Source organism: Lithobates pipiens, unplaced genomic scaffold (genome assembly GCF_037356315.1).
Source record: "Lithobates pipiens isolate NorthernLeopardFrog02 unplaced genomic scaffold, aLitPip1_a1.2 Scaffold_23, whole genome shotgun sequence".
Classification (NCBI taxonomy): domain Eukaryota; kingdom Metazoa; phylum Chordata; class Amphibia; order Anura; family Ranidae; genus Lithobates; species Lithobates pipiens.
In genome coordinates this window covers 231328127-231400215 of record NW_027507785.1, presented here as the reverse complement: position 1 = coordinate 231400215, position 72089 = coordinate 231328127, and the positions used below count along the sequence as shown (strand labels likewise).

At 41.4% G+C, this 72089-nt stretch overlaps 1 protein-coding gene across 1 annotated transcript; it reads right to left on the bottom strand.

Annotated features, from left to right (window-relative positions):
* Positions 1-30599: 30599 nt before the first annotated feature.
* On the bottom strand, positions 30600-53255 carry GFI1 (growth factor independent 1 transcriptional repressor). The gene is made up of 6 exons (XM_077452916.1): positions 52929-53255; positions 49752-49928; positions 42181-42566; positions 41826-41963; positions 39901-40066; positions 30600-33967 (listed from the first exon to the last, which is right to left on the bottom strand). Exons 1-6 carry the CDS (start codon positions 53044-53046, stop codon positions 33789-33791), a joined length of 1164 nt encoding a protein of 387 aa, XP_077309042.1. The 5' UTR covers positions 53047-53255; the 3' UTR covers positions 30600-33788.
* Between the last annotated feature and the right edge of the window lie 18834 nt (positions 53256-72089).

Sequence of the window (72089 nt, the reverse complement as noted above, 5' to 3'; positions counted from 1 at the left end):
AAGCTGAGCAGAAAGCTGAACCAGCAAGGATTGAAAATCAGCATATTACCCGTGGACCAGGATAAAAGTTCATACTAATGATCCTCAACAGAACTGTCCCCAAATAAACTAGGTGGCCCATAAGGCCTCCATGTGAGGCATACTCATCCAGTAAGCTTCCTGCTAGAGGAAACATTCCAAAGCTCTGATACGCCAGAAAGAGACTAAATTGACGGCATTGCTTAAAGTTCATAAACAGATCCCAACCTTAGATTTACCTGGCAGGATTGACACGGTGAGACTGGAACTTAATCTCTACCCAACTACAAAAGCGCAGAAGCACTTGTGTTGGACTAATGCAAACTTTTATCACCAGGCTGATCATCCTGAGAATCCACTGATGGTTTTTAAGAAGTTCCAGGAATTTTATGAAAAACTGTATCAAGACCCTCAACCTTCTGGCCAACAGGATTTCAACAGTTTTATTTCAAATTTACTTATCCTGTCTTTCTTGGATGCCCATTGGAAATTATTGGGTGGTGATATAACTCTCTCAGAGGTGCTCCAGGCAATCAAACAGGCTAAACTTGCTAAGCCTCTGGGCCCAGATTTAATTAAATTAATTTAAAAAAAAGTGCTCACATTTTAGCTCCTTATCTGGTTTCCTACTTTAATGCTTTGAGAGAGGGTGGTTCTTTTGATGCATATTCTAATAGAGCTTTTATCTGTTTGGTCCCAAGGTTGCAGAAAGATCCCTGTGAAGTGGCCAATTATAGACCAATTTTGCTGATTAACTGTGGTCTAAAATTATTGGCAAAAATGTATTCTTCTCGATTGAATAATTTCATAGCCAATTACATTCATATTGACCAAGATCAGTTTTGTACCAGATTGCCAGGCCTCTGACCAAATACGGTGATATGATATCAGTGCTTCACACCCCCTGGGACAGTGTGGGCATGGGGAAGGGTATGTTGCTCTCTCTTGATATATGGAAAGCATTTGATAGCATTTCTAGCACTTTAGAATTTTGCATGGGTGGAACTTTGTCCCTTTGTTTTTTTCTTTTCTTCAGGCCCTTTATAGCAACCCCTCTACATGTATTCAACTAAGGGGTTATGCCTCTGATGCAATTTCCATCCGGTCAGTTACTAGGCAGGGGTGCCCTCTTTCTCCAATTCTATTCGTTATTGCCATTGAAACTCTGGCTGTGGCAATCCATGCCCATCCGGACATCTTGCATATAGTCAGCGGGGGCAGGCAACAAAAATGTGCATTGTTCACAAATGATCTGCTCCTCTTTGTAACCTCACCGCGTACTTCCATACTGTCAGTTCTATTACAGTTCTCTTACATCTTTATGTAAGTGTAAAAAAAAAAAAAGTTAAACATTAGATATCAGTATGTAGTATGACTACAATATTTTATTACTTGAAATTCATTATTTTCTAATCATAGATACATTTTCCTCTTCACTCACCCCAGAAGAAGTAGAACAATTGTACTCCGAAATGCATTATGTGCAAAGAAGATGTCCTATGTGTTTACAAATATGGTGACAATATCCGATAGTATTTCAATAATCATTCAATAATCAATAATCAATTGTTTCATCTCTATATGTACATTTTAAAATGTTCAATTATTAATAAAAATCTTTTTTCTACTATAAATACCTTGTATACTCTATATATACTCCAGAGCATCATGAATGCTGCCCTCATAGAGGCGGGATGCAAGGTATTCTATAGATCGTACCTGGTGCCAAACCGACTCTCTAAAATGTATCAGGGGACCTCCTCCTTGTGCTTTAGGCCCGATACCATGTTCCATTCATGGTGGACCTGTACTAAAGTCCAGTTTTGGATAAGTTTGAACCCTGATTTATTCTGACAGTGGCTCTTCTAAATGAACCTGTCGCCGATGTTCCTAAGCACACTCAGACCTTAATGGATCATGCTCAATGAAAAGCTGGTCAGCATACGAAAGGACCGTTTTTTTTAGGTTTGACTGTGTTTTGGATCTCTGGATCAAATACCTCCGGCTCATTGAAGTGTGCGGACAGGAGAATTGGGCTTTCGGACGGACTATCCGTCTTTCTTGTTTTTTTGTTTTTTTTGCTTTTCTCTACCTTTTCCTTTTTCTACCCTCTTTTCTCTTCCTTGATTCTACCTAGCTATTTTGATAGGTTGGCTGGCTATTGGGTTGTGGAGATGTTGAGATGATATTCCTTTTTTGAGTCCCCAGCGTAGGACTGTTGCCCGCTTTGACAGGGTACTTTGTTGTTACGTTGAGATTGTACTCTTCTACTTTGCTTCTTGGTGACTTTGGAAGATGTCTTGGCATAACACTTTGATCTTTTTACGTTTGTCATTGATATATTCTACCTGCATTGTGAGACTTTTATTATTCTTTGATATCTCAGTATGCTTACAATATGTGTATTTCTTGGAAAAATCTTAATAAACATATTGAAACAGGAAAAAGTTCATATTGACATGAACGAAACGCGTCAACTGTAGATGTCCCTCACCTTTGCTGTGCCACCCTGGGATTCCCAAGACAAGCAGACTATTCAATAAATAGTTAATTATCTTTAAGATAACCATCAAGCAGATATAAAAACACCATCAATATTTTAACACAGTGGAACCTTCGGTTAACGAGTAATGTGGTTAACGAGTGTTTTGAAAGACGAGCAACTTTTTTTTTTTTTAAATCCTGACTTGGTTTGCGAGTGTTGTCTCGCAAAACGAGCAGAATTCAAGCTAATGTGGTGTGCAGTACCACATTTGGCCAGAGGTGTGGAGGTGCCGGTGACACTTGGAACGGTTCGGAGCCGTTCAGAAATACTCGGGAATACTTAGTTTCCGAGGGTTTCCGAGTTCAACTGAGCTGTCCCCAAGTATTCTTTTTATTTTTGGTTGGAGGCTTGCTTTAAAAGTAGGCATAAAGCTTTCTTCCAGGGGTACAAAATCCCTACTGTGTAGTCTACAATGCATGATAGGAAATGCATTGAATCTGCAAAGGATGCATTGTCCTCTGGTCACGCTGCTGTAGCCATGCCTATAATACATATTTTGGGACAGATTGCCAAGATTAATTTAGATGTTGTATACATTGATTTACATACTGTTTTAAAGAACAAAGCAGCCCGTAGATGATTAGCTAGATTTCCCCATCAACACAATCAGTGTTGATGGGGGAATGCCTCCTGCAGTGCAACTGTGTTCAGCTGGCAGGGGGCGTGGAGAGCCTTCCCAGCCTGCAGAACACAATGATTACTGCTGGCCGCTATAGCCGGCAGCAGTAATTGAATGTAAAAAATACAACCGCCTGGTCTTACCCAAGTCGATCCCTGCTGAATTGATCAAATTTCGATCCATGTATGGCAGGCTTTAGGCACAACATCTCAAGAAACAAAAAGGTTCTTACAATGAAATGGCTTGAGGAGAGGACACTGGGGGAATGAGGAACTCTCTCCAGACTTGTGTCTGTGTCACCTGAAGACTGGCAGTAGTCTCCTGCTGAGCACAGATTCCATTTTTGTAACTAAACACTTAATTAAAGGTTAGTGATACTGGATGTGACCTCAGGACAACAAATTGTGATAAATAAGGAAGCAAAGCTTTTCACATTCACTACACTTTGTAGAAGTTGAAATAACTGCACTTTCTGGTCACAGATTGCTCATTTCCTCCCCTTACCGTAAAAACATTACTCTCTGTTTGGTCTTTTCTCCCAATCTGATATTTTCCAGTATATGTCAGGTATGTTTTAATACCATTTTTCTCCATTTGATGTTACACAAAGAGAGATTACAGAAAATATCCACTTTTATCATTGCATCATAATTAATCACAATTGAACTTGCACAAGCCACGTATTTTCTATTTTGTATTTTTCAGATATAAAAAGGTATAATTGTTTAATTGCAGACACATGTGGTTCATCCTGTCTTCTCTAAGCATGAAATACATTAAGTAAATTATGTCCTGCAAGAGGCATCTTTGGGGCGGTGCGGGATGTGGTGTATACACCGTTCCCAAAATGCCCTGCCCATTAACATGAATGGGCAGCGTTGCCGAAGCACCTGCAAAGCGTTTCGGCAGCCAACAGCAACACGGGTGCTTTTAATCATTTCTTCGGGCAATAGCGGGGGTTAAAAGCCCGCCAATATAACAGCAGTAAAGCACTGCTAAAACCAGGGGTGCTTCACTGCTAACACTTCCACTGCCCCAGTGTGAAAGTACCTTATCTTATTCCTCTGTCACTTTGCTCTTTCCTCCTATCAGCATGTGGTTTGTTAGAACATAAACATTGCAGCACAACTAGGGTTGTCACCTCATCCCTTTAAAGCTGAATGCATATTATTTAACACAGGTTCTGTGGCTAATTCACTTAGTGCCTTATCTTCATTAAAATAGTCTCAGACCCTGTGCAATTAATATGTGTTTGGTTTTAAAGGGATGGGATGGCAACCCTAAGCACAACAGATTGGTTGATCTCCTGGTGTTGTTTCTCCCTCTCCCAGTTTGAGCTCTTCTGTACAAAAACTGCAGTAGAATGGTACCATATTATTTTTTAAAGATACCTACATATGCTCTAAAAACACATTTAAACTTGTTTTAAAGGCTGAAGGTAATTTATCTTCATGCAATCTATGCATGAGGGTAAAAAATATTCTGTGTGCTACACCCTCCACAGCCCCTCCCCCCATACTCACCCAAGCCCCCTCTCAATCCAGCAATGTGCATTTGAGCTTCGTCTGTCCCAGGTCTCTCTCTCCTCATCAGCTGAGACAGCAGCAGGAGCCATTGACGCCCACTGCTGTCGATCACAGCCAGTGAGCCAATGATGAGAGAGTGAGGGGGAGGGGCCGAGCCCGGCTCTATGTGTCTTATGAACGCATAGAACAGGGCTCGAGAGCAAGCACACACTAGTGCCCTCTTAGCAAGTGGCTTGTTATTGGGGGCACTGATGAAGGGGAAGGAGCACAGATGGGGGACCTGTGAAGAAGAGGATCTGGGCTGCTCTGTGCAAAACCACTGCACAGAGCAGGTGAGTATTTTATTTATTTATTTTAGCTGCACCTTTAATACCACTTTATTAATGTACTGTATTACTGAATACAGAGTCACAAAAAAAAAAAATACATGTACAGGCCATTTTGATTTATTATTACTAAAATCTCTTTTCCATTTTAGTCTGTACAAGCCATGCATTTCCAAAATCTAAACTAACAAATTGGAATATGTCTTCATTGTAACCATGAACAACACAAGAATTCCCCAGTTCACTGTCCCACCTAAACAAAAGTTAAAGCTGAATGTGAATAAAGAGCTATATTAAAGGTATATGTCTCCAACATATGTATTTCTAGTATAAGAAAAAAGAATGTTAACTGATGTATATGGTTGCAATTGTTTGCTGTAATTCTAATCATAAGAATATCAAGAGTATGAAAATAAGGCTGAAACAAAAAACTCAGCAATTATGATTCTTTTTCTTATTTCTCTTATATCTATTTTTTTTTTCTTTCCACCCAGAAATGATTCACCTTGTTATTGCCTTTTACTTCTCATATCATTTGAAATGCAAATTATGACTTAGTCACATCACTTTCCAGAAACATGCGATAGACCGTTGTATGGTGCTGGTTGGGAAACGAAGCTGATCAATCAGATAGAGTTTAGCAGGGCTGCATTCTATTAGCAATGAACACTTGATATGTAATGTAATCAGCACAGTGTGGATGAACACAGACTGAGCTGGGCTCTTGAAAGGTTAAGGCTTCCCAGAGATAGCTGTGCCTTTCCACTTTTCATGCCGGGATCGGAGCTTTACCAAATGGCTAGCTGGAGGTGTTATTAAAAATTTACAGGGAGAAACAAAGGTGTGCTCCAATATCTTGTGTTGCCTTCTCTACTGTTACTCTAGCAAACAAAGGGTATTAAACCTGCTTCATGAATAATGTGTTATATAATATGCAGCATGCATTTTTAATACTGCTAGGTAATAACATTAACAAAGATATTTTGCAATCTTAAAATGTCACATACTACCCAGTTCAGCAATGTGTACAGATTGTAGTTCAATTCACACTGTGCCACATTCACACTTTAACTGTATAGAATATGTAAAGTTAGCGGTGAGCTATAGATGTGCAGCAAACCATTTATAGAGTAAGGATGTTCAGTCTAATTTTACCTTTACTTTTAACTTTACCTTTACCAGTTCTTTACTTTATGAATTATGCCCAATGCTAACCTTAAAGTGGTTGTGAAGTCAAATAAAGATTACTGCCAGCCCCTCTGTTCTACTAAGCTAAACTACACTGTGCACATGTTTGTATAAAATTATGCTTCTAAATACCTTCTGTCAGATCTTTTCTGGTCAGTCATGTGACCTCTGGCTACTCTTCTCCCCCCATCTCCAGGCTACAGCGGGAAGGGCTGTGATTCCACTCTGTTATCAGCTGGGAGGTCACGTGACTTCCGCTCAGCCTCTCCCACTGTAACCCTTAGATCAGGGGAGGAGAGCGGCCGGAGGTCACATAACCGACCAGAAAAGATCTGAAGGGAGGTATTTAGAGGCATAATTTTATGCAAACATGTACACAGTGTAGTTTAGCTCAGTAGAACAGAGGGACTGGCAGTAATCTTTGACTTAACTGCTACTAATGGCAGCAGGAGGGGAGGGGAAGATATCACTCATAGTCTCACACACAGGAGCTGACAGGCAAGAAGGGAGATAACAGGGGCCGTGTCCGGAATGGCCGACTGAGAGGACGCACATTAAGTGAGCTCTGGCTGAGTGTCCCGCTCTATTGACTTGATCCCTGCAATCTAGCTGCCCTGCTCGGTGTATCACCGCACGATCGCTCCCCGAAGGGGATGACCAAAGGACAGAGCTCTTCGAACACCCGGAGGAGCTCCGCGGCAGCTAAATCTAAACCCCGGACTGATTCGGGCCCTCTCGCAGGCCCGCAGCCTCTGCAGCACATGGCGTCTCAGACAGAGTGCCCGGACCCTGCCCTGACGGAGCAATCAAACTTCGCTGCGCTTATGCAGGCGATAACGACTTGCCAAACCGCCCTGACGGGTAAGATAGAGTCGGTGCAGATGGATGTCGGCTTAATCCGCCGCAACATGGACACTTTTTGCGCCCGGCTGACGGAGGCAGAGCGCCGGGTGGGGGACGCGGAGGACACCCTGAGGGAGCACTCCGGTGCTATCCGCACACTGCTGACCAGGGTTAAAAGCTTGGAAAGCAGAGCAGAAGACTCTGAGAACCGGAATCGGAGGAATAACCTCCGCATTGTGGGATTACCGGAGGGAGTGGAGGGTGCAGACCCCCAGGCCTTCACAGAGCGGCTGCTACGAGACCTCCTGCCACATGCGCAGTTTTCACCATTCTTCGCAGTGGAGAGGGCACATAGAATGCCTGCTACCCGGGGACCCCCGGGAGCTCCTCCACGCACGTTCATCCTCCGCCTGCTGAATTATCGTGACCGGGACCAAGTCATCAACAAGTCTTGCGGGAAGCGAGGAAGGCTGAGACCCTACAACATGCGGGCGCACGAATTATGATATTTCCGGACTATTCCGTTGATACACAGAAACTACGGATATCAGAAAATACTTACGTATTAAAAAGGGCCCAGGCGCTACCTCTAGTGGCTAAAGAGAGATGTGTGCATATATGTGTACATACATAAATAAATAGATACACATACAGCACCACCGACTAGAAAATCCCAATAATTGTTGATGATAAGACCCTCCAACATCCGCTAGTTAAATGCAGGAGAGTGGAGTAGACAAGGAAATTGGCTAACAAACCATATAATTTTACCCAGATGGCAAAAAATATATATTCAATGCTAGTTATTAGGTTGCTACCTCTAGTATACTAAAGATGATGCAGACTATATATATCAGACCAATCCCATGAGTGCATGCATAAACCACTAGGTCCAACTCGTGTAGCCAAATGCCCACTGAGCAGGCTAGTCACATCAGAAATATATATAGACCTGAATAAGAATTAATAAAATGAAAATAAAGATAAATTATGACTGTGCAAACACATAAATGCTAAAAATATATGAAAAGTGCTACAATACGCAAAATGCTGAAAACCACAAATGTGCAAAGATGCAAAAGTGTGCAAAAAGTGCAAATGTTATACAATAATTAATCACATAGAAAACTGATATAATTGTGACAAAGGAAACCAGATTAAATTAAGTTAAGGATAAAAATAAGAACAGACTTAATGCATAACGTCCATAGGTGAATTCATACATGAAACAAATAAAACAAATAATAATGTCCTGGAGGATGCAGTCCAAGGCAAAGAAGAAAAAAATTATGTATGCTCAAAAATCTTCAAGTAGGTGCAGGTTAAAGTGACTGGTGCTCAAATATATATAATTCAGGTGACTTCTGTGCTCACCCCCTCAGCTCCCCACTCACCGGAACTTAGTACCCACGAAGGGCAGTCAGGCATGTAAGTCTCAGACAGCAGGGACTGGTTCACAGAAAGGAAAATCCAAAGGAGGCAATTTTCCACTCTTTACTCCTTTCTTGATGTGTAGAGAGGGTTTTTTTGAGCTGATGCTGGTAGATCAAAAATGTCCTCAGAAAGAAAAAAGGGGGCTCCTAGTGTAGTAATTCCAGGTCTCAAGGTTAATTTTAAACCATAAGCTTTATTGGTTAACACACCAGAAAAAAGTTTTTTTAAAAAACAAATTGCATAACCCCTAGAGGGGATAGTATACAAAAAAGGGGAAAATAAATTACAGTCCCGGGATGACTATAAATAAATAAACAGGATCTTATTGCAAAATAGTAGAAAAAATAACAATTGTAAACCATAGGAATAAAAATAAAAATTAAAATTAAAAATGAAGGTTAATTAAAAAAGTGTAAAAAAAAAAAGAAAAAAGAGGGGGGTTGTGTTTGCACACCTCCTCTCGCTGATCAGAGATAGTCCTATGTGGACAAATATAAGCAGGGGGAGAGTCCTAGGTGCAGCTGTCTGTACCGTGGGGTCACAATAAAGCGACTCCCAAACGTGACTCTTTAGCAAAAGGTCATTCACCGCTACTCCTCTCGGGGGAATAATACCCTCCATAGTGGGCTGAGACTGGCAATGCACAGCCGGAACAGTAAGCACACACGCGTACAGAGAAAATAGCGTGCGCTCCACCCTGCGTTCCACCCAAGCTCGAACAATGCGGAAGTGGTGTGCGTGGTGTCCGGAGATTTTAATATGGCGCCTGCTCTCTCTGTAGATAGATTACAGGCTGACGGCGCGGGGGACTCCCCCTTGCTGCGGTGGATGGGGACGTACGGACTAACTGATGTATGGAGATGGAAGTGTCCGGGTGTTAAGCAATTCACGTGCCACTCTGCCACACATGCTACTTTTTCCAGAATTGATTTAATGTTGGCTTCGGATATGTTGATCTCTCACACCCTTGGGATAGAAATCCTACCTAGAGGCATATCGGATCATGCACCCCTGTTGTTACAGCTGGAGATGGGTCTTCCGCCTGGGCTTGCCTTGTGGAGGCTCTCGGGTTACTGGGTGACTGATGAACGGGTGGCCCCGGAAGTGGCGGTGGAGTTGGGAGCCTTCTGGGGACATAACAAAGGCACAGCTGGGCCGCCTATACTATGGGACACATTTAAAGCCTATGTTAGAGGGCAGTACCAAACGTCCATTGCTAGAGCTAGGAGGAATACCAGACTGGCATTGGAGGTGGCGGAGGGGCGGGTGTTGAGGCTTGAGTCCAGTTATGTGCAGGAGGGAGATGAAGCAACCTATGCGGATCTCCTGAGAGCACATAGGGAAATCTCGCTGCTCCGCACTGAAGCCACTAGGAAAATCCTTCTCAACCAGTCGCAATGCATATTTGAGCAGGGTGAAAGGACAGGTCGGCTTCTGGCCTGGTTGGCCAAGGAGCGATCGAACGTTTCCCATATAGCTCATATCAGAGGGGAGCAAGGTGAGCTGATTTCCAATCCGCAGCTAATCAATGGTCGTTTTGCGCACTACTATCAAGCCTTGTACACGTCTAGGGCCACGGCCGCCCCTGAGGTACTGGATGATTTTCTGGACCGTATGGCCCTTCCGGTGCTCTCTGAGGCGGACCGTATCAGATTGGATAGCCCCATTGCGCTTAAGGAGGTACAGACGGCGGTGGCTACACTCCAGTCGGCGAAGACCCAGATGGGATTCCCGCTGAGTTTTATAAAACCAACGCTGAACTGGTGGTGCCCCAGCTACACGCCCTGTTGCTCTCCATGCTGCGGGAGGGGGAGCTACCGGCTACGATGTCCGAGGCAATCATTGTAGTGATTCCCAAACCTGGCAAGGACCCGAGTCTGTGCTCCTCATACCGCCCAATCTCACTACTCAATGTAGATGCTAAAATTGTCACTAAAATCCTAGCTACTCTACTCAATTCGGTCATTCTAACACTGATTCAGGGTGATCAGATGGGGTTTATGCTGGGCAAGGGTACCGACATAAACCTCAGACGTTTGTATACTCATATTTCCCTTGCTGCCGCTGAAGATTCACAAAAAGTCGTCGCCTCATTGGATGCCGAAAAGGCGTTTGACTCGGTTGAGTGGCAGTTCCTTTGGAAAGTCCTGGATAGGTTTAACTTTGGACCCCAATTTGTCTCCTGGGTTAAACTTCTCTATAGGAATCCCACTGCCAGAGTGCGCACCGACGGCCTACTGTCTGAAGGCTTCTCATTGGGTAGGGGTACAAGACAGGGATGCCCTCTTTCCCCCGGCCTGTTTGCACTTGCCATTGAACCCCTGGCGGTGCTTTTGCGTAACTCAGTGGAGATGAGGGGGCTGTGGGTGGGACCGGTGTGTGAAAAAATTTTGCTTTATGCGGACGACACACTCCTTTATCTTCCAGATGCTTCCTCGACATTGGAAACAGCCCTTAAGCTCATAGACAAATTCGGCTCCCTCTCAGGGGTGCGTATCAATTGGGACAAGTCTATACTGTTTCCCCTGTCACCCGCTCCCCTCGTTGTATCTGCCCATACCTCACTGCGGACTGTAGATAAATTTCGCTATCTGGGCATAGAGGTTCAGAGGGAGTCCAGGGAGTATCTGACAGATAACGTCTATCCAGTCCTACAGAACCTGATGGCTAAGTGCCAAGTATGGAAAACTTTACCCCTCACACCGGTGGGGAGGGTCAATCTGCTTACGATGACGTTTCTCCCGAAATTTCTATATGTCTTTTGTAATACCCCAGTCCCGATCCCAAATTCCTTTTTCAAGAAGGTAGATCAGGTGGTGAATACCTTCATATGGGCTGGGGCGACCCCAAGGATAGCGCAAACTACCCTCCAATTGCCCCTGTCCCTTGGAGGTCTAGCCCTTCCCTGCCTAAAGGAATACTATTGGGCAGCTGTACTGGTCACGGTGCGGTGGTGGTTCAAGCAGCTCCGCTCTAACCCGTCTGTCAATTTGGAGGTGGCGATTTTGGGCTCCCATGCTGCGTTGAGTACCTTGGTATATAGAGGGCTGAAGGCTCACCCTGAGGTCATTACCCCTATGCGAACCACGCTTCGGGTTTGGGCTCAGGTTGCGACTCGATTGAACCCGCCCGCCGCAGTGTCGCCACATACCCCACTATGGGGGGATCCACGACTGAAACATCTCAAATCGGTCCCAGACCCCGCTCTATGGACTAGATATGGTGTCACAACTCTGCAACAGGTGATGCCTGGGGGCTCACTTATCCCTTTTGATTCCCTTCCAGAATGATTTTTCGCTATATACAATGCCATGCCCTAAGAGCACAATTTCCTGCAGGAGTAAGCCTGCTCTCCAATAACGTCGAGAGATTTCTCATGGCCCAGGAGGCGGATCGTGTCCTCTCCTCTCTTTATCTTAGGATCTCGACGGGGTCGGCCGGGGGGGGACCTGGCCTCTTCCAGAAATGGCTGGAGGACCTCCCCACCCTGGCGACTGATGATTGGGAAGAGGGGCTACAACAATACTTGCCACTGATGATATCAGCTAAGGACAGATTCATACAGTTGAAATTTATTCATAGGGCGTACTATACCCCGCAACACCTGTCTAGAATATACCCGGGATACTCGGATAGATGCCCGAAGTGTACCACTGAAGTGCTGTCTTTTTTGCATGTGGTGTGGGAGTGCCCGGTTATAAGACTATTTTGGGAAGGTGTGGTGCGGGAGATTAACGAAGTTGGGGACCTCTCGATGGGCTTGGATCCGGTAGTCTTATTATTGGGCGTGTGTGACAGGGTGGTGCCGAATACACATAAACAGCTGTTTGTGTTTTATGCAGCATTTTACGCCAGAAAGGCTATCCTTATGCAGTGGAAGAAGTCGGACCCACCCAGTATAACCCACTGGAAGGTCTTGATTGATTCTGCCCTTGCGCTGTATAAGCTTACTTATATGAGTCGTAAATGCCCTAAAAAGTTTACTAAGATCTGGGGTTGTTGGGTGCAGGAGTGAGGCACAAGCTTGTCTGCTCTTACTGAAATAGTCCTCAGTTTTATGGGCCCCCCGTTTCTACGGGCCCCCCCTCTCCTCGCCCTGACTTAATGTAGAAGGTCGAGTATTCGATTTGGATTAAATGGCCTGGACGGCTGCAACAGCCAAACTAAAGCGTTGTCCCCTATGAATACTGGATCGGATGTGGGGAGGATGTGATCTGCAGAATGTGACTGCTAAATCTGTCTATACGCTATAAGCTACTGAACGATTTTGCTCTGCTGATTTGTGTTTTTTTTTTTCTTTTCTATTTAACGCTTGTTACGTTGTATTTTATATTTCATATGTAAAAACATGCTGTGATGTACTGCTGTATCCGTTCAGAGACCAATAAAAACATTTCTGTTAAAAAAAAAAAAAAAAGAAGGGAGATAACAGAGGCATGTAAACTGACCACAGTATCCTGGATCAGCAGCTATAATTACCGTGGTCAGGTTGCATAAAGGGACACAGGAACAGGCAAGATTAACCAGATTTTTTTTACAGTATAGAAAGGGACAGAGTAGACAGCACTAGCACTGTGCTGTTTTACCTGCTATAAGGGAACAGTATTTTTTTAGGGTTAAAACCTCTTTAGTACTGTTTAGAATTATTTTACATTTATTTGTTCTTGTTTTTTGAGATGAGATTATCTTATGGCGTGATGCTCTAGTTACATTGCAACCAATCAGTTACCTTTTGTAGCCTGAGGTTCATGTGGGTTTCCTGAAACCTGGTGCAAGGCTTCATCCAATTGAGGGCCCTAGAGTGCACTGTGAAGTGCGCAGTGCATTGGGGGAACTCAGGGGGCAAACATTCCTTTCGAAAACCCTGCAAATTTGTGTGTTCGCTGAACAGGTGAACAGGCAATGTTCGGGCCGTACCTTTACATGGCTCGAACTGTTTGCCCAACACTACTTTGTGAGTACTGCAGCACCCCTACTGTAACATATGCATCTCTATGGTGAGTGATGTGAAAATTACACAAATCAACTGCTCTGCCAAACCTTTCGAAAAGCCACGGATACATTTTACCTTGTAAAATGTTCAAATCTATCCAAGAAAGTTCAGTAAATGTTTTTAATTCAATGGTGCCACTATGATGTGTTTGGTGTAAACTATCAGTGTCAGGGCCGGATTAACATAGGGGCTATTAGAGCTGCAGCTCCAGGCCCCTTTCTCAATATAGGCCCATTTGCCAAAAAAAAAAAAAAAGACTTCGAGAATTGTAGCTCGGCGATCAGGAGTCACAGAGACCCCACCTTTGGGGGGTAGGTAGCTAAAGACCCACTCCAGCACTGGTTCAAATATGGGGCTGTTATCATCTATGGTTCCGGAGATACAGGGCTCCTTGCGCAGCCTGTCAGAAGCTGCATACAGAGCGACAGTATAAATACAAGCTGGAACACTCTGCAGCAGACGGAGAGGATGAACTCACAGTGCTTATAATAATTATTTGTAGATAACTTATGATAATTAACCCCTTGCCACCCAGGCCCATTCTGAGACTTCTCTCCTACATGTAAAAATCATCATTTTTTTTATGCTAGAAAATTACTCAGAACCCTCAAACATTATATATTGTTTTAGCAGACACCCTATGGAATAAAATGGTGGTCTTTGCAACTTTTTATGTTATACGATATTTGCGCAGCAATTTTTCAAACTTTTTTTGAAACTGTTTCATTCATTCATTAAAAAAAACACTAAAGTTAGCACGATTTTGCTTTACATTTTTTACAGGTTACATGTTTAGAGTTACAGAGGTCTAGTGCTAGAATTATTGTTCTCGCTCTAACAATCATGGCATATGGAAGCTGTGTGTATCTGACTCTGATACTAACCAGAGCCTACCCAGGGACTGACTAGTATCTCTCCCCAGCCTGTCCCCACACACCCTCTCACCTGCTGACCTGTGAATGGGGCAATCACTCCCGCAGTGTTATTGTGTTCTGCCAGTCAATACAATGATTAGTGTTGCTAACTATAGCTGGCAGCACTGATTGTTTTGGGGAAAACCTGACAGGCTGGTTGTACTCAAGTTGGTTAATAGGTTGACTTGTGTAAAACCAGCTAGCCCATACATAGATCGACTATGGCTGGTCTCTGCTTAATTGGTGTAATTTCAATCCATGTCTGGCCCACTTAACCACTACGCAGTCCCTAAACATCCTTCCACAAACCTTTACATTTTTCCTTCCCAGATTACTTCATCCTCCTCTCCTATACATAGTGCCCACTGTCATACTCTCCACACTTCTCTCCTATACATAGTGCCCGCTGTCATACTCTCTACACTTCTCTCCTATACATAGTGCCCACTGCCATACTCTCTACACGTCTCTCCTGTACATAGTGCCCGCTGTCATACTCTCCACACTTCTCTCCTGTACATACTGCTCACTGTCATATCCTACACACTCCTCTCCTATACATAACGCCCGCTGTCATATCCTACACACTCCTCCTCTCTTGTAAATAGTGCCCACTGTCATATACTTCTCTCCTGTACATATTGCCCACTGTCATACCCTCCATACTCCTCTCCTATACATACTTCTCACTGTCATACCCTCCATACTCCTCTCCTATACATAGTGCCCACTGTCATACCTCCAACACTTCTCTCCTATGCATAGCACCCACTGTCATACCCTCCGCACTCCTCTCCTGTACATACTACCCACTGTCATACCCTCCGCACTCCTCTCCTGTACATACTACTCACTGTCATACCCTCCATACTTCTCTCCTATACATAGTGCCCACTGTCATACCTCCAACACTTCTCTCCTATACATAGCGCCCACTGACATACTCTCCACACTCCTCTCCTGTACATACTACTCACTGTCATACCCTCCATACTCCTCTCCTATACATAGTGCCCACGTCATACCCTCCCTCCACAATCTTCTCCTGTAATTACTGCTTACTGTCCTACTCTCCACACTTCTCTCCTGTACATAGTGCCCACTGTCATGCCCTCCACACTCCTGTACATATTGTTCACTGTCATATCCTCCACACTCTTCTCTTATACATAGTGCCCAATGTCATACCCTCTACACTCCTCTGCTGTGCATACTGCCCACTGTCATACCCTTCACACTCCTCTCCTGTACAAAGTGCCTTCTGCCATACCGTCTGCACTCCTCTCGTGTACATAGTGCCCACTGTTAGACCCTCCACATTCCTCTCCCTCACCTGCACATACTTCCCACTTGTATACCATCCATACTCCTCCCCTATGCCTCTTACCCACAAAAACTGTTCTTTAAAATTATACTGAATATCCTCAATGTTACCAGCTCTAGAATGGGCACTTTTGTCAGTTCAACTAAAGGAAACCTCACAGTCCTCATATTTGTTCTGCCCCATTATTAGTACTTATTTCATTTTGTAATTACTATTGTGATGTATAGAGGAACACGGGGGATGTCAGCTACTATAAATATAGCACTTGTAAAGAAAAGCGTCCCTGAAAATATTTTTGAAATGTTGACAACTATGCACTTAGGCACTGCCCAAGGGCCACAGGGTCAGTAGGGGGCCCCATGAGAGGCTCGTGATATTAAAGCGGTAGTAAACTTTTCTAACATTATGACTTTTTAGAGGCCCTGGGGTAGGTTATGCCATAATGTGCAAGTATGCACAGCATATTAGCACATTAGGGTACACTTAAATTGTCAGACTGAGCCCTCCAGTGCTGTGCTGTGATCAACCGGCGGGGCCCCGGGCACTTCCATCTTCACCCGGTCTTCCTTCTGGGTTCTGTGCCTTCGGTCACTTGCCTTGGCCAGGCTGCGTTGATGTCATTCCCATCCTCTCTCTCTCACCCCCCCCTTTCTCTCACATCCTCCCTCCCTTACCCCTCTTTCACCCCTTTCTCTCTCTCTCTCTCTCTCTCTCTCATCCTCCCTCTCTCTCTTTAATTTAATTTGTTATCACAAAAAATAGTTTGCATTTTTATTTATTTATTGTTTATAAAAGGCCCCACCAAAATCCTCAGCACCAGGCCCATGATGTTCTTAATCTGGCCCTGATCAGTGTAGGTAAGCCAATATCTGGGGAGTCAGAGCATTACAACCAGTTCAGGTTGGGAATGAGTGGTGGCCTGTTGAAGGAGGGTCCATCTGCTTGGTGGTTGTAGGGAGGTTCTCCCAGTTACACACACCTGGTAACCTAGACCCCCCATGAATCATGAGCATTGGGTGCTTGGCAAGACCCCTGTGGACTAGGCTCAGAGCCATTAGAGACAGAGAGGCCTTTTGTAAGTGTGTATCTGCTTTCCAATATGTCTCTAAGGCTGATTTGAATGTGACACTTGAACCATACAGTGAACCAGATGGAAGGTTACAAGAGTAAAATACCTTTCGATTCTCAAGCCTTACATTGATTCTAGTCAGTAATGAACTCTCCCTGAAATTCCTGGCTCAGACCCTCCAATAAACAAGGGGTGTGAGAGGAGTCCCGCTCCTTTTCCCCTTAACCACTTGCTTACAGGGCACTTAAACACCTTCCTGCCCAGACCAATTTTCAGCTTTCGGTGCTCTCACAATTTGAATGACAATTACTCAGTCATGCAACACTGTACCCAAATGAATTTTTTGTCCTTTTTTTCCCACAAATAGAGCTTTCTTTTGGTGGTATTTGATCACCTCCGGGGTTTTTATTTTTTGCGCTATAAATGAAAAAAGACCGAAAATTTTGAAAAAAAACGCATATTTCTTTGTTTCTGTGACAGAATTATGCAAATTATTAATTTTTCTTCATAAATTTTGGTCACAATTTATACTGCTACATGTCTTTGGTAAAAATAACCCAAATTAGTGGATATTATTTGGTCTTTGTGAAAGTTAGAGAGTCTACAAGCTGTGGTGCGAATCGCACAAAATTGATCACATCTGATGTACTGGTGGCCTATCTCGCTTCTTGTGACCCGAACAAGCCAGGAAAGTACAAATACCCCCCAAATGACCCCTTTTTGGAAAGTAGACATTCCAAGGTATTTAGTAAGAGGTATAGTGAGCTTTTTGATGTTGTCATTTTTTTCCCACAATTCTTTGCAAAATTAAGATTTTTCATTTTTTTTTTTCTCCACAAAATTGTCATTGTAATAGGTTATTTCTCTCACGTGGCATGTGTATACCACAAATGACACCCCCCCAAAAAATTCTGCTACTCCTCCTGAGTATTACAATACCACATGTGTGGGACTTTTTCACAGCCTGGCCACATAGAGAGGCCCAACATGCAGGTAGCGCCATCATGTGTTCTAGGAACATAAGTTACACATCTAACTTGTTGACTATTTATTACACTTTTGAAGCACCAGGACAATGACACGTGACACTGATGACAGATGGCACTGATACGTGGCAATGATAACAGGTGGCACTGATGACAGATGGCACTAATATGCGGCACTGATGACAGATGGCACTAATATGTGGCACTGATGACGCGTGGCACTTATACGTGGCACTGATGACACTTGGCACTAATACGTGGCACTGATGACACGTGGCACTGAAACGTGGCACCGATGACAGATGGCACTAATACGTGGCACTAATATGTGCCACCGATGACAGATGGCACTAATACATGGCACCGATGACGCGTGACACTGATGACAGATGGCACTGATAAGTGGCATTGATGACACGTGACACTGACAACAGATGGCACGTGACACTGACAGGTGGCACTGATGACAAATGGCACTGATACATGGCACTGATGACAGATGGCACTATGTGGCACTGATGACACGTGGCACTGACGGCAGGTGGCACTGACGGCAGGTGGCACTGGGGGCAGGTGGCACTGGGGGCAGGTGGCACTGACGGCAGGTGGCACTGGGGTGGATGGCACTGGGGGCAGGTAGCACTGGGGTGGATGGCACTGGGGGCAGGTAGCACTGGGGTGGATGGCACTGGGGGCAGGTAGCACTGCGGTGGATGGCACTAGGGGCAGGTAGCACTGGGGTGGATGGCACTAGGGGCAGGTAGCACTGGGGTGGATGGCACTGGGGGCAGGTAGCACTGGGGTGGATGGCACTGGGGGCAGGTAGCACTGGGGTGGATGGCACTGGGGCAGATGGCACTGCTGGGGGCGGATGGCACTGCTGGGGGCGGATGGCACTGCTGGGGGCGGATGGCACTTTTTATTTCATTTTTTTAATTTATTTTTTTTCCACAATCAGAACGGCTGCCGCTGCAGCCGTTCATCTCTCCCCTCTCGCACTGTCTGTGCGAGGAAGGAGAGCGGCGCTGCGAGATGATCTCATATGTTTACATATGAGATCATCTCCCATTGGACACGCCGATCACGCTGTAAACGGCCGCTGTGATTGGCCGTTTACAGCGATCTGTGTTTGCCTGTCCCCGGGGGACACGGCGAACACAGAACTTCCGCGATGCGCGCCCGCGGCGGCGCGCATTGCGGAAGTAAACATCAGGCCGTCCAGGGACGACCGCCCGAACGAACGCGCCTGCTCTACGGCCGTCATTCGGCTATAGGGCGGGCGCGAGGAGGTTAAAAACAAGCACAAGCGTCAGGGTAAGACCCAATGAGTCACAAGAGACGTATAAAATTGAAGGATAAATCAATCTATCTAAACCTGAAAGTATAGTTTTAGTTGGAATGACCCTTTAACTAATCAGGTAAACATTAAACTTAATCAAGGGCCTCAAGAAAACAATTAGGGCCACATTCACTATATATATATATATATATATATATATATATATATATATATATATATATATATATATATATATATATATATATATATATATATATACAGTGCCTTGCGAAAGTATTCGGCCACCTTGAACTTTTCAACCTTTTGCCACATTTCAGGCTTCAAACATAAAGATATAAAAATTTTATTTTTTGTGAAGAATCGCCAACAAGTGGGACACAATTGTGAAGTGGAACGAAATCTATTGGATTTTTGAAACTTTTTTAACTAATAAAAAAATGAAAGGTGGGGCGTGCAAAATTATTCGGCCCCCTTGCGTTAATACTTTGTAGAGCCACCTTTTGCTGCGATTACAGCTGCAAGTCGCTTGGGGTATGTCTCTATCAGTTTTACACATCGAGAGACTGAAATTATTGCCCATTCTTCCTTGCAAAACAGCTCGAGCTCAGTGAGGTTGGATGGAGAGCGTTTGTGAACAGCAGTTTTCAGCTCTTTCCACAGATTCTCGATTGGATTCAGGTCTGGACTTTGACTTGGCTATTCTAACACCTGGATACGTTTATTTGTGAACCATTCCTTTGTAGATTTTGCTGTATGTTTGGGACCATTGTCTTGTTGGAAGATAAATCTCCGTCCCAGTTTCAGGTCTTTTGCAGACTCCAACAGGTTTCCATCCAGAATGGTCCTGTATTTGGCTGCATCCATCTTCCCCTCAATTTTAACCATCTTCCCTGTCCCTGCTGAAGAAAAGCAGGCCCAAACCATGATGCTGCCACCACCATGTTTGACAGTGGGGATGGTGTGTTGAGGGTGATGAACTGTGTTGCTTTTACGCCAAACATATCGTTTTGCATTGTGGGCAAAAAGTTGGATTTTGGTTTCATCTGACCAGAGCACCTTCTTCCACATGTTTGGTGTGTCTCCCAGGTGGCTTGTGGCAAACTTTAGACGAGACTTTTTATGGATAACTTTGAGAAATGGCTTTCTTCTTGCCACTCTTCCATAAAGGCCAGATTTGTGCAGTGTACGACTGATTGTTGTCCTATGGACAGACTCTCCCACCTCAGCTGTAGTTCTCTGCAGTTCATCCAGAGTGAGCATGGGCCTCTTGGCTGCATCTCTGATCAGTCTTCTCCTTGTCTGAGCTGAAAGTTTAGAGGGACGGCCAGGTCTTGGTAGATTTGCAGTGGTCTGATACTCCTTCCATTTCAAAATGATCGCTTGCACAGTGCTCCTTGGGATGTTTAAAGCTTGGGAAATATTTTTGTATCCAAATCCGGCTTTAAACTTCTCCACAACAGTATTACGGACCTGCCTGGTGTGTTCCTTGGTCTTCATGATGCTCTCTGCGCTTTCAACAGAACCCTGAGACTATCACAGAGCAGGTGCATTTATACAGAGACTTGATTACACACAGGTGGATTCTATTTATCACCATCAGTCATTTAGGACAACATTGGATCATTCAGAGATCCTCGCTGAACTTCTGGAGTGAGTTTGCTGCACTGAAAGTAAAGGGGCCGAATAATTTTGCACGCACCACTTTTCAGTTTTTTATTTGCTAAAAAAGTTTAAAATATCCAATAGATTTCGTTCCACTTCACAATTGTGTCCCACTTGTTGGTGATTCTTCACAAAAAATTTAAATGTTATATCTTCACGTTTGAAGTCTGAAATGTGGCAAAAGGTTGAAAAGTTCAAGGGGGCCGAATACTTTCGCAAGGCACTGTATATATATATATACATATATATATATATATATATATATATAGAGATAACATTTGATCTGAGCCAACCTAACAGAAGAACGTCATTTGAATAGTCAGGAAATACTCAACTACCAGCAACTGTTGAGACAATTAACAATTTGGTGAGAAGTATGTGATGTGTAACATAATGTATATGGTGCAGGAGTGAGAATGTGTGTGTAATTCCCCCCTCTCCCCTTCACTCTTCACAGTCTCCTACTATTCTCAGGCTTCAAAACCCTCTTCCTCAGTCTTCAAAGTCTCCCCTCATTCACAGTCCCCCACTACCCCCAGGCTTCATAGCCCCCACCCTCAGTCTTCACAGTCTCCCCTCATTTACAATCCCCCCATCCTCAGGCTTCACATTTTCCCTATCTTCAGGCTTCACAGTTAACCCCATCCTCAGGAATCACAGTCCCCTCATCCTCTGGCTTCACAATCCCCTCATCCTCTGGCTTCACAGCCCACTCACCCTCTGGCTTCACAGCTCCCCTTCTTTTGGCTTCACACTCTCTCAATTCTCTGGCTTCACAGTTCTCCCCATCCTCTGGCTAAATAGTCCCATTATCCTCTGGATTCACAGCCCCCCATCCTCTGGCTTCACAGTCCCTACCCCCAGCAGTCTGCAAAGTCCACTCCACCCTCAGGCTTTTCACAGCCCCCCTCTATCCCCAGTGTTACTAGCCTCCACCAGCTCACCTGCACAGCCTCCCCCACCCAAATCCACACACCCCACCAGGCTCAGGCACATCTCTCGCAGGCATATGTGATTCCTTTCTCCCAGGCTCCAGGGGGTGATATCAGCGCCCCCCCCGAGAATAAGTACCTGCCCCCAGCTCAAGCCAACAGGATCTGTCTGTGAGTGAGAATTGAAGCACACATATCCTGTGACAGGAGCCAGAGAAAGGGAAGTGACAGGTGTGGCTGCAGCCTCAGATGTGTCTCATCCATGGATGTAGAGGTTGGGAGAGCACAGTGGGCCCCATGCCCCCCTCGGAGCCCACAATTTGCACCCATGGATCATATGCCACTGAGTTTGATCCATCAATAGCAGTTCCTATTCACAATAAGTCAATCTAAAAATTTACTTTTTACAAAGGGGCTAGTTGGAAAATTTGTGTTCAATCAGTGCCGCAGCCAATTAGTAGTCCCCACAGTCAGAATACAAAAACAGAGTGGGAGGATTCCCCCATCCACCTTACTTTTACTGGGTCATGTATGGTCAGTTTAGGTGACCCAAGTCCTTGAAGCCAAAGTGGGAAGTCAGCAATGGCAGCAATCAGAATTTTCTTAAAATGCATTTTAACCCATTGACGTGGACTCTATCCAAATAAATTTCCTTTGCACAATAAATATAGTTTTGCTGTTGTATATTTTACATTGGTACAAACTGGTTTCTAGTTTCTGCAACAGTCATACAGTGCTGACTTGAGGGCAACCATTACCAGGTCTCAGACTTAGATTTTCCTGCCAGAGAATCGTCACAGCGCACCTGACTTAACCGCTAATTCCTGATGGCTAGCATCATTGTCTTCCCACAATGAGAACAGCAGTTCCTCAAAACACACAAAATGTCTCCAATTCAAGTTTTTTTTTATGCTATCTGACATTTCAGTCACTGAGAATATGGCTCTCATAGTCTTTCACTTCCTTCCTAGAAAACAAGAATGGTTTAGAAGGAATTTCCTTCTGTATTTTCGAGGGAGCAAAGGAAGTTTAAAATAATTGGGCCCAAAAATCACATTTATTTGTTTTCAAGTCTGTATCATCATGGGTTTTTACAATAATAACACAAAAATAGTGAAAAGTACAGCTGTGTAGCTTATTTACATTACATCTGAATAACAATGCATGCACAAGACAATAGTATACCAAAGTCTTTCTGTGATCTAGATCTATGTCAGGGTCAGGGCTTGGAGACCAGTAACTATAGCAGTAGAGAGGTTTCCACTGATCAGCAGGATAAGTATATAAGCAGGTCACCCAAGGAGGATGAGGCAGGCTCACCCGTGATGCCTTAATCAGTATTCACCAGAGCTCCTGAGCAGGCTGGGGTCCAGTATCAGATATAGCATGTAGAGATCAAGCAGAAGCATAGTCAGTAAACAAGCCAAAGATAGGTAACAACTGGTTGCAGGTTGGGATCAAGCAGAAGCATAGGGGAGACACAAGCCAAAGGTCAGTAAGGAATGGTAGCAAAGATACAGATGGCAGCAGAATTGGCAAGAGCAAGATATTGGCTGGAGAGAGCACAATAATCTGGCAAACAGGAAATGAAAAGGCATGGCCTAAATAGGAAGTTCATGGGAAGAGCAAAGAGTTCAAGGTTCACCAGAAACAAGGTTCAAGGCAAGATAATTCAAGGAATTATCTAGGGAGCTCTCCATCATCTCAGGTGGCTCAGCAAGAAGGGACGCTGCCAGACACAGCAGAGGTTGCAGGTTCAAATTTGGGTCCTGACAATCTAAACCCATCATAACATGTTACTATCACTGCCTTGAAAAAGTTATTTAGGGAGGAGGTGGTCGAGCCCAAAGCACATTTAGACATGATCCATAAAGAGAAGTGGGGTAAGTGAAATCGCTACAGAAAACTTATCAGAATGGCAAAGAGCATGCATAGGCTGCAAAGTAATAACCAGCATATAATGAAAGCTGTACAAATATGGACCCTTCACAGCAATGTCTTTGTGGCTGACAGCAGGGCCGTCTTTAATATTGATTGGGGCAAAAAAAAAATTGGGGGCCCCCTCCCATGCAATTTCACTCTCCACCTGCTCTGAGACATACAATAAATAGAAGCTGGACTTAAAAATCAGTTTACTGTATCAGATCAGGCAGCAATTGTGATTGGTTGCCAGAGGTTACAGCATATCATTATGGCTCACTGATTAGTTGCTAGAGGTTACAGCAAATGATTTCTGCTTGTTAATTAGTTGCTAGAGATTACTGTACAGTAATACTGCTCACTGATTGCTAGAGGTTACAGCACATCATCTTCTCACTGCAGGGAAGCATGATATACATATGAATGCCACCTTTATTTTGCATATCAATGCAGCTGGCCACAGCTATTTGCTTAGTAATGCCGCTGCTATTTACATATGAACGCCAGTTATTTACATGTAAACACAGGGTCTGCAGGTGAGTCATCTGTACACAACAACAGGGCTAAAACTTCAAGGGACAAGGAAATTTAAACTGGGATAGTTGGAAAGTATGAGGCAGCTACTTTGGGCCCCACAACAATGACAGGGCCCAGGGCAGCTGCCCCTTTTGCCCTGCCTTAAAGATGGCCCTGGCTGTCAGAGAAATGGCTGTAGGATGTGCAATCCTGCCAGTACCCATCATGGTTGTGCCAGGTGAATCCCTGTGCGCATGCGCGCACACAAGTGTGTGATGACGGGCACATGCAGGCATGCACCATGACAATTGTTGGCGCCCTCTGGCCTACTTAAACCTGCTGCAGATGCATGCAGGTTGCTGGATTATCATCAGCTTCCTGTGTCTCCTGTACCTGCTATCTGTATCTGATTCTTGTTACCTACCCGGCTTGCTTGACCTCTCCTGCTCTCCGCCTGCATCGACCCCTGGCTTGGACCTTGACCATTCTCCAATCTCTGCATCTGTACCTTGTCTGACTGCATGGTGTTTGATCCCTGGCCTAGCTACCGACTCTGTTCCTGGTTATCCTACGGTACCTCATCCCAGACTGATCCTGCTGTGTATGACCCCTGGCTATTGACTTTGTTCCTAGTTTGCGCTGTTGTTCCATAACCTGGGAACCCTCCTTGCACGGTTGCCCAATCAACTTACCCAGCTTCCCCTCTGTTGAATCAACTTAACCAGCAGCCGTATCAGGCAATCCGCGCTTCTTTGGACGCCCACTCAGCAATCCAGCCATGCATCCGGGACTTGACAGTAGCTCAATCAGGGAAACATATGGTTCCATAACATAGTCTCTATAAGACCCTATATCAACAGAGAGTCATGCTGTGAATCACTACTTTGGGAAAACTGTTAAAAACACAGCTACTTACAATTATTCTTATAAATAGCACCCCTCTCAGTGAAGTCCAGGGTAGCTCTGGTAACACAGTTGAAAAATTGGAGAGATCCAAAGCCTGATGACATTGGGAGGCCACCCTACTGGAACTGCAGTACTCTGGTATCAATCAGGGAGGGGCTCCCCACAATGACTGGATCTTCCAGAGCAGCTGTAAGTTATTAGTCTCTGGCATGGCTGCCTACGCCACAGTTCTGACAGTGGAGGGCCTCACATCTGACTGCAGATCACTTTGCCAGTTATATCTGCCTCATTAGATGTGGCCTCTCTGAGCTGCTAAGGGAGAAAACAGCGGAACTTATCTTCCCTGGACGTCTTCCAGGAACCCAGGGAGTTGTGGGAAAAGAAATAAAGGGACCTGCACTTGCATATGAGCATGATGAGTAAATGGACACTCCACTATAGTCTAAATAAACTTTTCAAAATGGGTGACCAAAAAAGGTAGTCTACGCTTGTGTCTGACTGCATGCTAAACAGTCTTTATAGGACTGAATTTAGAACTATTAGCAGAACATGTTTTACACATAAAGAGACTCAGTCAGTGGTGGCCTGTGCACTATGGGCCCACGTGCGTAGCCCCCCCATCCATGCACCTGGCCCCTTTCACAACGCCGGATGCATGGATTCCTATGCGGGGGTGGTACTTTTTGAAGCACCTGATTAGAGGCAGAGGCTCTAATAGGCTTCAAAGTAGGGTGGGCTCGGGGTGCAGAGAGTGCACCCTGATCCCACCCATTTGTGTGACAATAGCAAATTAATTTTCGCTATTTTCCCACTAACCTTCCTCCCCGCCAGGAGGTAGGGCCTCAGACCTGTTTCCTGATTGGGCAAAGCTCCAGGCCACCCTATTGGATGCCTGGTGCTTAGAAAGAGGAGCGGAGGACTCAGAAACGCACGATGGAGCGGAGGTCGGGGTAAGTGCCACAATGTCAGAGCCGCGCACGCGGGAGAGCTGGGGGTGCTGTCAGAGCCGCGAGCCACATGAGTGGTGGGTCAGTGGGTACAGTGGCTGCATATGATGGGCACAAGTGGCTGCATTTGACAGGCATAAGTGGCTGCATTTTAATGGGCACAAGTGGCTGCATATGATGGACACAAGTTGCAGCATTTGATGGGCACAAGTGGCTGCATATGATGGGCACAAGTGGCTGCATTTGATGGGTACAAGTGGCCACGTTTGATGGGCACAATGGCTACATATGATGGGCGCAGGTAGCTGCATTTAACGTGCACAAGTGGCTGCATTTGATGGGCACAAGTGGCTGCATTTAATGGGCACAAGTGGCTGCGTATGATGGGCACAATGGCCGCATATGATGGGCATAAGTGGCTGCAATTGATGTGCACAAGTGGTTGCATATGAGTGGTGGGTCAGTGGGTACAGTGGCTGCATATGATGGGCACAAGTGGCTGCATTTGAAAGGCATAAGTGGCTGCATTTTAATGGGCACAAGTGGCTGCATATGATGGACACAAGTGACAGCATGTGATGGGCACTAGTGGCTGCATTTGGAGGGCACAAATGGCTGCATTTGATGGGCACAAGTGGCTGCATATGATGGGCACAAGTGGCTGCATTTGATGGACACAAGTGGCTGCGATTGATGTGCACAAGTAGTTGCATATGGCAGTCACAAGTGCCTGCATTTGACAGGCACAAGTGGCTGCATTTGATGGGCACAAGTGGCTGCATATGATGGCCACAAGTGGCTGCATTTTATGGGCACAATGGCTGCATATGATTGGCACAGTGGCTGTGTTTAATGGGCACAATGGCTGCATTTGATGGGCACAGTAAGGCTGCAATTGATGGGGGGTTTCAGTATTTTTCAGTTTGTTTGCGCCCCCCCAAAAAATTTTGAACACCAGCCACCACTGGACTCAGTTAAGGTAAAAATGGGCAGAGAAATGTCTCAATTAAAGGCATTAATATATCATGAATGTTATATTTTTTTGGTAAAAAAAACGCAATAAGAGTTTATTGATTGGTTTGCGCAAAAGTTATAGCATCTACAAAATAGGGGATAGTTTTATGGCGTTTTTATTAATATTTTTTTTTACTAGTAATGGGGGTGATCAGCCTGTGACATTATGGCGGACACATCAGACACTTGGCGCTATTTTGGGACCATTCACATTTATACAGCAATCAGCGCAATTAAAAATGCACTGATTACTGTGTAAAGGTGACTGGCAGTGAAGGGTTTAACCAGGAGGGGGCGCTACAGGGGTTAAGTGCTACCTATTGAGTGATTCTAACTGTGGGGGGGCTGGGCTATGTGTGACACGACATCGATCACCGCTCCCGATCACTAGGCAGAACGGGGAAATGCTTGATTACATTAGCATTTCCCCATTCTTCCTCTCCGTGAGACGATCGCGGGTATTCCCACGGACATCGAGTTGGACTCACGGAGCTCACGGCGGGCCTGCTATCCGGACCTCGCAAGATCACATACAATACTGATTTTGCACAGCGGAGCCAACCTGCCACAGTAAAATTGTGGCGGCTGGTCCGCAAGCAGTTAATGTTGCCCTCTAAGCCACATGGATCCTCTGTACAGCATTTTTTTTTACTTTTTTTTTTAATTGCATTGGTACATGTCCCCCATAGCAGTGCCCAGCTTCCCCTCATTTGATTTTAATAGCAATTTGATTAATTTGTAATAAGATTCAAAAAACCCTTGGCTACTTAAAACCAGGCAAATTAGCCCATCACTAGTTACAATCTAAAACTATGTTATGTGTAATTATGCATTCCACTTTGTGGCTACTTCAACAGAACTTGCATTGACTTCTGTTAAAGAAGTTGTATGCAAGCCGCGATGAAGTCACGCAGGGATGACGGATTCAAAGTCATGGCAGTGTGAACAAGGGCTTAAGGTGCTACAATAGTCTGGAAACTAGAAATATTATTAAAATAATTACACTTTTATTGGATATAAACGGTAAAAATTCATATATACATACAGTATATACATAGATGCAATTACCATATAAACTTCCATCTCAGGCCCATAGCAAGTTAGGTCAAACTCTTATGTATTGTCATTGAGTGCATATATTATCATGGGTCCAATAAATATAGAGCTATAATAGGCATGAAGCGTTTCTTGGAAAACCAATCCACATCTTCAGGAGGAATGTGTGGATGTAAGATTATATACTTTATAGTGATCCATATACATCTCAGTATGAATACATACAATACAAATTTATACAGCCTGCATGTGTGACTTCTTTTCTTTGCTAAAGTTTGGGGGTACCCCTAGATGAACATATGAGTCCAGTTATATAGGGGAATCAATTCATGTAATTGGATGTATCTGAAATTTACTCCAACAACTTTTGTTTTGAACCAACAACAATAAATTACATATAACACTCTCTGAAATGCCTCTGACTATCTAAAACTATAGTGGATCTGAATACCAATGGGTAAGGTGGGCTTCCGTAAGGTCATAGGTGGTACTATGGGTGTGCATCTGTTCACAAAGTAGGTGGCCCTTTCCTAGAGCCAAAGGAATGATGCTGGAATTAATGCACTAATTCGCTCCTGTACGTATGACTCGTTTTAATGTGGAGTTAGAAAAACTTTATTCATAAGGATGACCATATGGCTAATATACCCAACTCTACGAATACCACAATAAAAATGCTCTAGCTGCAGTCCAAAGAAGTAATGTATAGGCAAATATACCCAACCCCCTTACTTGGGGGCTTATATTGATGTAGGGTTGAATAAACGTGAACCTGTAAATACTGTACATAGCTAATGCACCCAGTGACACCCTCACCCATGGACCACTCAGTAATCTGATTATACAATTTTTATTTTTGATCCCTGAACAAATTTTGACTGGAAAGACCTACCTTGTCAAATACACATTTATATAGGATGTAGGCTCAGAGCTTTGTTTTGAGTTTGTGCCAGCTTTAATCAATGCATATGTCTAGCTATTTTTTAAGTTTTAGTTTTGGATAGGGTATGAAATGGGTAGAATTGCTTTTCCACTGGTGACATTGGTGTCACTGAGGCAGGAAGTGAGGGAAAAATCTTTAGACGTTACTCAAACAGCAACTAAAAACTAACAGGCGTTCTAGCTTTCCATCACCCTAGTAATGAAACGTTCCCAGTTTTTCAGAGATTTTCCCTCTTTCTGACTTGTATTAAGGAAAGAAAAAAACACATTTGAACTCTTATGCCGCATACACACGACCGGACTTTTCGACAGACTTGGTCCGGTGAACAATCCGACAGACTTTGCAGCTGAGGTCCGCTGGACTTTCAAATGAATGGACTTGGCCACACACGATCACTCCAAAAGTCCGATGGATTTGAACGTGATGACGTAGAATAAGGAAGTTCATAGCCAGTAGCTGCCCTAGCTTCGGTTTTAGTCTGTCGGACTAGCACACAGATGAACGGATTGTCCGCTAAAAGCCGAGTCCGGCAGACAAATTTAAAGCCAGTCTTATTCCTAGGTCCGCCAGACTTTTGAGAAGAAAACATTTTATATGGTAGGCCTGTAATTCTTAGTAATAACACAATGTAGACATCCCGGGTATGATAAAGTTTGAAACACTAAATCTTAAATTATATTCTAATAAATAACTATAAATAATTAAAACAAATAATAATATAATAATAATAAAATACATTTCCCCAGGATTCCCTATCGCTCAATTCTGCAAGTGTTCTAATTTACTATTGCTGTTTTCTAGATGGTTTTAAACCTCTTTGGATGTAAAGGGACACTTTTTGGTTGTCATGGACAATTTCAAGTTTCCAGGCAGAAAGAACAGTATATATAATATAAAACTGCATGCAGGGCACTGGACAAAGCACTAGGGACAAAAGGTACGTGAAATGATTTCATACAGTAATGTAATCTGTAAGATGTGTTATGAATTTTGTACTTTTTGAATTTGCCACCAGGCTCCGCCCCCATGTGTTGCAACGCTCACAGGGAACAGAACCTAGCACACAGAGCATTGGGCGGAGGACAGAGCCCACAGACCCTGGGGACAAGGTAAGTAACCTGGACCTGGATCCTGAGATGCAATCCTGAGTGTGGCTCGAGGGTTATGGCTAATGGTACTGAAATTCAACCCGAGCCAAACTCATGAATACTGCCAGGGAGGTTAAAGCAAAACACCATTGAAATTTTAAAATTGAAGTCCAGTTATGTACTTTTGAATTTTTTTTGTTGACAAGTCTACCAAGATGGTCACTTTCATAGAGGGATGTGGAAGAGAGCAAGGTATGGTAAGTCAGTTATGGGGAAGGATCAGCTGCAGAGAAATCCCCTTTAATACTGGTGATTATTGCTTTGTCTTCTGTCTGCCTTTTTTGGCACAGCTCCCAAGAGTTTGGGTTTCAAAGCCAGCTTTGGTTTCATGTTTTTTTTTTTTTGCATGGGAGCACTGACAGCAGGTTTTTGGTTCAAGAATATTAATCAGACTGCTTTTCTCTTACCAGGGATAATTTAATTTCTCATACGGCTTTTTATACTTTCTTATCAATAAATTAATTAACCCATCAAGAAAAATCTTCTTTATTAATTTAAAACATATTTTCCAAATAAATAAGCATCAATAAACAATAACACTCCAAACGGCCAACGCCGATTTATATATAGATATAAATATTTACATACAGCCTTACAAGAGACAACCTTACCAGTTAATCAATATGGAAATTCAGTTTAAGGCAAACATTTTCACTAATGAAATCTCAGAGTGTGGGCATACGTCCTGATTGAATACCACACTCCATCTTAGTCAACTTACTAATGGGGAACAATTGTCACTTATCTAACTATATGAACTTCAGTCACATACAAAAAACATCTTATTTTTTAAATTGCCTTATACGTGATTTGAAGCTCAAAGTCAATGTTTAGTTGGCTAAGTGAAAAATGTACCCCTTTAGTAAATCACCCCGATCGCGTCAAGCAGTTGTTTGTTTTTTCATTTTCATTTTTTTATTCTACACATTTCAGTGCCATCTTTTCACAACCTTTACCTACAACCCACCAAAGGGGAAAACACCCAACTTAGGAAGACCTATAGCAGCAATTATTAAACTAGGAAAATATGGATCTCGGGAACAATAAAATAATGCATTCAGAAAAGAAAAAAAAACATTTAAACTACAAGACTTGGAAATATTTTGGAATGTTTAATTAGTTTCTAATATATTTGGCAGATGGGACTTTAATAAAAGCTAAACTCCAGAAAAAAATATGAAATTGAGGTCTAGTTATGTACTTTTCAAATTTGTTAAAATACTGGTAGTATACCTGCCTAAAATTCAGGCTTTATTGTATAACACAAAATCATCAAAATCAGATTGTAGAACTGAGAGGAATTGAAAATGTATTTGACGTGTATGAAAGTTTGTGGCTGACGAAACAATTGACCTTGTAGTTCAGAAAAAAAAAAATAGCTTTTCAGCTTTCAGACTCCAGAATATTTTCTAATTTAAATTATTAATGAAGGTGAGCCAACACTGTGCAATTTAGCCACTTGACCTAGGCATGGAAGAGTAGAGTGAGGAGTTAATTAGGCAGGCTGACATTGGTTTCAATCTCCTTGCTTCTGAATCAGGAGCTTAAAGTGGTTGTAAACCCTTCCTATACCCAGTGAAGTGACTGACATCAGGTGATACACAAAGATGAAACAAATCCTCTTACATCCGTTCAAAGTGCTGAATTTTTAAAGCGTGTGTCTGAAAGTTTCGAAAAAAGTGTACGCAAGCTGAAGTCACATCCTGCTGAGCTCAGTAAAGAGAGTTCTACGAGCTGATTGGAGGGAAGAGACACACACCCCAACACACAGTTCACAGAAACAGAGCTGAGGCTGTCAATCAGCTGCAGATCCCTCCTTGTCACTATTTTTCTCTTGGTGTCAGAAAAGGTACATACTATAGAGGGATATGCTTTGTCCAAATTTCATGTCTGGGGTTTACAACCATTTCAAGGCAGTGAATTACATAAATATGATAAAATGTTCACATATTAAATTAAATGGATAAACCAAAAAAAAAAAACGTTTCAATAGCTATCTTGTAATGCTCAAGTCCTCTGCTTCCTACAATGCCTTTAGACTCTATCATAAAATGCTTTAACTGCCTGTCAACCAATACTGCTGAAAAAATATTTTATAGTCACCCAGATAGCAAGCAATTGTGTTTTAAGTTTGAAAATGACTTGCTAATAAGCTATTGGTAGACTTGCCAGGTCACACAAGTTTGTTGCACAATTGCAGCAAGTCCACATTGCATGACTCCAGATTAACTTTCTTTGCAAACATTCTGCAAATCTTCTGCAAGTTCTGGTCCGGTTATGTTGTGCCATAGTCATCCCACCACAGGGGTCACTGTGGCTGAATTTTCATGCTGTAGACTTGCAGAGCTCTTGCTAGAGACTTGCTATGAAAATTTGCTACAAATTAGAAAAGCGTCCACTAGAACTTGCATTTCAAGTGCTCTGCAAGTGTACAACTTGCCAGTGAAAATGTGCAGAAAGTTATCAGGTTTACAATTCAACACTGCCACAAATTTGTGGCAAGTTATTCTTACTATCAGCGCAGGTCTCGGTGTAAAACTGGCCATACAGGCATTGAATCAACTGATCTCCCCATCTACGATAAGCAATGTGGATAGAGGAATGTCAGCTAACATGGATGAAGGTGCTGTTTGGCTGAGAATTTTTAGACTGGCTGCTTCAACAAAAGTCAATTAAAAAATTGACTCTTGTGGGGTGGGGGGGGGGGGTTGCCAATAGGGTCACCCACAGATGGAATTTCCACTGATTGACCAGCTGAGGGGAGAATAGTAGAAATACTGTATTTCAGACTCTTTCTGTAATATTATATTTCCAGGTGAGAAATCAGCTATATCTACATAGGAGCTTAGAATATTGTGATATGTAAGGTTGTATGAATTAAATGTATTTCTCGTAATCATGGGGGGAAAAAAATGTGTCAATAATTATGCAGGCAGAAAGCTGCCTCTTTGTCTATGCCACCGATAGGCTTTTGTCTACTCTGCCAAATGATACATTTAGCCCTGGTTAGTTTAATCTGGACAATAAATGTAATTTCCTCAATTTTTTTACACTATTCTAGTCCCTGAATAGATGCCATGTTGCATTCAACTTTAAACCAATCAGCCTAGGTATTTTAACTCCAAAGAACACTTTTCCATCCAAACACAATATAGGCATAAATTAAGAAAAGACTGAGTTCTGTAGATGTGACGACATATGCATGAATTAAAGCAACAAGGTCTAAAAACACAAATATGCCAAAAATATTTCCAGCTTAATTCAAAAGGGTTTGCATTTTCCACCCACAGTCTCCAACACCAAAGAATTACTCCTTGATAACCGATTTGCCAAGAACTGTCTACAAGTATCCAGTTTAGTTCAGATTTTTTAATATAAATGTTCATAGCTAGATAACTTGACCTTTGCCTGCTTGTAGAGAATCCTTCGACTTTTGTGTCTCCTGCAGGTTGTAGCTATAGAAGATGTGCTTCTTCAGAAAGTAAGGAAGTGATGGCTGATGGTAAACTGAATGAACAGTCTCTGAACTGAGATTTCTGCATATTCCACCCTCGTTAGTGGTCAATGAGTCAACACCACAAATTTCTTGATGAAGTTCACCTAGTGTTCTCGGATGACAAAGGTTTCCTGTGTGGAACAAGGACATTTTCATTTCTCGATCATTTGAGTCCATGCTGTGTTTCACGATGTCTTCTTAGATCCACCTTCCTCTGAAAACCTTTTCCACACAGGTCACAACCAAAAGGCTTGAAGCCGGTGTGTTTTCGGCTGTGAGTAATCAGGTTTGAGCTCTGACTGAAAGCTTTGCCGCATACTTGACACTTGTGGGGTTTCTCACCTACATAAAAATAGAAACATGTTTTCAGTATAGCTACACATACATATTTTAATTCATAGATGTAATATAACATTCATCCATCGTGAAGGACGTTTTATCAGTTTTAGAAACTTAATTTTGTATGGTTTAGGGGAGGGTTATAAATTATGTTCATTTTTATTGCCAACATTATCTATTTTAGGACAAACACTAGTACAAACCCTGACAGAAGTTCTAACCCTTCTCTACTCTACTCTGAAAAAAATTAACAAAAATTAAAAATGTTATCACTTTCCATGGCATTGTTGTGAAGATGTTGCTTTGTTTTCTGACTTGACCATAAGGAAATGATGCACACACTCCAAAATTTCTACAGAAACAGCCATAAAAACCTAATTCGCTTCATAAAGTTTTGTTTGTAGCTGTGCATATAAACTGCATGATCTACCTGACCTACCTCCTGTAATATGCTTTACAATTGCATAAAATGTAACGTGAGTGGACTAACAATAGTCATTCCATGTGCACTCTACATGATCAAGCTGTATGCGAGCTTTACAATTGTTAGGCAAATATTTGGATTTGGATAAAAGCACTTAACTCCAATAATGCCAATAATGTTTCCATATGTTCTGCAACAAAAGGACATACGGTATGTTTAATTTCTTTACTGCCAGATCAGAACACCAAAGTCTTACAGAGTAACATACCATAGTCCTTGCTGGTACTGAAGAAGCCAAAGAGCCCCTACCTCTGTGGGCCTTCACCTACATAGTATAATGGGTTATCAGGGTGGATGGGCGCACCACTCGCTGCATCTGTCATTTTTGCTCACCTGTCATTTTCAGTGGCCTTTTAAATCAAGGCCTCGCACATAATAGACTGCAAATCATCTTACAGAAAAGCCATTCTGAGCAAACACAGGGCGTATCATGTTAAAGCCACATTGATTGGAGTGCTAGGATTCAATTCATCAACAGATGCTAACATTGAAGAGAAATCTCTCTACAACTATTGATCATATGCAGACTTTGGCAGGGCGATGATGGGATTGTCATTTACAAACAATACCAGGCCCGCATTGAATACATCATGTGTAAGTCCCTTAGTTCACACAGCAGACTCACACAGTTTTCACAACAAAAAAGACTCAGTGTCACAAAATAACATTTTCAGAAGAAAAGCTGAATGCTTTACATTAAACATAAACAGAATGTGGTGAGATGCATGACACCACACCCATTTACTCTACCAGCTCGCCTGGGGTGCTTATCTATTAAATCTCCGTTCAGAGATGTATACATCAATAAGGACTGTGCCACTCCAAGGGTACAAATACTTCTAGAACTGCCTTTCATGCTGTCACTGCTGCTACTAAAACTGCTACTACTGTTACTAATGCTTTGTCTACTACTATTACTACTACTGGGTCTTATCCAGTCTCTACTACTACTAGTGCTGCAGTGCTACTACTACTGCATCCAATGATGTCCCTACAACTAATAATATCATTACTACTGCTTCTGGTGCTGTTTCTAATACTACTATTGCTACCGCTGCATATAAATCTCTCTCTACTACTACTAGTAGTAGTACTGCATCTGATGCTCTTTCTACTGCTATTACTACTGCTGTGTCTAATACTGTCTCTACTATAGCTCCTAATACCATCCCTATCACTATTACCACTACTGTGTTTAATGCTGTCTCTACTACTGTTCCTAATACAGTCTTTACTACTATTAATAGTACTGTATCTAATGCTGTCTCTACTACTACTTCTGCATTCAATGCTGTCTCTTCTACTGCCCCTGATACATTTTCTACTACTATAACTACTACTGCATCTAATGCTATCACTACTACAGCTTCTAATACCACCCCTACGCTACCACTATTACCATTACTGCATTTAATGCTGTCTCTACTACTGCTCTTAATACAGTTTCTTCTACTATTAATATTACTACATCTAATGCTGATGCTACTACCACTTCTGCATCCAATGCTGTCTCTTCTACTGCCCCTAATACATTTTCTACTACTACTGCATCTAATGCTTTCTCTACTACTGCTCCAAATAAAGTCTCTACTACTTTTCTACTACTACATCCAGTGCTATCTCTACTACTGCTTCTAATACCCTCTCTACTACTACTACTACTGCTAATATTGTCTCTACTTGTGCACCTAATAGAGTCTCTACTACTTTTACTACTACTTTGTCATGTGCTGTCTCTACTACTGCTGCTTCTAATGCTGACTCTGCTACTAATACTACTACTACCATGCTATTGCTGCAACTAATTCTATAAAGACTGTAGCTGATCCTACTACAACCATTACTCTTGCTAATGCGTTGTTAATATTGCTTATAATGCTGTAGTTACTCCCATTACTACGGATACTATTGCCAGTGCTACTACTACTACTTTGAAGGTTGTAGCTGATCTTTTTACAACCATTATTAATGCTAATGCTGCTACTACTGGTTGCTGTTGTTACTCCATTGCAAGCGTTATGCTACTACTATTGCTTCTAAGGCCGCGTACACACGGGCGGACTGTTCGCCCAACTTTGTCCGCTGAACAGTGTTTCAGCGGACAGTCCGCTCGTGTGTGGGCTTCAGCAGACAGTCTGACGAACAAAGTTTTTCGGAATTCCCGTAAGACAGTCCGCTGAAACTTGGTTTGAGTGGACAGTCCGCTCGTGTGTAGGCTTGTTCGACAAACTAAGTTTCGCGCATGCTCAGAAAGGATTTACACGGCGAAGGTTGCATTGCAGTGTATTGGACGTCGTATTTTTCGTCCCGTCGTACGTGCCGTTCACGTCATCGCGCACGCTTTCAGCGGACTGTTCGTTCATCGTGTGTGGTCAAGTCCGTTCATGCAAATTTTGAGCGGACTGTTTGTCGGATTGTTTGACGAACAAAGTTGGGCGAACAGTCCGCCCGTGTGTACGCGGCCTTAGTCTGTAACTACTCTCATTACTATCACTACTACTGCTATCATTACAGCCTATACTACTTATAATGACCTACAAGTTAAGCTGATGGATATGATTTAAAAGTATGGCTTAGTCACATAGTGCTATGCACAGAAGTAAAACTTCTTATTACATTGAAAACCTCAACCTAATCCAGTTGTTAAAACTTCCTCTTCAAACGGGAAATAAAACAATAAAATGATGTTAGCCTTGTCCTCTAACAATATGTGGTTTTGCTCACCAACTTCTTTCCTAATGGACACATTCAGTATGATTACATTCTTTATTATATATTATAGTATCCCACAGTATTATCAATAAAGGGCACTCATGCAATGCGCTCTTATTTCTGAACAAAGTCAGAAGTAACTAAAGAAGGAGCTCTTGACAACTTGGATTTTATTTACAAGTATATAATGACTATTCACTGATCCTAAGCTGTGTTCACGTTAAATAGCCCTTTTAAGGAAATCTAAAAATTAGAATTTTTTTGTTTGCATGCGATTGGATTCTTAAAATGACAGCTTCTCCTCATTTACTACAGCTGGCCATATACTTTAAAATTTCCCACAGAATCACTATAACCTCATAAAACTTAAAGTAAAGGTTAGTTGTTTTTTTTTTTAAATAACAAACATGTTATACCTACCTGCTCTGTGCAAGGGCTTTGCACAGAGCAGCCACAATCCTTATTTTCTGGGGTGCCCTGGTGGTGCTCCTGGCTCCTCCTCTTCATCAGGTGCCCCGCTTTCCTTGGGGGAACCCATGCAGGCTCATGAGTCCCGCTGCTACGTCCATTGACACAGACAGCAGGACTTGGTCCCACCCCCTGCTCCAGTGTCACTGGATTTTATTGACAGCAGTCGGAGCCAATGGCTCCCGCTGCTATCAATCTATCCAATGAGGATGGAGACAGTGGCTGGAGCCGCTGGGCTTGAGCACATTGCTGGAATGGATGGATTCAGGTAAGAAAAAGGGGGGCACTGGGGCAGCACAGAAGAATGCATTTAGGTGAAAAACCTGGAGACTTTACAACCCCTTTAAGGTCTTTGCTCAAGCTCTTGTAAATCCATCCAGTGTTTCCTGCAATGGGTGCTGGCTGGGTAGGAGTCCGTCTAACTCCTCACAAACTGTGCATATGCATAAAGAAAGGTCCCAAACACCGCACAACTAGAAAAGCCATTAGTAAACAGAAGAAAGCAACCTCAGCCAACTTAATTCAAAGCCAAGGCCCCAACGCATTTCACCCTACCCACAGTGATTAAGCCCCATGGGTGGAGTGAAATGCATTGATGCGTGGCTGGCTGAAGCTGCTTTCACCTGCTTACTAATGGATTTGCTAGGTGTGCAGTGTTTGGGACTTTTCTCTATACATATCAAGAAAAAAATCACCAGATTTCCCCATTCATGCTAAATAGTGTGGATGAAACTGTAGTGCCGGCTTTTGTATTATGACAGCCAAAACCCATTTCTGTCAGAATACCTAAACAGTGCCTGTATCCAACTGTATGATAGTGTTTTTTAACCAGCTCCTTCAGCAAAAATTTATGGAAAAATCAACTTCTGTTGAGCCAGGGGGTGCCAACAGGGCCACCTGTTGAACAAATCTTGGCCGATTCAGGAGGAATCATTCAAAATGCAATCCATGTATGGCCAGCTTAACCAGTTTGTCATTTCGTGTGGACATCATATGAAGTCTTCCTGGAAAGTGCCTCATACACGCACCATAGGCAGCGCTATCTGTCACCAGCTGTGTTCACCAGACACAGTAGATGACTAATTAGTGTACTGGCTGCCACCAGTACCATGTGATAGCTGTTACCAATCACAGCAGATCACTTGACAATTTACAGAATGAGTGGCTTTTCATTCATGCCATTCTTTCTGTACTATTGTGTTGATCTCTGTGATTGGTCAAAGTGATCACATGCAGGATCAATCTTAGCCCATCTGTACCATGTGATTAGCTGTGGCCAATCACAGCTAACCACAATAGTAAACACTGAATTAATCCATTTCATTCAGTAAAAGCTGTTGCTTATAACAGTGAAAGTCACTGGTGTAAGCAATCATAATGTTTTTAAAAAAAAAATAATAATGATCACCTCCCAAGAATAGTAGTGTGTTGGTATGGTAAATCCTTTTGCTTTAGTTACACTGTATTAAAAAAAACTCATAAAAAAATTTAATAAATAAGTTAAAAAAATTGAAATCAAATTTTTTTTTGGTTATACATACTGTCCCCAGTCAGGGTCCCTGATCATCATCATATAATATGATGATGCTGTACTGCACTGGTGACAGTACGTAAACAAAACCAAAAATGATGAAAACATTTTTATTTAATTTCTTATTTTACAAAAAATTACAACTTCAAAAAACTCACCTAAAGAAAATGTTCTTTTTCAAAATTTTTACAGTCCTTTTTCGTTTATTTAACAAAAAATTTAAAACCCAATGGTGATTAAATACCATCAATAGAAAGCTCTATTTGTGTGAAAAAAATGCTAAAAATGTAGTTTGGGTACAATGTTGCATGACCATGCAATTGTCTTTCAAAATGCAACAGCGCCGAAATCTGAAAATTCACTTGGGCAGGAAGGGGGTGAAAGTGCCCTGTATTGAAGTGGTTAAAGGCTAAATTCCCCTTTTGCACCCATATTTAGGGTGTAATATGTAACATGGTGCAAATGTCCTCCCTTCCCTCTATGACAGTGTGCAGGGGTTCGTCTCCCCCCGCAGCTGATCTCAAATCAAGTTGGACTGTATAGGGCTCCACCTGCAGAGCTGCCTCATTCATTCACTGAGATCTGTAACAGAATGAACTACAAAATCCCATCTGCCACCACGGCAGACAGACTTGTTGTTCTCAATAGATTACGGGTGTGGAAATCAGATTTGCTAAGCGATCTAACGGTTAAATGAGACGTGTCCCGGGGACAGGATTTTCAGCATACACGTACACTCACCTGTATGTATAAACGTGTGTTTCTTCATGTCTGACTTCTGGTGGAAACGCTTGCCACAGTACTGACAGGGGTACGGTCTTGTGTCTGAGTGGATAAGTAAGTGCGTGGAAAGCGTTGATGATCTCTTAAAACTTTTACCGCAGATTTTACAATCAAAACTTCTCTCCTGCAAGAAATTCAATAGAAATAAAACAATAAATATAAATCTGAAAATGCCAATGATATACATATTGCTCAAGAACAGAATTTACTAATAACCCAGCAGGGTCACTAATATTTTCCCCTGTTTTCTATTTCTATGGATTATGAAATATGCCTTTTTAGGAATTCAGAATGTACAAACAAATGTACAAAGATTAACAGATATATAATATTCCCACTTTTTGGGGAAACATATTTTAGATTTAGTATTTACTTTAGTTTTTTTAGTATTTTAATATGTAATGTATTTATTTTATGTATGAGTTTTACTTGAGTTATCCCTTATTTCAGGCTGGGTAGAAACCACCATAGGTTGTTTTTTTTCGGGTTTCCTTAGGTTTAAAAAGCTTGTGATTTTTTTTTTTTTGTATGATTGATGCATTCAGCTGCTGATTATGCTTTATGAGTATTGATTTATTAGTAAATGCAATAATAATTACAATACAAAAATCAGAAACAAATTACACATTCCTTACAGGAGACCTTTCCCAACAAAATTGTGAATTTTAGTAAATAGGATGAAGCTATGTTTACTTTAATCATCCAATCATGTGCAAGAAAAAACTTCGAAGTGAACCCGGATTTGCATTATTTACTTTGGCAAGTGAGCAGTCTCTGTTCCTTTAGTAAATTAACCCAAGAAGGTCATCAAAGAAACCAGGCAGCTAGACTTTTCAGAGAGAGATGAGCAGTGGCCGCTCCTTTAATACGCTAATGAAATGTTAAATCAATACAGCCTAGAAACTTGACTTCAGTGTAACTCATCAAGTGCATGTTAAAATATTTCTATATGCGTCCAATTCATCCATAATTTCAGCTCTTTTCTTGCAGTCTTAAAGTGTTACTAAACCCAGGACCCTACATTCACTATATCTGGCCTCCTACAGTACACAAAACATGGAAATGCAATTATTTTTAGTAAATACCTTTTCCCATCAGCAGGTAGAGCAGTCTTGTGACTTTTATCAGTGTCCAGCCAAGCACCAGTTAAGGCTTGTAGGGGGAGTTTTCTGACTGTCCTATGAGACTGCAAGACTCCTGACCCTCTACCTGGACAGTGTTGATCACATGCACTCTCTCAAGAAAAAAAAAACCTCTCTAGCCATACACACCAAACTGAGCATGTGCAGCCTGACTCCATAGACTGTGTGTTATCAGGAAATTATCAGGGGACAGTGGAAGGAGGAGATGATCAGAAAAGACAGGATCAAACAGCCTTTTTACACAATGCAGAGGATTAACCCCATAGGCTCCATAGTGAGTATAACAAGCATGCTTTACTGCATATACAGACTAATTTTTACTGCTCTGGGTTTAGTAATACTTTAAAGCAAACCTCTGGTTTTCCCATTGCAGGGTAGAACAAAGGATTTGCCTACCCCCCCCCCCCTCTTTCCAACAGTATATACTCACCCTTTCTTCACTATCCTCCCACTTTATGTAGCGACCAAGAGCAGAAAACAAAACATTCCATACTTCCAAGTATGGAGAAGCATGTGACTCACTCCATGTGACAGTGCTGGGCCAATCACCAAACACCCTCACTGTTACATGGCTTCTTCTGCTTATGGCTGCTGAACAGGGCACTTCAGGAGTGAAGAAAAGGTGGATATGTACCACTGGGCAGGATGGGGAGGAGGATTAATGAGAGCCTCTTACTTTTTCCTGCATAGCCAAATAAAGGTTCACTTTAAGCACATTTGCACATTGTTCTTTCTTCTTACCTGAGAATGGACCGCCTTATGTTGCTCTAAGCTGACAGCATGGCCAAATGTCTTTCCACACATTTCACATGCAAATGGTCTTGTGCCACTGTGTGATCTCCGTACATGAACCTCCAGGCCATGAGGTGTGGAGAACACCTATGAGGAAATAATAAGACATAGGGGTTTGATTAAATATAAATCATTGTTATTGCCATGTTGGTGGTGCTAACTATAGAAAGACAGTATAAATCAATATTGTGAGTCATCTCCCATTTGAATCTATTTATTCCTCCAGAAAATAATTAAAGGTAAAACAGTTGTGCTGTATTGTATATAGTTGTGTTGTGTTTTAGGCACATTAATGTGTTCATACCTTACTACACTTTATACATTTGTAGGAGCCGGTATTAAGCAGCAGTCGCGTACACAGCAGATCAGACTCCACCTTGATGCCTTGTGTCTTTTCTCCATATAACGCAGTGGCAGAACATGACTCCCCATAGTGAGACACTCCTTGTGCATAGTCCCCATACAGCCCATGAACACCCCTTTCTGAATTGTACAGAGGTGAGGGATGAGTCGGAGGGTCCCTGTCTCCATAGAGTCCTAGGGATGAACTTCTGTCAAGTCCTGATGGCCTGTAGTTCTGCACCAACTGTCGAAGTTCAGAGCCAACCAAACTGCCCCATGTATAAGACTTGAAGGATGGAGGAAAAGGTGGAGAATCTTCCAGAGATGGACAGGCTGACTTTTCTGAGGCTAAGGAGAGAACATAAGCAGATTTAGATTAGGAAATAGACATCTAACATCTATGTACAGTGATATAACTTCCAATAAAAGCTCATTAAGTGGTTATATTAAAAACGTAAAAATAAAATAATTTTTTTTTAAAGCTATTCTAACACAACTTAGCTTGGCGATAGGTCATAATGGGACAAAGGTTGGCATAGTTACAGTATGAATATACTGCAGATACATCAAAAGGCCACTGGGGTTGGCTTACTAAAGGAATAATAGGCTGAGCATGTTCACTTTGTAAAATAAATGTTCACTTAACTTACAGTATTAAATGACATGAAGATGTTCGCTTCAGTCACCAAATAATGTGCTAGCGAAAATCCTGTTTTTTTACACATGATTATGCATTCTAAGTGAATACAGCTTCAACTTATGTGCTAAGTTAAGTGAACATTCGCCGCTTTAGTAAATCAACCATTATTTCTTTTAAGCACCCAGCATTAGGGCTCATTTCTACCAGATCTATTGTTTTACATTTTACTGGATTTTGCAGTGCAAGCAGAAAGCATGGACATCAGAAAATTCATTGTTTAAAAAAAAAAAAAAAAAAAAGTCAGTTTCACCACTGCATTGCATCGCAGAGCTTTTTGCCATTAAAGTATTTTAAATAGAGTCTTTTTTTTTAAAACTTTTTTATTTATAAATTTAACAACAAGAACATCCGCTCGCGACAGTCATCAATCTATCCCATAGTTCCTTATTATCATATGTTATAAGAATACGTATATCCTAAGGTAGTTGATAAAAGTAACCAATTAACAAAATGATATCAAATCAAGTTAGCAGGTCTTGCCTACCCCGATTGGGATCAAGCTGTAGGTGATGCAGTTTCTACTTAAACTACAATTTGAGGTAGGTAACTATAGAATTACAAGTTACAGTTTTTTAGATAGTTAGAAGCTCTAGGGTAGTCCATCCAAGCTTGCCATTTTTTTTAAAGTTAGTCAACTAACTTGAAATAGAGTCTTTTAAAAAGACATTGGGGCTTATTTAAAAAAACTAGAGAGTGCCAAATCTGGTGCAGCCATAGAAACCAATCAGCACCCAGTTTTTTTTATTGTTGTCAAAGCTTAAACGAACAAGCTGAAGTTAGAAGCTGATTGGCTACCATGCAGAGCTGCACAAGATTTTGCACTCTCCAGTTTTAGTAAATCAACCCCAATGGGTCACTTTTGAGCTAAACTGCCCATACATTAAACCATTTTCTTATTCAATTTCCTTTAAGCCAGCTATAGATGGGGTGATTTTCTTTACTAAAACCATGGGTTGCAGCAACACATAAGTGTAGATAGGAGAATCCCTCCCACAGGGAGAACACTGTGATTACTGATTGCAGCTATGATAGCCACTAACAATAATCCCATGTAAAATCTGATAGGCTGGTTGTACCCAAGTTGTTTGATCGGTCAACTTGGGTACATTCAGCTTGCCCATACATAGTTCGAATCCTAGCCAGTCCCTACTGAATCATCTAACATTCAAACCATATATGACTGGCCTTAGATTTACCTTCAACTATGTCGTGAAAGGGTCTGCCTGATTGCATACAAATTGAAAGACTTTAGATTTTACCTTCACCTTCTATTATATAGATTTGGTAGATCTAAAGGAAAAATGTATAAAGTATGGCCAGTCTCAGGTTGTAAGAGCTTCTATTAATTATTATTATTAGACAGGATTTATTTAGTGCCAACAGTTTGCACAGTGCATTACAATGTAGAGGGAGGACAGGACAATTACAATACAGTTCAATTCAGAAGGGACGGGAGGGCCCTGAACTTTAGTAGATGCCCAGTTTAGGTCTGTGCTTAAACACAATACATTATGTGGATATTTACTTCAATTATCCAATCATGTGAAGATGAAATAAATACACAGGGAATTTATTTTCACATGATTGGATAATTGAGATGATGAACAATCTATTGTGTGAACCTTTTCTCGTTTAGTAAATCAGCCTCAATATGTGAATGTCTAATAGTTATATAATTTGTAAAAAAATAAAAAAAAATAAAAGAAGCCTATATGCATGGCCAGCTTAAAGCTAACTTCATATGTAAAGCAGAATGTTTGGAAAAGAAAAATAAGAAATTGTATAACAGAAATAATCACTTTTAGTTTTTATTCATGTTGCCAGTTTAGATTAATCAGCAGAGAACAATCAGAGATTTCCACCCTCTATAGATTTACAGATATTCAGACTGCTCTATTTTAGATGCTGTTGGGAATCATTCACAATGATTGTGCCTAGAGTGAGAATTGCACTGTTCTGTTCTGAAACACTAAACCAAACATTGAGAGCCTATTAACTAATTAGTGAATGGCTGCATGCCAAGGTGCACCTATCCTGGGGTCAGCTAGAGCAGAAGAAAACCAATTGTAATACTAATGTATATGGTGCAACATGTCTATTGCAGAACTTATTTATATATAAAAGTGACAATAATTGAAGATGGGAAAATGTTTATTCCAACTCTACAAATCTAATTTTTAGCAAAGGAAATCTGTGGTTTATTCCAAACACCCAATCTGTGATATTAAAAGTGCAAACATTTCCTATCTAAGCCAGTTTAAACCAGACCCAAATCAGTAATGCATAATGTATAAAGCAATAAAGACAGAGAGGAAACAAGCTAAATGTACTATTCGGAAATAAAGGAAACCCAGTACTTTAGGATTTGAGGGATCCACATGAAGTCATTATATAAACTTTCAGTTCTGAATAACATTGCAAATGAGAATTCAAGGTGACTTTAGTTAATAATAAAATAATGTGTATTTATTTTACTATGGATATGATGCATATTAAGTTTAAAGAAATTAGCATTTAGACTTTACAGTAATGATCCAGTCCTGCTACAAATAATGGGTGTCATTTTTTTCTGCTTATAAACCAATGTTTTATTTTTTATAAAGGTTCTATACATAGATTATATATTTAAAATTTTCCTGAGCTATATAAGGCTGAGATCACACAGCCACGACCAATAATGCATTGAAATGCCATTGAACCTTTTCTATAATGCTAATTAGTGATTGCCCTAGCATTTTCAAAATGGGATTGACTTACTAAAAGGAGGAGAAAATGTTCAATAAGGTTAGGTGTTCAAAATTTCTTTTTTGTTTTTGTTTTTTTTTTGTAATTTCCCTGCACATGATTGGTTAGTCAAAGTGAATGTAGCTTTACTTTTTTTTTTCTCTAGTGGATATTCAGTTTGCTAATGGAATGGATCCAATGTGGTACTTTGTGACACATTCCTCAAAAAATGGAAAACAATCAACCAAAGGGACAGGGCTACACCTCCTATTGGATGCTGCCATAAGTATGCAGAAAGCAATATTAGATTTAAAATGATTTAATACATTTTAATTTGAAGTAAACTTAATTTCAACGATTTAAAATGAATAAAAACTACAAATATAAGATTGAATTTCTATGACATAAGAAAAAGGAATTCTTTACTAAATCAGCCCTTTTTGCTGGAGAATGGAGAATTTTAAAGAGGATGAAAGACCTTTTTTACAGAAATATGAAATCCTTTGATTTTTTCTGTTGATGCAAATGATAAATCTGAAATAGTATTTTTTTTTTTTTTTTATAAAGCATTCCTGCTTTCCTCTTTGAAATTTTGCAGCTCTTTACTTTATTGTGACAGGATGGTTAAAAGATATAAGCACTGGGGGAAAAAATTGGCTACACATAAGCAATCATTGATAATACATTGAAAAGGCAAATTATCCAAATAATAATAGTGTTTTTGAATAAAACAATGTATTCTTTCCTCAAGTAAATATTTAATGAATGAATGTGTTTATGTATTTCCTTGCACATTATATATAAGTGATGAATTCCATGTTTCCATTTTCATTCAATAGCTGGGTCACAGCACATTTTTTTGTTGATTAGATTTTTTCTAGCAACTGATACAGTAGTGTTTTGTTCCTTTTAAATGCCTATTATTGAGAAGTAAGCAAGTTTGGTCACCATGACATTGCCAAGTTAAAATAACAAGCCCCATTAATTAGGTGAAAACCGCTGCCAACATTTTTATATTTTTATATTTAATTTTAGGTTGATTTTTTTTGGATCTTGATGCCTGAATAACAGGATGCTGTCAGCATTTTACTCCAGTATTTTTTTTACTTTTTTTTTACTTTATTTTTACTGAAATGTAAAAAAAATAATAATAATAATAACACTAAAAAAAAAAGTATTCAGAATTACTTTTGTCTTGTATAACAATGTAATATGAGCAGTATTTGCTTGATGAGAAACTACCTGCATTTTAATAATAAACAGACTGCACCAAATTCACTATCAGATAGTTACTTTGTAACAAGTGCATATGTAATCAAAACACTTACAACTTTAGAGGAAACATTCCCTCTTTATTACATCACAATTCAATCAACCATATTTTCCGTACCCAAATGAATAGCACTACCCTATTTTTGTATTCATTTTTTTTTTTTAAGTTATTCTAGTATTTTAAGAAAATAGACTTATCAAATGGAAAGAATCTTCACATCTTTTAGAAGATTACCCAGTTTTGGCATGTTAGCCAAATATTACCCAATTTTTGCAAGAAAGTGGAACTAAAATGATGTAAAAAGAAAAGGGAAATGATAATGAGGGTGTTTACATACAAGTACTAACATACCAATAATATGTACAACTTATGTTATACTAAAATACAGTATATTAGTATCATTAATTTATCTAGTATCAAAAATCTATCTATACAAATACACACACATTACTATGTAATTAACTGAATTATCTAATCTGACGTTTCTACATTTTATATCTTTATTTACAGCCCTGTAATTTACAGTTTTGTTCAATAATTTACAACATATTTATTGATAGAGCGATAGTATATATATAGATAGATAGATAGATAGATAGATAGATAGATAGATAGATAGATAGATAGATAGATAGATAGATAGATAGATAGATAGACAAATAGAGAGAGAGAGAGATAGGGAGAGAGAGAGAGATTAGTTATTTAAATGTAGCACATCGATATCTAGAAATAATAAGCCACCAGTGACATGCTGGGATTTGTAGTCCTGCAGCCAGGGGAAAGTGATGTTGGAGGGTATACTGCCCCTATAATCACCTTGTCCATGATGTTAAAGCCATTTAATAAGAAATCAAGAATTATAGCGAATTACACCAATGAGCATCCTTGTCACTGATATGATAACGTGGCAAAGCAATGAGTCTCCTATAGGCAGACAGACAGACGTCATATGGAAGGACAGATGATACAACATTACTGCTTGTCTTCTCTGATTACAAGTTCTAAAGGTTACATAGCTATAGACCCTACCAATCCTTATACCAGCTACCAGTATCATAAGATTCTGTATAGGAAATTCATATCTAGTATGTTTCTATACCATAGGACAATCATATGTATTATGCTTCTATACCATAGGACAACAATATCTAGTATGCTTCTACCATAGGGCATGCTTCCATACCATAGTAGGACATCCATATCTAGTATGTTTCTATACCATAGGACATCCATGTATTATGCTTCTATACCATAAGAAATCCATATCTAGTCTTTTTCTATACCAAAGGACAGCCATATGTATTATGCTTCTATACCATAGGACATCCATATCTAGTATGTTTCTATACCATAGGACATCCATATGTATTATACTCTTATACCAGTGATTCTCAACCAGGGTTCCTCCAAAGGTTGCTAGGGGTTGCTTCAGCATTGGGCAATTTCTGCCTCTCAGATAAGTTCCTACTTACTTCATTGATCTTTTTAGCTACCTGTAAGGAGGTAATTCTTCCCAATGACCACAAGTGTAAGGACAATTCTTCCCACTGACCATCACACTATTGTATTATGAGTTGTAGATTTCTATTTTTTAGCAGGGGTTCCCTCAGACCGGAGAACTATTTCAAGGGTTCCTCTGTGTTGAAAAGGTTGAGAAAGACTGTTCTATACCATAGGTCATCCATATCTAGTATTCTTCTATACCATAGAACAGCCATATGTATTATGCTTTTATACCATAGGACATCCATATATATTATGCTTCTACAACATAGACATCCATATCTAGTATTCTTCTTACCATAGGATAGCCATATGTATTATGCTTCTATATTGTAACATAAACATTCATTGTTTGATCCATAAGCTGCACACCAAAGTAGATCAAAGATCACCACTGGAAGGTTGTACATGCCTTCACCAATCACCTGGACAGATCAGCATTGTGTATTATGACTAGAAGATACCCCCAGGGCTCAGTATGTGGGGGCTGTGCTATACATGCCATCCTACATGGGTGTTCTGCAATACACCTACAGAATATAAATACCAGGTGGAGGTTTGGGTAAATTTGGACACCCCACAACCTAGAAATCCTATTACTCCAAGCTCTATATTTGGGTAAATAAACAGAAAAAAGGGAACTAAATACAAACATTAAAGGAACCCAATAAATGCAAATATCCTCACCCCCCAGGCAACTGCCTTATTTGCATAGGTAATAATCACATCACTGGCCATGGGTTCTATTTTGGAGATAAGAGCTATAAATGTGACTACAGGGACCTAAATACTCTTTATTTGCATTTCTCCTAAAGATAAAAAAACGTTCTCATGCAGAGACAGTGCAGGAGGAATGCAATGGGGGTGCTTAGAGGCTTTTCTATAAATGTGAGTTAGTAATTCGGGGGAGTTTGCATACACTCTAATGACCCATCATCAATGAAGGCAATACAAAAAAACAGGATTTTGGCTAGCACATGAGAGATGTCGGCGAACATAACTTCGCCTTATGTACTGAGCTCAGTGGTCAATCTTCATTCACCCACTGAACAAATGTCACACGTTTTTGTTTAATGGATCAATGATATGTTTATGATTTGTGTTGACATCTATAGGAGATGTATTAACCCTTCAATTGTCCATAGAGTCAGATGCATATTGACCTAGACCTCAGCATCCTCAGCATGTGTGTTTGTCTTGTTGGGACTGAGCATGCCATCAGGGAGGCTCGGTGTGATAAGGGGGTGTAAAGGCAGCTATTTTTTATCAGTGTTATTTATTCTGTGTCTGGGACACCTGTCTGCTGTGTGTGTCTGGGGCAGGATGTCATTACCTGGAGAGGCGGACGGGGAAGGGGGTCTCCAAAAGTCGTCCACTTCTGACGCAGTTGTGTCGCACACACTGCTCTCGCAGCTAGGGGGCGACACATCGGACGACGCGTCCCCAACTTCACCTAGGTGGGATGACACGGGGGAAATGTCCCCTTCACTCTCAGAAACCACCTTACTCTCTGAAAGGCAAAAACATCCAATTAGTGGAACATTCTTTTATACACACACGAACACACACAAGCACACACATATATTATATATATATATATATAGATATATATATATATCTATATATATATATATATATACATATATATATATATATATATATATATATATATATATATATATATATATATATATATATATATATATATATATATATATATATTATAAAGGCATAATACATATGGCTTTCCTATGTTATAGAAACTTAATAAATATGGTTGTTATATATATATATATATATATATATATATATATATATATATATATATATATATATATATATATGTGTGTGTGTGTGTGTGTGTGTATATATATATATATATATATATATATATATATATATATATATATATATATATATATATATATATATATATATATATATGACATCCATATTTATTATGTGTCTATAACATAGGACATACATATGTATTATGCTTCTATAATATATATATGTACACTCTCTATATGTACATACATAATCTACTCTATGTATATATACTCTCTCTCTCCTCTCTCTCCATATATATATATATATATATATATATATATATATATATATTTTTTTTTTTTTTTATTATTATTATTATTGAATTACAGAACAATTGGGGCAGTTGTGATGATGTGTGATGTGGTCCTTATTACTACACATCATCACAACTGTCCCAATTGTTCTGTAATTCAATAATATATATATATATATATATATATATATAGAGAGAGAGAGAGAGAGAGAGAGAGAGAGAGAGAGAGAGAGTATATATGTGTGTGTGTGTAATAAGTACCACATCACACATCATCACAAATGTCCCAATTGTTCTTTAATTCAATTAAAACAATACTTTTTTTATTTAATGTTCCTAAACTACTCTATGACATAATATTTCTGACTTAGAGAGATAAATAAAGTCAACCATTGAACTCTCATTTTTTCCTAAGCCTCCCTGCGCTGAAGGCTCAAATCTTAGTGGCTGAGATTGCAATAAGGAACACATAGGTAGAGATTTATTATACCTGGTGCACTTAGAATCTGGTGCAGCTGTGCATGGCAGCCAATCAGCTTCTAACTTCAGCTTGTTCAATAAAGCTTTAACAATAAAACCTGGAAGCTGATTGGTTTCTAAGCTGCACCAGATTTTGCACTCTCCAGGTTTAGGAAATCTCTCCCATAGCCGCAACTATCCAAATTGCAGTGTAATCCATTTAAAACAATAACTTCTTTTAGATAATTCCGCAAATGCTCTTATAAATAAAAACATAATGCTTATTGTCAGAATATTTTACATTTTTGGAAAGCATTAGTTAAATAAAGAGAACCAAAGCGGAGTTCTTCCTGCTTCTACACTGCTGGAAGCTACAATCTTATTGGCTGAGACTGCAATAAGCAGCACATAGTCAAAAAATCAATAAATTACTCTGTACACCATTTAAAATGATAAAAGGTTTCTTTATTATATATGATAGTTCTCAAATACTCTTTTTTATAAAATTAATTGCATGTACAATTGTATTTGTATATGCCGAATAATTGAAAATTAGTGTATTGGTTATATAAGAGCAAACGCATAGCAACCAATGAACACCATTGCTTCAGAATTGTCATTGCTCTTTGCTAATGAAAGCTAAAATCTGATTGGTTGAGATTCGTTTTGGCAACTTTTCTCTTTCACAAGTCTGTAAAGCTCTCTTTTTCTCCATGAACAATCCCTGATCATCATAATAATGGCAAATAATCCAGAAACAGGCTGATTTACTAAAGGAGTTCTAACCCGATAAATTGACACTTTAATTATCTAATCATGTGCAGAAAAAAGTAGTAAGCGGGAATTTTCTTTTCATATGATTGAATAAATAAATAATATTCACACATTTTATAAGGTGAGGGTTCAACTATTTTAGTAAATCAGCCTGATAAAATCTATGAAATAAATACATATAATAATAAACGAAATAAGGCATCAGAAACGAAATATCAGATCAAAAACAAAATCGAAATAAATCCTATTATTCCAATGTTTCATTAGCGAAATATGCTCTAAAACATGCTTAATTATTATTATCATGATTATTATTCTGATTATTATTATTAATCATAATAATAATAATCAGAATAATAATCAGAATAATAACAATAATAATAACATTCATAATAATAATAATAATAATAATAATAATAACATACTTTATCATATATAGTCCTAGGGGTGAAATAAATCTGGGAATGGAATCACCTCTTCTAAGATGCAACCAGATCGCCAGTCAAGTGACCGAGCCCATTCTAGGGATCGTACGATCACATCGGTCATGTAGTGTTTAGTGGGTTTACATCGGAATTAAATACAGGTCTGGTGATCGGTGAGTTTATTTGTTTACACAAAAAGGAACATAGTATCACAGAGCAATCGAATGTGATACAATGTAACGGTTTTTCTACTATTAGATGTATTATATGTATAAACTTATACTGTTAGTTTGCAAATATTGATGTTATCAGATAGTAAACTGATCGATCCAATTGTGATGCTGAAAAGGGAGCGATCCAGGTGTCAGTTATGTGTACAGCAAACTGGGGGGGATTTTCATATGAGAAGAATGGCGAAGGGTTCAGACTGACAGCTGTCACATGGTGGTCACACATACTTCCACAAATGATCGATTTATTTTCCGATCATCTCTCCCGATAAGAATGATCGATCTGTAGTTAACAACCCATTCCATGGACAGGCCACCCTGCAGGAGAAGTGGATTTTCACTGATAATTGGAAGATACAATTATAAGTCAGCCCTCTATATAATTTCATAATCTATTCAATTGAAATAAAATAGAATTCCTTAACACGATGTATGATTTCCCAGCCTAGCCGATCACCTCGGATTGATCGGATGAGGGAAGTTGTGTGTATTGGATGGAAGCATGTATGGGCACCATGCAGAGAGGAGAGGGGTCGTACCTGCACACAGATGAGCCAGCACTGTCTCCTGCTGTAGCCGGTAGTCATCTCCATCCGTAGATCTGGGCTGGTGGTAGCTGTGAGCCTTCTTGCTCTTGACCAGGAATGATCTGGGCATTGTCGGGGTTCTCCGTCCTCCGGTCTCCTCTGCCTATAAGATCCACAAGCTGTCCGTGCTGTCCTCAGATCCGTCCTGTTATCTGCTCACTGGGGTCACATCCATTGGTAGGGATCAGGCAAGAGCCGGGGATGGAGAAGTAAGGGGTGGGCGGGGATAGCCTGGGGGCGGGACTGGGGAGGAGCCTTGGACTTCAATAGAAGCTGCATTCACCAGGTGGCATTCAGACAGGTGGCTGCACTCCGACAATAGAGATCTACGACAGTCCCAGCAATTCACCTCCACCTGGAAATAAAAGGAGCACAATAAGTGACATCACTCAACCCCCTCATATCTCTCACCCAGTGACACCATAGATATCCCCAATATCTGTCATCAGGAGAAGGGGGTGACACCATCGTTATTCCCAATATCTGTCATCAGGAGAAGGGGGTGACACCATCATTATCCCCAATATCTGTCATCAGGAGAAGGGGTGACACCATAGATAACCCCAATATCTGTCATCAGGAGAAGGGGTTAAACCATAGATATCCCCAATATCTGTCATCAGAAGAAGGGGGTGACACCATCGTTATCCCCAATATCTGTCATCAGGAGAAAGGGTGACACCATCATTATCCCCAATATCTGTCATCAGGAGAAGGGGTGACACCATCGATATCCCCAATATCTGTCATCAGAAGAATGGGTGACACCATAGTTATCCCTAATATCTGTCATCAGGAGAAGGGGGTGACACCACAGTTATCCCCAATATCTGTCATCAGGAGAAGGGGGTGACACCATCATTATCCCCAATATCTGTCATCAGGAGAAGGGGTGACACCATAGATAACCCCAATATCTGTCATCAGGAGAAGGGGTTAAACCATAGATATCCCCAATATCTGTCATCAGAAGAAGGGGGTGACACCATCGTTATCCCCAATATCTGTCATCAGGAGAAAGGGTGACACCATCGTTATCCCCAATATCTGTCATCAGGAGAAGGGGTGACACCATCGTTATCCCCAATATCTGTCATCAGGAGAAGGGGTGACACCATAGATAACCCCAATATCTGTCATCAGGAGAAGGGGTTAAACCATAGATATCCCCAATATCTGTCATCAGAAGAAGGGGGTGACACCATCGTTATCCCCAATATCTGTCATCAGGAGAAAGGGTGACACCATCGTTATCCCCAATATCTGTCATCAGGAGAAGGGGTGACACCATCGTTATCCCCAATATCTGTCATCAGGAGAATGGGTGACACCATAGTTATCCCTAATATCTGTCATCAGGAGAAGGGGGTGACACCACAGTTATCCCCAATATCTGTCATCAGGAGAAGGGGGTGACACCATCATTATCCCCAATATCTGTCATCAGGAGAAGGGGTGACACCATAGATAACCCCAATATCTGTCATCAGGAGAAGGGGTTAAACCATAGATATCCCCAATATCTGTCATCAGAAGAAGGGGGTGACACCATCGTTATCCCCAATATCTGTCATCAGGAGAAGGGGTTAAACCATAGATATCCCCAATATCTGTCATCAGAAGAAGGGGGTGACACCATCGTTATCCCCAATATCTGTCATCAGGAGAAAGGGTGACACCATCGTTATCCCCAATATCTGTCATCAGGAGAAGGGGTGACACCATCGTTATCCCCAATATCTGTCATCAGGAGAATGGGTGACACCATAGTTATCCCTAATATCTGTCATCAGGAGAAGGGGGTGACACCACAGTTATCCCCAATATCTGTCATCAGGAGAAGGGGGTGACACCACAGTTATCCCTAATATCTGTCACCAGGAGAAGGGGGTGACACCATCGTTATCCCCAATATCTGTCATCAGGAGAAGGCGGTGACACCACAGTTATCCCCAATATCTGTCATTAGGAGAAGGGGGGTGACACAATAGTAATCCCTAATATCTGTCACCAGGAGAAGGGGTGACTCCATCGTTATTCCCAATATCTGTCATCAGGAGAAGGGACTGACACCATCGTTATCCCCAATATCTGTCATCAGGAGAAGGGGGCTGACACCATAGTTATCCCTAATATCTGTCACCAGGAGAAGGGGGTGACACCATCGTTATCCCCAATATCTCTCATCAGGAGAAGGGGGTGACACCATCATTATCCCCAATATCTGTCATCAGGAGAAGGGGGTGACACCACAGTTATCCCTAATATCTGTCACCAGGAGAAGGGGTGACACCATCGTTATCCCCAATATCTCTCATCAGGAGAAGGGGGTGACACCATCGTTATCCCCAATATCTGTCATCAGGAGAAGGGGGCTGACACCATAGTTATCCCTAATATCTGTCACCAGGAGAAGGGGTGACACCATCGTTATCCCCAATATCTCTCATCAGGAGAAGGGGGTGACACCATCATTATCCCCAATATCTGTCATCAGGAGAAGGGGGTGACACCACAGTTATCCCTAATATCTGTCACCAGGAGAAGGGGGTGACACCATCGTTATCCCCAATATCTGTCATCAGGAGAAGGGGGTGACACCACAGTTATCCCCAATATCTGTCATCAGGAGAAGGGGGTGACACCACAGTTATCCCTAATATCTGTCACCAGGAGAAGGGGGTGACACCATCGTTATCCCCAATATCTGTCATCAGGAGAAGGCGGTGACACCACAGTTATCCCCAATATCTGTCATCAGGAGAAGGGGGTGACACAATAGTAATCCCTAATATCTGTCACCAGGAGAAGGGGTGACTCCATCGTTATCCCCAATATCTGTCATCAGGAGAAGGGGCTGACACCATCGTTATCCCCAATATCTGTCATCAGGAGAAGGGGGCTGACACCATAGTTATCCCCAATATCTGTCTCCAGGAGAAGGGGGTGACACCATCGTTATCCCCAATATCTCTCATCAGGAGAAGGGGGTGACACCATAGTTATCCCCAATATCTGTCTCCAGGAGAAGGGGGTGCCACAGTTATCCCCAATATCTGTCATCAGGAGAAGGGGGTGACACCATAGTTATCCCCAATATCTGTCATGGGTGAAGGGGGTGACACCACAGTTATCCCCTATATCTGTCACCAGGAGAAGGGGTGACACCAGTTATCCCCAATATCTGTGACCAGGAGAAGGGGGTGACACCATAGTTATCCATCCATTCTTAGTTGTATTCAGGAAGGGGGAATAGTTATTCCTTATATCTGACATCAGGGGGAGGGCGGGTGACACCATAATTAGAGACCTCTTGAGCAACAGACATAACAACACGAGCGGCAGAAGACAGACACAGATAAGAGCTTGTGTAAGGGGACTTCGCATTACAAGTGGAGCAATACCACACACTTCCTACAACCACTCCGACTACAATACACTGTATACACCAACATTATCCACTACTATACACTGTATATACCAATATGACCCACTACAATACACTGTATATACCAACATTATCCACTACTATACACTGTATATACCAATATGACCCACTACAATTCACTGTATATACCAACATTATCCACTACTATACACTGTATATACCAATATGACCCACTACAATTCACTGTATATACCAACATTATCCACTACTATACACTGTATATACCCATATGACCCACTACAATACACTCTAAATACCAACAACATTATCCACAACAATACACTGTAAATACCAACATTATCCAATACAATACACTGTATATACCAATATGACCCACTACAATACACTGTATATACCAACATCCCCTATCCTATGATTGGTGATCCTGTGTAGTGAAGAAGAATATTCTTTTTAATACAAACTATGCACCCCAATCCTTTGACTGGTGGTCTTCCTTAGTGAAGAGTATTCTTCATAATATAAGTTCTGTTCCCTTATCCTATGATTGGTGGTCCTGTGTAGTGGATAATATTCTATATAATAGAAGTTCTGTTCCCCTATCCTATGTCTGGTGGTCCTGTGTAGTGGATAATATTCTATATAATATAAGTTCTGTTCCCTTATCCTATGTCTGGTGGTCCTGTGTAGTGGATAATATTCTATATAATAGAAGTTCTGTTCCCCTATCCTATGTCTGGTGGTCCTGTGTAGTGGATAATATTCTATATAATAGAAGTTCTGTTCCCCTATCCTATGTCTGGTGGTCCTGTGTAGTGGATAATATTCTATATAATAGAAGTTCTGTTCCCCTATCCTATGTCTGGTGGTCCTGTGTAGTGGATAATATTCTATATAATAGAAGTTCTGTTGCCCTATCCTATGTCTGGTGGTCCTGTGTAGTGAAGACCGCAGGGACTCCTCTGACCCACTTTGTGAATGGTAGGACAAGACTTGGGTGCTCCATGATGTGTTTGCAGGGCATGGAAAGTTGCTGGAGCAGATCAGAGAAGAAATGTGATCCAGCCGCTTGTTGTCTGTTTGTAGAGGAGAAGAGGAGCCAGCCTGCAGCCATAGCTCATTATCAGAGGTATCACTGAGCCTCTCATTTCCCCAATCAAGTCTCCTAATCACTAACAGAAACCTGATTCACACAGGTAGCCCCGGACACTGGGCACTCACCATGGGGCTATCACCGCCTGCTATCTGCAGAACTGGGCCAGCATCCCTATCATACCAGACTGCCTGCTGGAGATAGGGTGCTCTGCAATCATGTGCATGGCAGACAGATAGAGATAGATAGATGAATAGATAGATAGATGAATAGATAGATAGACGTATTTATATAGTGCCACACAGCACTTTATTTACTGTACATTCACACCAGTCTCTGTGCTCAATCAGTGTTTTACAATCCAAAGTCCCCATCTTACATATGTACACATAAGGGGGCAATGGATAGATAGATAGATTAGGTATTCATATATGGCCGACAATTTACACAGCACTTTTCAGACTATATATTTACACCAGTACCTGCCCTCAAAGATCTTACAGCCTAAGGTTCCTATCTCAAATGTATGCATATACTAATCCCAATAGATAGATCAATAATTACAAGTATTTGTATATAGTGTAGACATGTATGCAGCACTTTACATACTGTGCAATCACATCAGTTTCTGTCCTCCAGGAGCTTACAATCTAAGGTCCCTCTCTTACATGCACACTCATACTAGGGCCAATGGATCAATGATAGATAGACATGTAGATAAAGGTGAACAAATACATCACCAGCAGTATGTTTCCATGGCACAGAGAATTTCATTGATCAAAACTTCAGGACATTAAGGGAAAACTTTTATAAGAGCAATTTGGAGACTGCTACTGCTGACATCTCCTACAAAAAAATATTAGTTGCCTGGCTGTCATGCTGTCCTTCTAGTTACAATGCATTGGGGTTGATTTACTAAAGGCAAATAGACTGTGCACTCTGCAAAAGCATTTGCTCCAGAGCTTAGTAAATAAGGCAAAGCAATACTCAATCACATGCAAGGATTTTTTTTAATAAAAACAGCATTTTTGCTTGCACATGATTGGATGATGGAAGTCAGCAGAGCTCCCAATCATTTATTAAGCTCTGGAGCAAATGCCCTTGCATAATGCAACTGCACTTGCAAAATACACAGTCTATTTGCCCTTAGTAAATGAACCCCAAAGATAGAGCATCTGATCACAATGAAGTATACAGACAAAGGATTTTGACTTTACTCTGAGATTTCTGATTTGCTTATTCCTTCTCTTTTGCTAGATCAGAGAGCAGAGGTTCAGAATGAAAGATTTACTGTAAGGCTGGCCATACAATTTACAATTTCTTCTTGTACAACTTTCATTTGGCTTTACCAAAACCATATAATATGAGGTTAAACCTAAATACTTAAAATTTTGTATGCAGTCAGGCAGGCCCTTGCACTACATAGCTGAAGGTGAATCTAAAGGAAATTGAATAAGAAAATGAAATAATGTATGGCCAGCATAAATCAGACAAGGTAAGCATGTGATGCTGTCTCTATGCAGCTCCAATTGATGGTAAATTGTTGTTATGATACATCAGGCTCTATGAATCTCATTTCCAAAACTGAATCAGGTAAGAAAACAGCCATCAATCACATAATGGGGGTTATTTACAAAAGGCAAATCCACTTTGCACTTCAAGTGCAAACTACAAGTGCTAAGTGCACTTGGAAGTGCAGTCGCTGTAAATCTGAGGGGTAGATCTGAAATGAGGGGAAGCTGTGCTGCTTTTATGATCCAATCATGTGCAAGCTAAAATGCTGTTTTTTATCGTCCTTGCATGTCCCCCTTGTATCTACAGCGACTGCACTTCCAAGTGCACTTTCAGTGCACTTCCCACTTGTAGTGCAAAGAGGATTTGCCTTTAGTAAATAACCCTCAGTGCTTTCATTTTTGAACCATTATTGACAGTAATGTCAGATGGGACAATTGGCAGCCATAGGCAATTTTAGTACATAAGCTTAAGTATAAATGCAGATACAGCACAAGTTTTAACCCTTTAAAGTCCACATTTTTTAATGAGTTAGCGTGACTCAAAATGTGCGCTACCAAACGGTGGAGCAGAGCGTTAAAGGTTAATATGACACTTTCACCAACAGTTGTGTAAAAGTAAGTTGTGACTTCGAGCTCCATCAAAGTACGCTAAGATGTTCCTCGGGAGCAGAAAGATTTCTGATTTGCATTTTAATAATGTGGACGCAGCTATCTCATATGACATTCTGACACATGTAAACCACCATGAACCCACTAATGTTCACAATGTGTCATTGTAGTCCTTGGCACCTCCATCCAGGGCTCCCAGATCACAGCCATGGTCAAATTATCAGACACACACACACAGTATAAGTAATATATTAGGATGATAATTCAATTCAATCCTACTGGAGACCTGGGAAGTGTCACAGATGAGAGATGTTGGTGTGTATGGGGTGACTGGTGAAGCTTCATCTATGCAGATGGGAAGATTTGACTCATATCACTACATGAACAGTTTGTAAGTGGTTTCTACTAGGTCGCAGCAAGCTGTGCTAAGTCAAATCTTTTACACCATGACCTAATGAACCCAACCTGATTTCTCACCCATGAACAGCTGCACACTCATTTATCTGCCATACATGTAGGTGCCCTAGTTTTACAATGAGCTATGGTTAGACCGAAAACATGCAAATTCATCAAATCTGCACAATGCAGTGATACAATGTGAATAATGTATTAATAAATCAATGTGTTCAATGTATCATTTTTTTAATCAATATGATCAATGCAGATTTTTCTATGGCATTCAGATATCAGTGAAAACTCTCCATAGTTAGAAAAAAATACTGAGTAAAGCCAGAGCAATGCAGAGTATTAACTAGAACCTGTCAGCAATAAGGGGCTAGAACAACCTTGCTCAACCAGTGCTCCAGAGGTGGCTAGAGGTTCCCTGAGAAATATATACCTCTCAGTGTATAGGTATATATGCAACTACTGACACCAATGATCTTTTCACCTATCTGTAAGAGGGGACTTTTCTGATGGACCACAAATGTAAGAAGCATCCTTCCCACTGATCATCACACTAATGTACTGTGAGCTTAAAATGGTGGTCGTTGCAACTTTTTATGTTACACAGTATTTGCACAGCAATTTTTCAAACGTGTTTTTCTTCAAAAAAAATGTTTATTGGATTAATAAAAAAAAAAATAGTAAAGATAACCCGATTTTGTATATAATGTAAAAGATGATGTTACGCCAAGTAAATACCTAATCTAAAATAACCTAAAATACCTAAGATACCTAACATTTCACGCTTTAAAACTGTACACACTCGTGGAATGGAGCCGAACTTCAGTACTTAAAAATTTGAGTTATAGAGGAGGTCTAGTGCTAGAATTATTGCTCTCGCTCTAACGATCGCAGCATATGTAACCTGTGTGCATCTGGCTCTAATACTAGCCAGTGCCTCACCAGCCACTGGCCTCACCACACGTCCCTGCTGCACATAATAATATTTATTAGCAGGGGTCCCCTGAGACTGGAAATTAAAGTGTTACTAAACCCACAACAGTAAAATCAGTGTATATTTACAGTAAAACATGCGTATTATATTCACGGTGGAACTTAAAGGATTAATCCTCTGCATTGTTTAAAAAGGCTGCTTAATCCATCTGCTGATAGTACAGAGCCTTGGGGGCACTCTGAATATGCTCAGTTTAGTTGTTTGTATTGTTAAAGAGATTTTTTCTTTGTTTTTGTCTTTTGGGAGGGTGCATGTGATTGGCACAGAGCCAATCGGCACTGTGAAGACAGAGGGTCAGGGGTCATGCAGCCTAATAGGCCAGTCCAAGGATAATGAAAACTCAGATTAAAAGCTTTAACCAGACACTGATGAGAAAAGGCATTTAGCAGTTTATATTTACTAAAATAATTGAATTTTCATGTTCTGTGTACTGTGGGAGGCCAGATATAGTGAATGCAGGGTCCTGGGTTTGCTGGGCTCAAGCCTATTGCTTTTATGTACTTTGGTGCACTTTAAAGTGGTTCTAAAGCCTTAAGTTTTAACTTAATGCATTCTATACATTAAAGTAAGAAATCCCCCCCCCCCCCAGGCCCCATATAAAGGCATACTCCACTTTTAAGTACACAATGGGGTTTATTTACTAAAGCTGAAAAGTGCAAAATCAGGCTCACTTCTGCATATAAACCAATGAGCTTGTTCAGTTGAGCTTTGGTAATAATACCTGAAAGCTCATTGGTTTCTATGCAGAAGTGAGCCTGATTTTGCACTTTACAGCTTTAGTAAATAAACCCCATTGTGTACTTAAAAGTGGGGTATGCCTGTACTTACCTGATCCAGCAATGTACACGAAAGCAGCAGCTCACCCGGTTCTGTTCCTCCTTACTGGGCTGATTGATAGCGCCATTGGCTCCCGTTCCTGCCAATAAAATCCTATGATGAGGGAGAGGGGGGCGGGGCTGAGCCCCACTGTCTGTGTCAACAAATGCAGACAGGGGGGCTCGGAAGAACTCGAAAAGAGGAGGAACAGGGCCGCCCCATGCAAAACCATTGCACAGAGCTGATAAGTATGACATGTTTGTTATTTTACTTACCATTATCGCTAGCATTAATCACTGAGTTCTTCTGGTGGGGACGGCTTCCCCTGCCCCCCGCCGGGAGGAATTCCTCTGTCAACCCTGACCCTTTGGCTGCAGGAAAGAAATTTGCATCGTCTATGGCCAACCTTAGTGACCATTTTCACTGAGAATAAGAGTGAAAAAGTCTTCCATTGGAGCCCCGTATTGGACAACTGTCTAAGCAGGGATTTCCCTCCCTCTGTTGAGATTTCCTCTCACCTTTCTGTTGTGTCTACAGGACAAAAGTTGAAGGGAAATCTGCCCAATGGAATACTTGTCCAAAAAACTGAGAGGGGTTTAAACTCTTAACTACTCTATGCAGAGCAATAAAAAAAAGGCCTTGGCTTTGGAAATGCCTTATATCCTGTCCAATTTAGGGGGCTTATTAAATACAAATGCACTTGACTTTGGGGAAAGTCAGTTCTGGATAGTTTGGGTTTCAGGGGGTGTCAAACAATGCTGTGGGAATATACTAATTTGGGCCCAGTTGACGAGTGGATTGTTAATGCGTTGGATCATTAGCGGCTCACAATGAGGTAAGCCTTCCTCCCATACCCGTTTGTCAAAACCAGTTGACATCATTGTCAATGGAAATAAGGGATAAATGTAAATGGCTCTCATTGTGTGTCCTCAAGACAGGTGAGAAGATATCCAGATGAACCGTAGCGTGTCTTTCTGAGGTTACCTCTTCCTTACCTTCCCCTCTCTATGGGGATAATCACCAAGCTGAGTTCATTCCTTGGCTTTTTTCTTTGTATTGTTTTGCCATGTTCTAACTGCCCTCCGAAGTCTATGGGCAGCCTATAGTTGGCCATAAATGGGTAGGTCTCTTAATTGGAACAATAGGTTGGGAGAGAGTTGTCTGTGTTCCGAATCTGCAGCTATTTTTCTCCTAAACTTGTCCAGTGGTGCCAAGATATAAGTTAAATAAAACGAGTGCCAAATAATTGTCTCAATGCCCAAAACATCTTTTATTATAACAACAGATAAGGAAAAGGCAGCCAATTCACTTTTGGGGTCCAAAAACTCCCATAGTTTCACACTGAATTTACCTTCTAGTAAAAACATCAGATCTTGTATTTAAAAATACCTTCAAACCTTTTTGAGTCTAGGCATTCTTGAAGTGACATTACTTTCAAGGTCTGATAAAGTTTTAGAACCCCCTGAAATGCATTGCTTTCCTGTTATTTGTGATAAGAATGAAGGACTTTTCTGGACTCTCATACAATTCTTTGGTGCTCTTTTTGGTTCACATGCAGATTTCTGAATTTGGGTGACCCCTATGTCTTGGGGGTTCCCTGCTTTGTGGGGAGCTGCTGATCTCAAACCATCATGCTGAACCAATTTTTCTTTTTTTGAAGGGTTATAGAATTGAGTCCAGTGCCTCACCTCTTTATGGTACCAGACATGCATGTGCAGTGAAAAAGGTATATTACCTTTATTATAATTTTTTGTTCATTATTACCTTTTCTATTTTTATGACCTTTTCTATTAGGAGAAACAATACATTCTTCACTTTAGTTAATAAGTGAAAAACAAATTCTAGTTTGCTACTCTACATACCGCATTTTGAACATCTTCAATGTTTTTTGCAGTGCCTCATTGAATATACATATGGCTTCAAAAGAATATGCAGGTGGCCTACATGGCTTACATAGCCCCGTACTTTGAATTAACTTTCACCTGCATGACTATGTAGGACATACAAACTGATGGGAGTCTGGCTGTTAAACCTCACCTGTTTTTGTTTTTATCCTTGAGATTAAACGCAAGTGACTAGCACTACACAGCAACAAATCAGAGTACAATGATAAGACTATTGACACAATCTCCATTCATGAACAAATCTCTCCACTGCAGATTTCATCTCCCAGACCAGAAAAAGCGACCAATAATTTGGAAGATATCATGAGTACTCCACTTATTTTCTGATCTTGCAACACCCCATTCAAGTTATCAAAGACTTTCCATAGTGTGTAATTGAGTTTTCTAGCAGGGACGTGTGGTGAAGACAGTGGCTGGTGAGGCAGTGGCTACTATCAGAGCCAGATACACACAGGTTACATACACCGCGATTGTTAGAGCGAGAGCAATAATTCTAGCACTAGACCTCTGTAACTCTTAACATGTAACCTGTAAACATTTTTACAGTGTTGCCTATGGAGATTTTTAAGTATTGAAGTTTAGCGCCATTCCACAAGTGTGCGCAGTTTTAAAACGTGACATTTTCACTCAGCATAAAATTATTTTTAATAGTATACAAAAAAATCAGGCTAACTTTACTGTTTTTTTAATTTAATTTTATTTATGAAACAGTCTCTTTCCAAAAAAAACCTGTTTGAAAAATTGCTGCGCAATTACTGTGTGACATAACAAATTGCAACAACCACCATTTTATTCCCTAGGGTGTCTGCTAAAACAATACATACAGTATCTCACAGAAGTGAGTACACCCCTCACACTTTGCTTCAATCTAAAGTATAACAGTGTAAAATTGCTGCCTCCTCAAAATAACTCAACACACAGTCATTAATTTCTAAATCACTGGCAACAAAAATGAGTACACCCCTAAGTGAAAATGTCCAAATCGGGCCCAAAGTGTCAATATTTTGTGTGGCCGCCATTATTTTCCAGCACTGCCTTAACCCTCTTAGGCATGGAGTTCACCAGAGCTTCGCAGGTTGTTACCGGAGTCCTCTTCCACACCTCCATGACGTCATCACAAAGCTGGTGGACGTTAGAGACCTTGTGCTCCTCCACCTTCCATTTGAGGGTGCCCCACAGATGTTCAATAGGGTTTGGTCTGGAGACATGCTTGGCCAGTTAATCACATTTACCCTCAGCTTCTTTGGCAAGGCAGTGGTCGAGTTATTTTGAGGGGACATCAAATTTACACTGTTATACAAGCTGATTCTGACTAATTATTTTACATTGTAGAAGAGTGTAATTTCTTCAGTGTTGTCACATAAAAAGATATAATAAAATATTTACAAAAATGTGAGGGGTGTACCCACTTTTGTGAGATACTGTATAATGTTTGGGGGTTCTGAGTAATTTTCTAGCAACATTTTTTTTTACATGTAGGAGAAAAGTGTCAGAATTGGCCTGGGTGGCAAGGGGTTAATTACCAGTCCATAATTAAGTAATATACAAATAATTATTATATATTGTTTTTTAGGTAATTTATTATATTTGCAAAATCTGTACTCAAGTAGGTGGCTTAATGGACAAATTACCGAAGTTTGAAGTTATAACTTCCAACTAGTAATTTCATAGTAAATAGATAAATAATATTATTATTAATTTGTTAGGTTCCATTCTTTTAGATACGCCATTCGTTACTTCAGGTAATTCTTAGCTTTGGATAAATTTGTATTTGTTACGTTCACTAACAGCCAAATTTTAAAGGAAATTCCAATACCTATAGTTCAAATTTACTGATTTATTTAGAATTTACAATTTTTTTTTTCGAATTTACAAATTTTTTTGAATTTAAACATTTTTGAATTCACGAATATTCTGAAAAGTTTGTTAAACGGGTTTTTGTTTGGATATTTCCGAATTAACGAATTTGTTGAAATTCGTTAAAAAATTAATTTGGAACAAAATTAATTGCACATGTCTAGTTATAACATATTGCATAATAATATATGATTTAGCTTGTACCTTTTCAGCAGCAGCAGATTCTCATTATCCCTCTTAACTGGGTGAAAAAACATTGTGGGTAAATCTTATACACATAAACACATGTTTTTTTCCTTGTAGTTAGGAGGGCTGGGCTGGAAGGGAGTATTTGTCTTTTAGACACATACCCCTTCTATGACACTGCAGTGAGAGGCATGCCTCCAATGCAGTATTTTTATTGGACAGCTGGGGCCAATGGTGCTTTACCAGTGGTCCAAGGCTCCAAGCTGTCAATTGTACCCCTGACAAGAAGTGAGAGGCACTGTGAGCTCATCCTCTCAGTCTGATGCAAACAGAGTGTGTCAGCTTGTATGTAAACTGGCCACTCTGTATGTAGCTTCTTACAGGCTGCACAATGAGCCCCGTATCTCCGGAACCATAGTGGTGGGTTAGGACTCCGGCTACCTCCCCCCCCAAATTTGGGGTCTCTGTGACGTCAGGTCCAGGTCGCCGAGCTACGACCCTCAAAGCTTGATCTTTTTTTTTATTTTCATGGCAGGTTCTGCCTCATCTGACTGCACGCCCTTGTTTTCTAGGTCTTTTGTACACCCTCAGTAATTCTTGCACCACTCATGTTAATGGTAAAGTGAAGAATTGCACCCTCTTAATGTATTTCTTTGGAAAATAGAGCAATCATGATATATCTTTCTATATCAGATTTAACAATGTTGTAAAAAGACGAAATCAAGGGAAGTCAAATTTCTAGAGAAGTTTGAGCAAGCACCAAACTTCTCACTTTGATAACAGACAGAAGCCATTGTGCAAAAATCAAGCAGTATTTTTGGTACAATCAGTTAACAAAAGGGAACAATAAAAACTGAGCACTGTAGTCTTTGAAAACTATCTGTGATAATGAATAGATTGCATGTTGCACAATACTCACGATAACTGCATTTATGAGCTTAATCTGTTGTTCACCACCTCCATTTCATTTGAGTAGTGTGATCACTCAGTACTGCTCCTTGGGGGTGGTCTAGGGCATGTTTCATTTGTATTCGGCATGGTACACTTACATGTGATTGCTAAAGCATGCCAGAGCACAGAACTCTCATGGATCACTGAGCATTTATGAAGCAGAAAAACAGGGATCACTATGATTTGGCTGGCAGAGATGATGGTGTAAGCATGCTATGGCCCAGCGAGCGCAGCCCAATAGGGGAGTGGGAAGTGGAGACAATGGCCTTTGACAGTGTTGGGACAAGGTCATCTAGTGACTAGGATGAGCATGCTCAATTCTCCCCCTCCACCCAAGATTTTATGAGCATTATGTGTCTGCAAAAATCTCCCCACAAAAACACTGAGCACAACCTGCATACTATCCCCCCTCCTCCCAGTACAAATCCACCCCATGCTGAAATCCCCCATTTCAGCACAAATCTTTGCCCCCCCCGCTCAAATCCCCCCCCAAAAAAAGATTCACCCCTCCTAGCACAAATTCTCCACCCCTAAAACTTCCCCTCCTACTACACATCTCCCCCCACCCCCAATTTATATCTTCCTCCCAGCACAAATTTCCTCCAAATCCCCCCCACCTATCACAAATCTTCTTCCCCCATCCCCCTCCCAACCCAAATCCCCCCTTAATCACCACTCTTAGCACCTCACCTAGAAAAATACCCCCTGCAGCCTCCCAAATTCTCTCTTCTAACACAAATTCCCTCCCCCCAATTCCCTTGTGGTGCCCCCCTCACCTCACATGATACCACATTGCCCAGGGCAGCTCCCTTCTGCCCACCCCTTGTCCCAGCTCTGGCCCTTGGGCATGGTACCAGACAATCGTGCTTAGAGTGGGTGCATCCTTGAGCAGATTGAGACCACTCACTCTTGGAGTCAGTTTACACATCATTCTTTAGCACAAAGATACAGTGGTGTGAAAAAGTGTTTGCCCCCTTCCTCATTTCCTGTTCCTTTGCATGTTTGTCACACTTAAGTGTTTCGGGACATCAAACCAATTTAAACAATAGTCAAGGACAACACAAGTAAACACAAAATGCAATTTGTAAATGAAGGCGTTTATTATTAAAGGTGAAAAAAAATCCAAACCATCATGGCCCTGTGTGAAAAAGTGATTGCCCCCCTTGTTAAAACAAACTATAACTGTGGTTGTCCACACCTGAGTTCAATTTCTCTAGCCACACCCATGCCTGATTATTGCCACACCTGTTCACAATCAAGGCATCACTTAAATAGGAGCTGCTTGACACAGTAAGGTCCACCAGAAGATCCTTAAAAGCTACACATCATGCCGAGACCCAAAGAAATTCAGGAACAATTGAGAAAGAAAGTAATTGAGATCTATCAGTCTGGAAAGGGTTATAAAGCCATTTCCAAAGCTTTGGGAATCCAGCGAACCACAGTGAGAGCCATTATCCACAAATGGCGAAGACATGGAACAGTGGTGAACCTTCCCAGGAGTGGCCGGCCGCCCAAAATTACCCCAAGAGCACAGCGACGACTCATCCAAGAGGTCACAAAAGACCCCACAACAACGTCCAAGGAACTGCAGGCCTCACTTGCCTCAGTTAAGGTCAGCGTTCATGCCTCCACCATCAGGAAAAGACTGGGCAAAAATGGCCTGCATGGCAGAGTTCCAAGGAGAAAACCACTGCTGAGCAAAAAGAACATCAAAGCTCGTCTCAATTTCTCCACAACACATCTTGATGATCCCCAAGACTTTTGGGACAACATTCTGTGGACCGATGAGACAAAAGTGGAACTCTTTGGAAGGTGTGTGTCCAAGTATATCTAGCGTAGAAGGAACACTGCATTTCATAAAAAGAACATTATACCAACAGTAAAATATGGTGGTGGTAGTGTGATGGTCTGGGGCTGTTTTGCTGCTTCAGGACCTGGAAGACTTGCCGTGATAAAAGGAACTATGAATTCTGCTGTCTACCAAGAGATCCTGAAGGAGAATGTCCGACCATCTGTTCGTGTACTCAAGCTGAAACGAACTTGGGTTCTGCAGCAGGACAATGATCCTAAACACACCAGCAAGTCCACCACCGAATGGCTGAAGAAAAACAAAATGAAGACTTTGGAGTGGCCTAGCCAAAGTCCTGACCTGAATCCTATTGAGATGTTGTGGTATGACCTTAAAAAGGCCGTTCATGCTCGAAAACCCTCTAATGTAATTGAATTAGGACAATTCTGCAAAGATGAGTGGGCCAAAATTCCTCCAGGACGCTGTAAAAGCCTCATTGCACGTTATCGCAAACGCTTGGTTGCAGTTGTTGCTGCTAAGGGTGGCCCAACCAGTTATTAGGTTTAGGGGGCAATCACTTTTTCACACAGGGCCATGATGGTTTGGATTTTTTTTTCACCTTTAATAATAAACACCTTCATTTACAAATTGCATTTTGTGTTTACTTGTGTTGTCCTTGACTATTGTTTAAATTGGTTTAATGTTCCGAAACACTTAAGTGTGACAAACATGCAAAGGAACAGGAAATGAGGAAGGGGGCAAATACTTTTTCACACCACTGTATATAATGTGCAGATGTGATTTGACTATCATGGTAATCTGTAACATTTTGAGGTTACCTGTTTTCTCAAGCTGTCTGGCAAACGCCTGTTTTCTGGGATGGCCTTATGTTTGACACACAGTCATTTTGCAGTTAGATCTGCAGAGATATATAACCTCCCAGCATTGATATTAGATTTCTTTAGTTAATCATGCATCATGTTTTAATTTTGTGATGTGTTTAAAATGTATTATAGGATGATAGGGAAAAAAAAGAAATTACATTTTTCAAATATATGCATTAATTCTTGAGATTTATTCCTTTAAAAATACTGTAAGTACAGAAATCTGCTTGCAGAAATCCAATGTGCTTCTAATGTCCTGTTTAGGTTGACAACACAGAGCCTTTGCAGCAGTGAAGCCCTAACCAACGTTGTCAGCCATGGACTACAAAACTCTGCTCATACCCTACCTGCTGGCTTGACTCCCATGAGCCTGCCCATGCACTGTGTATATGGAAAGGGCTCTTAGTAGATGTAGATCTGGGAGTGTGTCTATGTCTAAAGCAACTGAGCTCCGAATTATTGCAAGAATTTTTAAAAGCTTATTTATGATGTCATAGATATAGCTATTTCTTCTCTATTCCAGACGAAAAAAGAAAAAGCCTAGAAATTGATCTAGAGCATACCTCCCAACTTTTTGAGATGGGAATGAGGGACACCTATCAGCAAAAGTATGCAGGCATAGGACACACACCCTGCCACGCCCCCCTTAAAGGAGAATTGTAAAAAAACAAGATTGGTTAAACCCACAAGGGCTTTTTTACCACTACTATTCCTTTATATTGGCTTTTGGAATTTACAGATGCAGCAATTTAGAATTTAGATTTTTAGAAAGGTTTAGCACTGGAAAACACTTTTTGAAAGATAAAAAGCGCATTTTATATACAACTATATAGATAAGACCAAAATGAGGGACAAATGAGGAGGAAAGAGGGACAGAGGGACATTGTTCAAAATCGGGGACAGTCCCTCCAAATCAGGGACAGTTGGGAGTTATGCTAGAGGGAGAAAGAGAGGTTTGGGGGTGAATTTCAGCAAAGTCTGAACCTACACTTTAATATATAATAAGAGGTAAATTGCATATTTTGTTACTTGTAAACATGATCGTTCAGGTTACAATCTGATTGTACATTCTCATTATGATCTATGAACAACTATGTAATACAGGGTCCTGCATGACGAGATACAAATCAAATGGATTGGTTAGGGAAGCCCTCACATTACAATTTTTTGTTGGGAAAGTCAAATTAAATGATGCTGTCAGATTGCATCATATAGGGATAGCTATAAAAAAAAAGGGGGTTGTACAGAGATTGTACAAGCCAATTGTGACATGTATGGCCAGCTTTAGTAAATAGGAGAAAACACTCACATGTGTGTACATGTTGTATTGGGACACCTTCCTATGTTAAATGTGTGCTTTCTGACATAATAATAACAGTCAATAGTACAACTAAGGCCGCGTACACACGGGCGGACTGTTCGCCCAACCTTGTCCGCTGAACAGTGTTTGGGCGGACAGTCCGCTCGTGTGTGGGCTTTCAGCGGACAGTTTCAGCGGACAGTTGGACGGACAAAGTCTTTCGGAAATTCCGAAAAACTGTCCGCTGAAACTGTGTTTGAGCGAACAGTCCGCCCGTGTGTGGGCCTGTCCGCTGTACTTTCGAAATGAGCGGACTGTTCCCGCTCGGAAAGTCCGCCCATTTCGAGCACGTGTACAGGTAGGCGGGGCCCGCGAAGGAGACGTCGCGGGCTCCGCCGCCTGGAATGGGCTTAAAGGGGAACCCCAACGCCGAAAAAAATCGGCGTGGGGGTTCCCCCAAAGTCCACACCAGACCCTTGTCCGAGCACGCTACCCGGCCGGCCAGGAAAGGGGGGCGAGCGAGCGCGCCCCCCCTCCTGAGCCGTACCAGGCCGCGTGCCCTCAACATGGGGGGGTGCCTTGGGGAAGGGGGGGCCGCGCGGCCCCCCACCCCAAAGCACCTTGTCCCCATGTTGATGAGGACAAGGGCCTCTTCCCGACAACCCTGGCCGTTGGTTGTCGGGGTCCAACCCATGTGACATATACCATGTGACACCGCCCCATTGTCACTATATAAGTGGCAGCGGAGCGTGTCCCTGGCATTCCGGCCGGAGGGAGCGACGTGTCAACATCGCCTGGAGAAGAAGAAGAAGAACAACAAGAAGAAGAACAAGAACGGAAGGCGGCGACAGCGGCGACAGCGGCGACAGCGGCGACAGAAGACCGGGCCACCGCCTGTAAAAGAGCTACAAGAAGGCGCGGTGGCCCGGCAGAAGAACCGAAGAGGGGGACAAGACCCCCGAAGTCGGGAGAAGAGGCCGGCGGCGGGGAGGAAGAAAGCCGGACTCCTCCGCTAGTAAAAGAGCTACACACACATAGCGGAGGAGTCCGGCGAGAAGACCCCCGAAGACGGAAGACCCCCAGAGCTGTGCAATAAAATATTTTTTCCCCTGTGTTGTGTTTTTTTTTGTACTTTATTTCACAGGTGAATGGGTAGGGGTACATTGTACCCCATACTCATTCACATAGGGTGGGGGGCCGGTATCCGGGGGCCCCCTTCTTAAAGGGGGCTCCCGGATTCCGATAAGCCCCCCGCCCGCAGACCCCGACAACCAACGGCCAGGGTTGTCGGGAAGAGGCCCTTGTCCTCATCAACATGGGGACAAGGTGCTTTGGGGTGGGGGGCCGCGCGGCCCCCCCTTCCCCAAGGCACCCCCCCATGTTGAGGGCACGCGGCCTGGTACGG

What these genes read in the sequence shown, in the direction of transcription:
- GFI1 (XM_077452916.1), bottom strand. Translation starts at nt 53,046, where the DNA reads ATGCCCAGATCATTCCTGGTCAAGAGCAAGAAGGCTCACAGCTACCAC. An exon ending in GCTGGCTCATCTGTGTGCAG is followed by an intron (nt 49,929 to 52,928) that starts GTACGACCCCTC and finishes TTTGCCTTTCAG; the next exon opens with AGAGTAAGGTGGTTTCTGAG. An exon ending in TTCCCCGTCCGCCTCTCCAG is followed by an intron (nt 42,567 to 49,751) that starts GTAATGACATCC and finishes TTCTCTCCTTAG; the next exon opens with CCTCAGAAAAGTCAGCCTGT.